At 38.0% G+C, this 72,089-nt stretch overlaps 3 protein-coding genes across 3 annotated transcripts; all 3 read right to left on the bottom strand.

The window, feature by feature from the left end:
* Positions 1-20,304: 20,304 nt before the first annotated feature.
* On the bottom strand, positions 20,305-29,198 carry LOC120626519 (cytochrome P450 4C1-like). Its single transcript, XM_039894046.1, has 10 exons — positions 29,036-29,198; positions 26,281-26,373; positions 25,223-25,333; positions 24,633-24,818; positions 23,072-23,268; positions 22,519-22,585; positions 22,234-22,438; positions 21,743-21,888; positions 20,794-20,973; positions 20,305-20,477 (listed from the first exon to the last, which is right to left on the bottom strand). The coding sequence occupies exons 1-10, from the start codon at positions 29,196-29,198 to the stop codon at positions 20,305-20,307; spliced, it is 1,521 nt and encodes a 506-aa protein (XP_039749980.1).
* Positions 29,199-31,449: 2,251 nt separating this feature from the next.
* Positions 31,450-39,176, bottom strand: LOC120626518 (cytochrome P450 4d2-like). Its single transcript, XM_039894045.1, has 9 exons — positions 39,017-39,176; positions 37,911-38,003; positions 37,113-37,223; positions 35,740-35,925; positions 35,315-35,527; positions 34,355-34,553; positions 32,719-32,870; positions 32,249-32,428; positions 31,450-31,625 (listed from the first exon to the last, which is right to left on the bottom strand). Exons 1-9 carry the CDS (start codon positions 39,174-39,176, stop codon positions 31,450-31,452), a joined length of 1,470 nt encoding a protein of 489 aa, XP_039749979.1.
* Positions 39,177-40,923: 1,747 nt separating this feature from the next.
* LOC120626517 (cytochrome P450 4d8-like) lies at positions 40,924-63,415 on the bottom strand. The gene is made up of 10 exons (XM_039894044.1): positions 63,304-63,415; positions 48,737-48,901; positions 47,429-47,539; positions 46,729-46,914; positions 46,266-46,462; positions 46,134-46,194; positions 44,140-44,338; positions 42,086-42,237; positions 41,583-41,762; positions 40,924-41,099 (listed from the first exon to the last, which is right to left on the bottom strand). Exons 1-10 carry the CDS (start codon positions 63,413-63,415, stop codon positions 40,924-40,926), a joined length of 1,539 nt encoding a protein of 512 aa, XP_039749978.1.
* Positions 63,416-72,089: the final 8,674 nt, after the last annotated feature.

The raw sequence follows: 72,089 nt of genomic DNA, 5'->3' as shown, positions 1-72,089 counted from the left end.
CATTTAAAATAAAAAATCCTTATGACAAGTTTGGAAAAGTTTAACTGATGAGCTTTCTCCACATTTTTTGTGCCATTTTCCTTTAGTTGTATTTCCAGTGTTCTTTTTGTCGCATTGTAAAGGGAGCCGTGGCTTTGGGATCGCACAAAGCTTAATCTGGCTCATTTTTTTGTGGTGTCAGTGTCAGGCGCCGGAGCTATTAGCTGAGACAATGAGCTGTCCCGTGCGCGCGACGCGACATTACAATCACCGCAATACTGCCGCCGCAACCAGTGCTCAGGACGATCTTCATATAATTACAAGACAAACAGTTTTCGATTCCCAAACCCTTTTAGTCGACCTCCCTGGCGTAGTGGTGGGTGCTGTTATCCTTTAAGTGGGAGGTCCCGGCTTCAATCGGCAGGGACATGTAAAATTATATTGGTATATTCTCTGATCAGGTGACTCCCGGCCTTGGACAACAACAGTATAATCATTTTTTTTGGTAAATCAAAAGCAGTCAGCTTAAGACCGGAACTAATCTCTTTATTCGACTTTAAAAAAAGCATTTTCACAATTCCGATATACACACTACATACTTCCGTCGTTTGGCGTAAGTTTTACCGTTCTCGCATCGCACGCACAGATTTTTACACACTAAAACAATATTTTGTGTGATGAGCATGAATGTTTTTCAGTGTCTGGGTGTTTATATGTATATTCTAAGTATTTATGTGTATTATTCATAAAAAATATTCATCAGTCATCTCAGTACCCATAACACAAGCTACGCTTACTTTGGGGCTAGATGGCGATGTGTGTATTGTCGTAGTATATTTATTATTATTATTTATTATTTAATAGGCTGGGGTGTTGTTACAACATACCAAAAAATCAAAATTTTAAGTCTACTTTGACTACTGTGACTTAAAAGTAGACTTAAAATTTTGATTTGAATAAGAATTACGCAAGTCCAAAACTTCTCATACCTCTACTGAAAACTATCAATCCTGCAGAAAGGACTCTGTTCTACGGATGAGTCGATATACTCGTCGATAAATATACTTATTTTGATAAAAACGACAAAAAATTTTTAGCGACGAAAAGTTCTTTTCAGTTTTCGGGTAAAATCGGCATATAGCCTATGGCACTCACAATAATGCGGATCTATGTTAGTGAAAGACTTTTCAAAATCGGTTCAGTAGATCCAGAAGTGTGATCCCCCGACTGTGTCACAAATTCACAAACTTTACCTTTTTATAATATTAATTATATAGTATAGTAGAATAGTGAATAGAAATATATATTCCATACCAATCTATGGTATAGAAAACAAGTCAATGTTGTCAGGTGGGGAAACCAATTCAGTGGTCGCTATAAACTGAAAGCAAGACAGGGCGGGCTGATTTTACCATTGCTATTTAATATCTTAGTTAACCAGCTGAAAAAGGGCCAGAGTAGAGCCGGTTTTGGTTGTTCAATTTATGGCGTAAACATCAACAACATGAGTTACGCTGATGATTGCCGAACCATCAATTGTGGTCTTAGAAAGATGACACGATGAAGCTGGTGTGATCTGTATACGTAGGCTTACGATAAATCTCTAATCGATGCCTTTTATTTTTATTATCGAAAAAAGCATAAACTTGCAGCATTTCATAATTAAGTTCATAGATACTTTCCATACCATTAAGGAAATAAAGGATTTTAGGAAAGAGTTAAATATCATTTATCACATGGCACATGCAAATGGTTACAATTCGGGTTTAGTTGATAACATAATTAAAAGAAACAACACAGCCTGATTGCTAAGGATTTATACGCCGTACCAATCGACAAACTGAATATGTATAAAACTAGTCTGACTTACTTAGGATCTGTATCAGAGCGTGTAGCAAGGATACTTAGATCACATGGAGTTCATGTGGCTTTTAGAACAAATAACCAACTGAGAGCTTTTTGTAACGGTAAGGACAGATTGGACAATAAGCAGAGATCAGGGGTATATAAACTCCAATGTTCTGAATGCCACGCCACCGTAGCCAGTAATCACTCATACGAAATATTACATACTTGCGACAAAAGGTTGAGACTTGATTTAGGGGAACAATTGGAAATAATTGAACATAAGAATGGAAGGTACGAATTGCTAAACGAACAAATAAATTTATCAACTTCACCTTTATTGAACATATTCAGAGGTACTAATAAGGTGGGAGGGGCTTAGATAAAAGGTGGGGGTAAGAAAGGTATAATAGGCGACATATTTGGCGAATATGTGGAGGTGTGGAGTATAAAGATTGAAGAAATTATAAATGACACCATTTTATGATTCCGACTCGCGCATCCGTCCCGTACGGATGTCTGTCTCGCAACCGATTGCTCGAGGTGAAAGTGTCAGTGGAAATCAGTGTCCGTTTCTGCGTTGTGGTAGTGCAGTGTAGTTCTAGGGTCTAGGATTCCTGTAAGTACACGTGTTATTATTAGCGTAGTTTAACACCCTCGTCACCTAAAGGCGAGGCCCCATAGGGCCACACCCTTTTTTTAGGCACACACCTCCCTGCATGGCAGGGAGGTCAACCGCTACCCCGGGGGCCGCCATGGCCCTCGCCGACTCCGACCTTAATCTGGAGGCCCTCTTAAAGGACCTCCAGGAGAATAACGCGGGTTACCTAAACCGCTTTAGGACTGTTAGGCCTAGAGTGTTCACGGACAGCCCGCAATCCCCGGCTCCCGCAGAGCCGATTACTGAAGACCCGGTCGCTATCCCTGCGATAGCGATCGAAGAATCTACCTCCCCGGCATCATCCGAGACCGACGACGGCTTCACCGTCGTCGGTGCTAAAAAGCGGAAGCTTAAGGCTTCCAAATCCAAGGCGAACCCGCCAAAGAAAGTGGTACCGGACCGCCCGATTAAGACCCAGTCCCAAGCGCCCCGCGCAGCGCCTCGCGCAGCGTCCCAGGCTTCCCCTGCGGACGAAGACGAGCCCGAAGACTCCCCTATGGAGGAGCAACCCCAACCCAGGGATAGAATCCCACCTCTCTTCATCCGCGACAAGCTCGCATGGATGAAAATCATCCCGCTTCTTGAAGCGAACGGCATCGGCTTCACCGGTGCCCGATCCACCGCTATAGGCATTAGAGTACAGTGCCTATCCTCCGACGACCACCGTCGGCTAACTTCAATGCTCAGAGAGCATAATATAGGTTTTCATACCTACGCCCTAAGAGACGAACGCATTCTCCGCGTCGTCATTAAAGGATTACCGAAGGAGATTAGCTCCGAGGTAATAAAAGCCGACCTTTTGTCGCAAAATCTACCTGTCCTGGAGGTACATAGGATGTACAATACCAGGACGAAATATGTCTACGAGATGGTTCTCGTTTTATTAGAACTTTCCCCCGAAGGTAAAGAGATTTACAATCTCGAAAAAGTGTGCCACCTTTCAGGACTCACTATCGAGAAGCCCCATAACAGAGGCAAGGTCGGCCAGTGCCACCAATGCCAACTGTACGGCCATTCCGCAAGGAATTGTTTCGCCCGCCCTAGGTGCGTCAAGTGCCTGGGCGACCACGGCACCGCCGATTGCTCCCGACGGGACCCGACCGTCGACGAACCACCGAGCTGTGTACTTTGCTACACCCAAGGGCACCCCGCGAATTATCGCGGATGCCCAAAGGCGCCGCAGTTTACACGGCGCAGGGGACCGCCGCCGGCTCGGAGACCCGCAGCACAGCCCGCCCAACGCTTCGTCCCAGCGCCGGTACCCGCTACCAGCGCATGGGCCAAGCCCCTTAACGGAGCGCCTAGCGCCTCCGCCCCCGCCCCCGCACCGGTGCCGGTAGCCCCTCAGGCCACCGTACCGGCAGCGGCCCACCCGGCCACAGCGCCCTCGCCCATGCACCTATCTTCGGATATGGACCCCCTGGACTTCATCCAGTACCTCGTGTCTGCGGTTGACATGAACGAGGTAAAAGTATTCTTTGCAAAGGCAAAGGTCTCCCTCAACCAGGCTATGCGTGAGCACTCTAGCCTCCTAACAACCATCGGGACTATCCAAAAAGCAATCCGCTAATGGGTAGTACATATAAAGGTAGGGTAAAACCACACTCCCTGGCAGTCAGCTTCTTTAATGCAAACGGCATTATCGATCAAATGCATCAAATCCGTGAATTTATATGTGCACAACAAATCGATATCTTCCTAGTGCAAGAGACCTTCTTAAAACCTAGTAGAAGCGATCCCAAAGTTGGAAATTATAACTTAATTAGAAATGATCGGACCACCAACCGGTTGGGTGGTACCGCGATCTATTACAGAAGGGCTCTTCACTGCACTCCTCTCGATCCTCCACAGCTTACCAACATGGAAGCCTCCGTATGTCAGGTGGGTATGACCGGCCATCCGTCGATCATACTAGCATCCGTTTATCTCTCACCGAACAAAACCTTTTTAGAGAGTGACTTACTCGCTCTCCTCTCCTTAGGTGACTCTGTCATTTTGGCTGGCGACTTCAACGCTAAGCACACCGACTGGTCCCGCTCCACTAACGCGCACGGACGACAACTTAACATACTTGTCAGACGACCCGACCTCAACTTTATCGTAGTTGCCCCAGACTCGCCGACTCGCTTCCCGATGTCGGATAGTTCGATCGACCGACCGGACATACTCGACATAGCGCTCCTCAAGAATATCACCCTTCAGGTGAACTCTGTGGAAGTGCTATCCGAGCTATATTCGGATCACAGACCTGTCAAACTACAGCTAGGCCCCGTAGGCCCCGCGATCCTCCCGACCCGTAAAGTCATCGACTTCAAGAAGCTCTCCGGGCTACTCGAAGCGAAGGACTCTGTGCACCTCTCTAAAATTCCTGACGTCGTAGAGACATTAGAGCAAGCCCAGGCAGCCTCACTGCACCTGACCAACCACGTTTGTGACGCTACGAGCGAATGCTCCCGCGAGATGCCGTGCGGATTTTACCGCATGGTACTCACGGAGGACGCGCGAGAGCTAATCACAAACAAGAATAGGGCCCATAGGGAGCATGACAAATATCCGACACGACAGAATCGGTTAGAACTCTGGAGAGCCCAGAGGAAGGTAGTGTCTATCATTACCGCACTCCGACACGGACAATGGGACAGGTTCTTGGGGGAGCTCTCGCCATCGCGTAGTGCGTTCTACAAACTGGCGAAGGCTCTCAAAATGACCCGCGCTCCCGCCCTCCCACCGTTAGCACGCCCCGACCTTCCGCCCGCCTTTGAAGATATCGATAAGGCTGAATGCATGGCTGACTGCCTCGAATCCCAATGCTCTCCGAGCACCGTATCCATTGATAGGCCCCACGTCTTGCGAGTCGAAAGCGAACTCGCAACAATCCTCTCGACCCCTCCCGATGGTGAACCTCTCGCCCCGACGACCTGCGATGAAGTTCATACTATTATCAAGGGTTTCCACTCTAAGAAAGCCCCAGGCCCCGACGGCATTACCAATAAAACCCTAAAGTTACTCCCAGGACAAATTATCAACCTACTTGTGGTAATTTTTAATGTATTCTTGGCAAACTGCTACTTCCCCAACCAGTGGAAGGAAGCAACAGTCATAGGTATCCACAAGTCGGGCAAACCCCGCGACCTTCCCTCCAGTTATCGCCCTATAAGCCTCCTCAACACCTTAGCAAAGGTGTATGAGAGGGTAATATTACACAGACTGAAGGCAGTCGTAGAGGAGAAAAACCTCCTTAACGACGAGCAATTCGGCTTTCGAGCCAAGCACTCTTGCGTCCACCAAGCGCACCGCCTCACGGAGCACATACTGGCAGGATTCAATCGATACAGACACATGAGCCCCACTGGGGCCGTGTTCTTAGACATTGCCAAGGCCTTCGACAGGGTCTGGCACGCCGGCTTGTTGTACAAGCTGCACCATCTGGGCGTGCCAGCTAGTCTCGTTCGTTTGCTGCGAGCGTATCTCACCGATCGCACATTTCGCTATCGTCTAGACGGTACGCTCTCTTCCCCTAGACCCATACGAGCGGGAGTCCCTCAGGGCTCCGCGCTCTCCCCACTTCTATACGCGCTCTTCACGAGCGACATTCCCCGCGACCTACCGGCGACGGTCAAACTGGCCCAATTCGCCGACGATACCGCTCTCTTTGCGACCGATCCCAAAAAGAGCAACATTGCAAGTCGACTCCAAAAGGCGCTCCACCTGCTGGGCAAGTGGTTCCGCCTCTGGAGGATCGAGGTTAACCCCGAGAAGAGCGCAGCGGTGCTCTTCACGGGCAAACCGAGAGGCCGCTTCACGGTAAACCCCGCAGAGGTCACCCTCTACGGGCGTCCCATACCCTGGCAAGACAAGGCCAAATACCTGGGAGTAACGTTCGATCATAGAATGAGCTTCACCGCACACATTCGCAAGGCCCGCAACAAGGCTGCGTATGTGATGGGTCGTCTCTATCCGATGATTTGCCGCAAAAGCAAATTATCCCTCCGTCACAAGGTAACCTTGTATAAAACGTGCATACGTCCCATTATGACATACGCCAGCGTCGTATTCGCCCATCGCCCTCACAGCTCCTACAGGAGCTTTCAAGTCCTGCAGAACAAATTTATGCGTATGACCACGGACAGTCCGTGGTACATGCGCAACGTAGATCTCCACCGAGACCTCGATCTTCCCACCATAGCCCAGTACATGAAAACATTATCAAAGACCTACTTTGAAAATGCAGTCCGACACCCCAACCCCCTAGTGGTCGAGGCGTCCACTTATACCCCCGTCCCCGACGTCGAACCAAAGCGGCGACGTCCGAAGCATGTCCTTGACGACCCTGACGACAAAATAACTACCGACAACGTGTCCCAACAACACACACACACGCAACATTCACAGCGTCTTCGCCGGCGAAGACGAGGGCCCCGATTTCTGACGTCATCCGGACGTGGATCCTTACCACGGTCACGGGGGCGTTCGGACTAAACAATGATTAGTCCAAAAGTCCACCAACAGTCAGATTAACGTCGAACCGAGCCGAGGTCCGAGTCCTCGCAGGAGGCACCCTCGGGTCGACGTCTCCCATACTCCCCCCGATGTCGTCGAGCCCTGGGGCTCTTCTCATGGCGAGCTTTCGCGCTCGCCCCACTCCCCCGGTGACGCCGTAGCAACCCCTTAGGAGGTTATCGGCAAGTGTCCTTCCGAAAAAGCAAATGACACCATACAGATTCGCCTACTTTTCGCTGAGTATAGCCATTTAAGCTCAATTTTTATAAGGGAAATAATCATCTGGACTCGAACTTCTGGTTTCGTGACCACCCAATTTCCCACTTAGCTATGTTTACTTTTATATTCTAATAATATTGTAGCAGCTTTTCATTGCGTAAAACTCGGACAAAACGACGTTTTCTAATAATAAATCGGGCTAGCTGTGGCCCGCGATCTGCGTCCACGTCTATTAGGGCTTTTTTACAAATCCCGTGAGAACCGTTGGTTTTCCTGGGATTAAAAGAAGAATAAGTTTCCTTCTACCTCTGTACCAAGATGATTGGTTGTTTTGTTGGGGCAAAATATGAAAAACTAACAAACAAGTGAACAAACACACTTTCACATTCATAATGTTAGAAAGGATTGCTTCGAAGGTATTAGATAGATATACCGTTTAACAGAGTTTGCCGAGTAAACGTCGCGGCACCTGCAAGCGGCAGTCAAAAAGCAACAGCTCACGCGACGCTCTCGTGGATGCACAGACACGTTTTGTGTGCCGAGCGGGCGCCAGCACTTCACATAAATAGGAGTACTTCATGAGAAAGGTATTAAGTTTTCCATATAACAAATAAACTATCGATTCCTTAGCACGATTTTTAACTTTTCAAAATGGCGCCATGCAGCGGTCATTTTGAATATTTTCATTTATAATATTTCAATAAAATTTTTAACTAAATTAATTACTGTATAACCTATGCCCACGTGGAATGCCACGAATGCAGGCTGCATTCAGCGCTAAGCAGCCAGGCTGATTCACAGACACCAGATTAGAGATTATGCAATCAACCGCGGTACCTCACAAGAATTTATTAAATTTGTTTAAAAAAAATCATAGCCAACGACACTCGGGGATTGTAAGGATTCTAACAATACACTAATATTATAATTCATCTCCAGCTCATGAATTTTAAAAGGATTCGATTTCATTGTTCGTCAAATCTGAATCGGTTTATGATTTTTTTTTTTTTTTATGTCAGCGGGCTTATAGTTTTTGTGGTCTTTTAGATCTTATATTTAAAAATGGAGGAAAAGAAAATCTTCAAAAATACTATACTACTTACATTACTAATATCTCTTTTTTAAATTAAATAAATGTCACTCGTACTTATATGTTTTCCACCGCTGCCCAAAATTAAATAACTGGGCTGCTTTCGTGTCGACAACTAATTTCTGTAACTCATTGCATTATCTAGACAACATAACGAACAAAAGCAACTTAACAAAAGCCTTAAAGAGTAAAAAAAAGTCCATAAGCAAGTACTTAGACGTACTTACGGCGGCAATGTCGATAACGAGAGTTGCTTGTTGAATAATGCAGCAAGATGCACCAACTTTGCGCACCGGCAACCGCAACATATTTTCAACCGACTTTTAAAAGCTTATCAACAATGCAACGACTCGTATGATATTCTGGCTATATCACTCTATTAGCTGGTGTCCGCGACTCTGTCGGGGTTTTTTGAAAATTTCGCGGGTATCTTTTACTCTCCGGGAGACCAAAAAAATTTAGATTTTGGAAATAAATTTATTTATTTATTTTTTGCACCATGCCTTCATATAGTCATATTTATTTATTATTTTAATACTAATAATTATATTTTTCAAATTCCATAAAAAAAAAACGTAGTGAAGTGGTGGATATAAATATTACGCCGGGAACATCGGGATTGGGACCTTCCATTAAATTTAAAAATATATCCCAGTGAATTTTAATAATTGCATTACACAAAACGTATAATGACTACTACAATTAATAATTCTTTCATTAATAGTTAATACTTAGTTTATTTGTATACACTCAATAATGGATGATAAAGGACTGGCTGTTTAAATGTTAACAGCAGGCACGCATCGAGCATGTTTCAGAATCTATCTATTAGTGGGACACTCGTGTTTTAATACCCGTTATTACACAAAAGTTGCATAAAGTACTGAATGTCAACCTGTACCTATTATCGTCTCACTGCTGAGCACTAGTAGCTATACTCCCGTTCTCAGAGGAGGAGGGTTTATAGCTAGGTCCACCACTTTGATCCATTATTATCACGATTTCTTGGAGACAACTATCGTAAGTTTAAAGTGCTCGGAGCACGGAGTAGTTTATACCACCGATTTCATATCTCTGAGCTGGTACTGAATTTTGAAACTTTTTTTCACAGAAAAATAATAGTGGTAGCCTACTGATAATTTGGCTAAAGATCCTAGGGCCGAATTGACCTGACGATTCTCGGACATCAGCCTATACGAGTTAGTATGGCTCTCAAACAACTCGAGAACAGGAAGGTGCCTCCTCGTACTGCTAAAAGTGGGTGTCAAAGACGATACTAAAAGTTCTTCAGCGATTGTTAAATTCCGTCATTGCCAAGGGACAACGCCAGAGGTATGGCACAGGAGCATTGCATGGTAACACCTTGATTTAGAACTATAAAACCATCTCGCTGATGAGCCATATCTACTAGTTGTTTGCGAGATGTATTAGTAATCGTTTTGCTAATAAGTTCGACTACTTTCCGCCTCCCGAACAAGCTGGTTTCTGAACATACGCTGCGTCAGGTAAAATAGAAAACTGAAGAGTATAAACAGCCACTTTGCTTAGCGTTTGTGGACTCTGAGACAGCCTTTGATTCAGTGTGTGTTAAGGTCACTGCAGAGATGCCAAATTGGCTTGTGGTACATCCCAGTGTTGAAGAGTTTGTACGAAAACGCCGCCATTGATATAATTTTCATCTATACTCGATAGCGCAGGAATGATGTTAATTTGAATTTCCAACCATTATGTTTACCAGATTTTTCTAATATTGATGGTGGTAACCGAATAATTTGGCCGTAATTAAAATAATAGTTTTTAGAAAGGGTTAAAGGGTACAAATTAGTTTGATTTGAGTCGAATTAGTTATGGTCCCAAGGGTGTTTTTTTACTTAACTTTTAATTTATTGGCATAAGATTAGTTGAGAGATGAAGAGTAACATAGGCTACTATTAGGACTTTACACCAAATATAGTTCTTCGTCACGACCTAATACTCAATGTTTACGTCTCTGCAACCTCATGGGCCATTCCTCCACATGGACAGCTATAACATGAGTGCGAACCGATTTGTCCCGAGCGGTTCACCGCGGTACTGCAGGAGATAAAGAGATTAGGATGCTCCCCCCCGCGCTGCACGAACAAGGGACGCTGGCGATCGATGTCGGGACCGAGTTAATCTGTTTAATTCCAAAACTTAATAACTTTGACTTGACTCGAGTTTTGCCCAACTAAATATAACTATTATTAGTGATGGTAACTGTTTGTCTGCAATACTGGATATTATACACAATTTGAGGTAAAATATTTTGATAGCACGTGTAAATCGTTTAAGTGTTTCATAAATTTACATTAGTTCGAAACATGTCTTGTGTATATCTGTGTACGAATGTAAAGGCATCTATAAGTTCTAGATTCGTTCTCTTTCAGACGTCAGACTAGTTTACAATAGTGCGCATTAATGGGTATATAATTTTTTTTTTAATTTAGTTATGTTAAAAAAGGTACATACAGTTTTCAGTACTTAAAGAAAAAAAAGAAGTTAGGCGTGAAATCGGAAATCCCTGTTGTTCTTTTACATACAGTACAGCTTTATGTGAAAGGGCTCGCCTGGGGAAGTACTACGGCCATGCCATCGCTGCTGCTAAGCATTTTTGCAGTGAAAGTGTGGGCCTGGCTAACACTAAGTCTTAGTTTCATGCACACAATGTGGCACTTCGTAGGACGTGCTTCTTGCATACCCTTAGAAGTGTTCCTCTGAATATAGGCGATAGGTCTCCACTTAGCAGGTTGGCCATCTGCTTGGTCCGTCAACTATTACTATAAATTAAAAAAAAACATCGAAGCGCAGGATTATTCATAAATATGTATGAATAATACACAAATCAGAAGAAATAGAGCAATAGACGTTTTGAAACCTTGTGTTATATAAAAATCGAATAGGTGAACAACACTATTATTAAAAAAAACCTAACACAGTACGAAAATAAATTATGGAAGCACGTTTTGCGTTTGAAACTATAATCCCTTACCCCAACATTTGCGATCATTTCGCCGTTTGCGACGTGGCTGTTATTAAAATGAGAGCTTTTTAACTGCGACTCCATTGTGGCGCGCGCGAGCTCCGCGCCGCACATTCAAATAATTAGAATAGAGCGAGCGGCCGCGGCGCCCGGCCTCCCCGCAGGATTGCTTCAAAACGAACTTTTAGTTATTCCTACTTGAATAAGCGCTGTGTGGAAATAAGCGAAAGGTTCAAGTCAAGCAGGGTTTCGTTGCAGACTTTCTTGCAACAAAGTAGGTTTTTACGGAAACCGATAAGTGAACGCCGAATTTTTATAGAAAGACTACTGCTTAGTTGCAGTCGTATCGGATGTTAAGTGGTAATTCAGCTGGAATGTGCCCATTTTCGGATCGGAGTGCTAAATGTGAGGTTTTCTACCTAAGTTTATTTACTCGATCGCGTGAAAGTTAATTACAATTTATATGGTATCGAGGGAAACCAACCTTACCATACTGTCACTAGATAGTAGGTAGAAAATCGGACACTTGGCACTCTGATGATGTAGAAGAAATACAAAAATTCGTATTTGTCCATAGAATTCCAACTACGCAACGGTGCAGATGCCTCGCAGTTAAAAATGTGGGGAATACCCTAGATCAAATAGGTCTTGAGCGCTCTCCGAAGTATGTCTTTATGAATTCAAATTGACAGGAAACTTTGCAACGATGCTCCAAACATAGCTCTAGCGCTAGACCGAGGCAAACGCGTCTATTGCGTGCACAAAATGTGTCTGGCATTATCGGCTTAAAGACATTTATTTCTCAAAAAGAACACAATAGTTCACTTACATCGAGAATAGATAGGTGAGCCCGTTCTCAAGTTATAAAATTACAACCAAAAGTGGCATTGATTTTTATATTTATAGATAGAATAGATAAAATTATCCCAATTATTAACGTAGCATGACATCTATCGAAGGAGTTATTTTATTCTAGTAGTTTATTCTCCGGCGCCTAAGAGAAGTGCGAAAAGCTGACGACGATTAAATGCAGCACGCTTTATGAGCACGGTCTTTGTGAAGAAATGTTATAGTGTCGTATATTCGAATCACAAGTGCACAAATGGTCATTCGTGAATTTCGGATCCATTTTTATGATGTTCATGGAAACACCAATAAGAGTCGGAAACTAATTGAATACGAGTGAGGGCACAAACGCCCTCAAGCTGTAGCTCGAATGCTGATTGAGCGTTAATGACCGATTACGTGACCTCACGTGCCAATGCGCCATTTTTAAAAAAGACTTCCATATTTGAATTACAAATTACGATGTCGGATAAAATAATACGAGTTATTACAAAAAAGAAAAGAAACAATCTTATATAATATAAGTGTTTAAAAAGTCGATAATCGATAACAATCTTATATAATATAATTATTTTTATCAATATAATATAAATGGTGACGGCCGGCGCAGTTTGCAGCGACCCTGCTTTCTGAGCCCAAGGCCGTGGGTTGATTCCCACTACTGGAAAATGTTTGTGTGATGAGCATAAATGATTTTCAGTGTCTGGGTGTTTATATGTATTTTCTAAGTATTTATGTATATAATTCATAAAAATATTTATCAGCACCCATAACACAAGCTACGCTTACTTTGGGGCTAGATGGCGATGTGTGTATGGTCGTAGTATATTTATTTTATTTATTTATAATTATTTAAAAAGTAACGTAAGTTACAGCGTAGAGCTTTTCGTAGAATTCCAGCTATCGAATGCAAAAATAATATCAAATCCTACTTGAAACATTGTTTTGTACTACAAAACACAAAACTACAAACAGACAGACTTGACGTTTCTGTGTGCTTATACTACCTACTTGAAATAAATGAATCGCTATTCGCTAATCTCTGGATAAAAAAAATTGTTCCAGAGATAAGCGAATTCAATTAAACAAACAAACAAAAAAACTTTATTATAAAAATAAAGATGGTATTTTACATGAGTATATCAGAGTGAAAAGCTTTATGTAACAAATAGCAACCCACTATTTCAGTTAGCGTTTGAGAAGGTGTGGAGAGAAACACTGTAATACGTAGCTATAAGTAATAGACTGGTCATTTGCTTATTTCTTTCCAGATTATTAAAATTAATGCTTATACGAATTATGTTCGACGAGTTTTTCAGATAATTACTTTAGCGTCGCATGTATTTAGCAGATTTAAATAAAGGACTGTGAAATGAGTATATTGTAGTAGAGATGTTCGCTTTCGATATATATGCGATTAACATAAACCTTTCTCACTCCCTAGCCCATAAACTATCTCGGTATGTACTCAATCTTTCATGTAATATAAATCATATTCTTCTGATATGGATGTGAAAGTGAGGTCGTTTTGGCCTTCGACATTATATGAACCAGCAGGATCAACCACACCAACACCTATCTGACATAATATATGTATCGGCGCAACGACATACGATGTTGCTAAATTGATAAACCTAAAAACTACATTGATTAAAATTTAATTGTAATTTTTTTGCTCATAATTGAAGATCATTTATTAATTGAAGTACAACACCTGTAAAGAATAGTTTGCTTTTCACCCCAACGGGGATTCCTTTAAAAATACTGAGTGTTGAGTGTCTTTCGAGTCATTCTGACACGAGTAGCCAAACCGAGCAGATCTCCATATTGTTGTAATAACGTTTTGAAGTGCAATAAAATAAAGCAATAAAATTAATATGGAAAGTTACGATAACGATGAGGATAATGACGACAATGTTGCTGACATCAATGTTTTTAAAAATATTATCGCGTCGGAGGCGCCGTCATAAATTATTTTCTCAAGATTACCGAACTACAAAGTAGATGTAGGTGCATAAGGCAATTATTCATTTCTACACACACGCTTTTCATACGAAACGTACTTCAAAATAAAAGCAGTATGATTTAAATACTTTTGATGTGCACTCAACAAGCAGTACAGAGCACAAACAGTTTCACCTTTATCAAGTACTCTTGAATGTCCCTCGTCGAGCTCCCGAGTGAAAAGCTATCCGTCATTAACACGCAGTGCGTCCTAATGCTGTGTGTGTGGATGAATATTTAAATGTTTAGCTGCGTAGTCCGAGTCTCACGAGCGAGCTTAACGAGTTTAACGAGTCCCGCGAGGTCGTTACCACGGCGCGCTACAGCGAACAGTTTATGTTAATTCGTGTCCGTATTATATCACATACTAATACATCGAGTCAATGTATTGGGTTTTTCTATCAACAAATTCTTGGTACCCCTAAGACATAACATAAGCACTTTTGAAACTTCAAGTCTGTCTGTTTGTAGTGACTCTACTACCGGCTTGGAAGGCAGATTCTATCGAGCAAAAGCCGGTAAGAAACTCAGCAGTTGCTATCCTTCTACAACATATTTTTTCACAATAATAATTATTCTGTCTTGCGAGATGAAAGCGAGGCAGTTTGCGTCCAAGCAACTTTATCAATTATCAATTTGACTCTCTGACTTTCTTCCTTTTTGCTCGGCTCTTGATATTAAAATAGGCAATAACCTTCCTCAAAATTGAGCTATTAAATATTTCATAGAAGCAGGCGTTACTTTGCGTCATTCCATGATATATTATTAAAATTAAGCTAAATTTGCTATACCTACTCCGCTAAAAGTAGGAGAATCTGTATGGTGTTATTTATTATTTCTTATATATTTATAGTTCACACAAGATGTTAAAATTACAGTAAATAATTGTTAAGACATTTGTTAAAATATGAGCTATTTAACACAAAAAAACATTTGTCTCATCCAACCTGTAGTTAATGAAGTCTTCAGTTCTATTTTTATTACCATAGATGTGTGAAGATATAGCTGATTCGTGGATACCATGAACATTAGGCTAAGCACCTGCTTGTATCTAACATGGATCCGTGGATGTTATCGTGCGGATAACATCTGATAACGGTTGAGGCTCATTTGGCACACACGCCGACCGTGTTCTGGATTAACATATATATTTTAATCCATATTACGCCGTTTAGTGTACAAATCGGGGCCTCTAGATAGATACAAAACATGTTTATCGTGTCCAGTGGTTCTAACACGCCCGCTGTGTTTTTATTTATTTTGTGTAACTTCTCTCGCTTCACATTTAAAAATTACTTCTGTAATCATAGAGAATATAAAACTCCTCATCAGCACGTGGTGTAGTGCCACTTAGGTTGATTCAGATTGGACTTGTTTTGTGAAAACTGTACAACATTTTGACAAATAATTGAATTAGTATTCCAGCTCAGCGAACTAAACTAGCTCTATCGCTAACGGAACAATGTGAACATCGTTTTAATTACAGTACACTTTAATGAATTCACCAATCTAATATTCATATTTACTAACTAGCGGTCACTCGCGACTTCATCCGCGTATAAGTCAACCTTAAAAGATAAACATAGGCTGTTGCGGACGTTTATTAAAATTTTAAAGGGGAACAACTACGTCATACATGATTTTATCGAAACTTTAACCGTTTATGCAGCGCACGCAGCGAAAGCTCTCAAAAGGAAAAAAAACACTGGATTTTAAACCATTCTTCATTGATGCTATTCTCTTATTGGTCTTAGCGTGATGCTATATAGCCTACAGACTTCATCGATTGATGGGAAGTACAACCGAAACACTGAAATAATTTTTCAAATTGGACCAGTTGTTCCTGAGATCATTGCGTTCAAGAAAACAAACAAACAAACTCTTCAGCTTTATATATTAATACCGTTGGTGAGAGAAGTGTTGGACAGTACTTGGACATTGCAACATGTCTCTCATGACTGTTTTTCTAAAATAAAATATTTTTTCTAAAATAAACGTAGCCTCCTTATAAAGTTACTCCTTATTGCATCAGCTACCTGACAATAAATATATATGCATATACATTTAGTAAAGAACGGTTATTTCAAAAGTACAAGCAAACACTCCACCTTTATTACATGTATAGATATTTATACGGAGCAAAAATATCAAGCGCAATCGGAGTCTCCAATGAAATGTAGAAATAAATATCTTTTTTACAAAAGTGTATTTTAAACAACATTTAATCAGTCTTCTCATTCCGCCCTGCCGGTTTCTGGCGGCTGCTATTTCCTTATACTTTTTATCATTCACATTTTAATTCCGGCCAATGAGAACACGCGAATACATTGTCTTACCGCAGCTTTATTGCCAGTCCACTGACTGATAGTGACAGCGGGAAATGAACGAAATAATGAGCTTTGTACCACAGTCATTGTCATTTCAATTGTTCAAATTGGACTGCTGCGACCAGATATCAAAACTTCGTTCAATTAGACTCTAATAATTACCTTTTATGAAACGGTTTTATTACATAAAATACCATAATAATGAAACTCTAATGGTAGTAATGTTGCATATTATACCAATAGCTGATATTATTATAAACATTATATCGTTAAGCTACGAAACTGGTTATTGCGGATGAAACTGAAAGGAAAAACGAGTTGTAAATGCTGCCAATTTGCTAAAAATGTTAGCCTTCAAGAATATAAATATACTTATTCACATTAATATAAGTACTTAATGCTTTCAATAAAGTTATGTGTGTTAGATATTCTTTAAACTATCAATTTATCTTGTAGTGCTTATATAGCGTATTATTATGAAGCTTGCATAATTATTTAAGGTCAATGTGTTGAATCCATAACAACATTGCGCTAATGTCACACAAACATATAAAAAATTTAAAACTAATTTCATATTTAATTGGAATATAATTCAAAGAGGCTGTCAAAAGTTGCTAGTAGTTTTAAGTAGTTGATATAGGTCCGCGGGAAATAAGAGAGTTCATTTCGGTATGCGGGCGGAAGTAAAAGAATTCAATTAAGAGTTTTAGGTGTGCCGCTGAGTAAAAAGTTTCAGAAACTCATTGTGAGCTCATTTTAGGTATCGCCTATCCATTATGAGTTGGTAAAGCTTAAGTTAAAGGAAAATCAGCGGAGGAGAATATTCCTTTATACCTGTAACTATTATAAGAGTTAAAACACCTGCAAATCCGTTTTTATAGAAGCCCGGCTTGAAGATCGATGCCATGCGAAACAGGAATTAAACTTCCTGTTCCAACGCGTATATTCTATATACTTGTCTCTTTTCCATACATGTCATTTAGTTTTAATTGCCTTTTTAAATTAGTTTTTTGTAAAATAATTTCTTGCGATTTTTCGTCATCATCATCACCAGCGTACCGCTCTCGTATAGGTATTGTTTAATGTAATCCGCGTGGCATGGAGGATAGGTAAATGCTTAGTTTATATTCAGGAGATTTCAGTAATCCGTCTCGTAATCAACCTGAAGCAACCTTCCTCATGCAGTGCATTAAGCGCACTATGCAACCAGCCCACACAACTCGCAACTCTCCGGCAATCTTGGCCTGAGGTTTTTGCCAATAAACATATATATATATCGTCGCATACCATCGACGACGAAATTATTCTATGCCTTCTTCTATCAGCCTTAATAGTGACTTTAAGCGTCACATTGTTAAAAACTTTAAATAAAGAATTAAATACTTCGCATCTGTACTAAATATAGTTTTAATTATAGATCTGTATTCAAAGTTGTAAATTCAATCAGCACCAATAGTCTGAACAACAATCCTCCAACTGCTAGACAACTGGCTCCGGGAATAGAACAATGCGATGTAGCTGAACTTATTAAGACTCTCGAAACATACCGACTTGTTTGGAGTGCTCCGACAAACGCCGTCAATAGCTGAATACGATAGCTGTCTGGCAAGTTTCAAAATTAAAAAATTCATTTATTTCCAAAAATTTTAAATGTATTTTATGCTGAGATATTATGTATATATATATTACTGTACTACATTGTCACCGTTAGGTCTAACTATTTGCCCCGGACAGTCGGTTATTGAAATACTTTGTGAGGTGATGTTACGAAACTTCTTTATTCAAGAACTACCAAGATTAATTTCATAAATCGATTCCAGCTTCATTAAGTGATTGCAGTACAGTGTAATCTATTATTTTGAAAATAAAGATATTCTATTATTTTCTACAATGCATACTATTAGATCGAAACGGGAAAATATCAATAAATAATCCAGTTTTAATGAAAGTACGTCTCTACCAAAATGCTAATGTAAAAGAAACAAAACTCTGATGAACGAAAACCATTTAATTTTCCATTGACTGCGAAAAACTTTTCTGCCATAGAAAATTTACAAAGCTAAGTTATAAATATACTCGACTGTATAACTTATGACAATATCACATTTTGAAAATCTTTATCCTTCTTCTGATGCAAATAGGTGAAAATATAGTAACCAGATATTTTTTTTCATTTTTTTACTTTAATTTTTTATTTTTGAAAAAAAACACAAAGTTACATACATGATGATAATACTTTTACTATAATTATTAATATAATTTCGTGTTTATTTTTTGTTTGTCTTTCCTTTAGGACCTAACTTAGGAACCAATTAACTTTATTTTTGGCATAGAGTTAGTTCAAAATACGGAGAGTAATATAAGCTACTTTATCAACGAAGAACGTTGAAAATTATATGCTATTTATTTAATTTAGACCAATCATTGCACTACATTTAAAGTCATATACAGTTACTGCTGTGCAGAGCTCAAAGAGCCAAAAGAGGTTTGAAGCTTAGAATCCTTAATTATTTTTAAAAGTCGTCTTAAACAATTTTATTTGTCTAATAGCCACTAATTAACGTATATAATGTTGTATTTATAATTCTTATATTTTTATGTATTCATATTTATATATTATGCCCAACGTTTACTACCTTTAATTATTTTGCCCAAAAGTTGTATGTAAGAGATTGTTTTAGCATTAAGACCACCTTTGCATACCGATATTTTTAAGTTTAAGTTAGCGGAGCCGAGCCGAGGAGAAGCCTCTCGGCACAGCAATTATCGCTTGTCAGCATTCAATAGTCACAAGTGGCGAGTGGGAGCTTGACGGTGTCTCGCTAATTGCTGCATACTCGCACCGAATCATCGACTATACTTCTCCGCCCCATCGGAACTAATTGGAGCATCTCCGGTATAACGACGTAACATGCGCATCATGCGGAACAATGATTAGAGCCCGAGGATGCTACACTGGAGTACGATCAACTAACACTGAGGTACAAGAATGGCGCGTCAAAAACGGCAGTACATAGCAGTGCCGGTTTACGCGTCGGATTTCTCAAGCTTGTATTAAAAATTAAGTCGCAACACTTACGCACCATAGTTGGTTTTCGTATATCTATGATTGTGGTTTCGTATACGTATGATGTTTTGTCTAGTTGATATCTAACTGAAAATTGATGCTTTATTGGGTTTTTTTCAATTTATCAAGGTCTTTTGAGTAAAGGATGTCTTTGGAGCAATTCTGCAGAGTTATAGAGTTAATAAGGAAATATCTATTATTTTTCACAGTTGGCATTATTTTAATGTTCCTGGTATTAGTAGGGCCCGGCCGCAGTTGCCCTTTTTTTTTAAATGGTTTGTTTTAAACAATTCAAGGAACCTACACCTAAGCAAAATAGTTATGTCCAGAGATACACTTAATTGAAAAAGTTCTTTTAAAAAACTGCACCCGATATTTGTACAAGAATACACAACATAAAAACATCTGTACAAACGTTCGTCAATTGAATGCTATTTACATATTACTTTTACTATTCCTTGTTAGTGATGAAAGCTTAAACCGTAGTACACTATATTCTCCAAGTGGTATTCTCCATTTCTTTATTTACGTTTATTTGTTGCTGCTGTAACTGGCAAACGTGGAGGAAGACGCGAGCAACAGCTAGTCAGCAAATAAAATAAATAATAAATCACTGTTTTGCCTCCTCATGTTCTGTGCACGAAATAAAATACTTTCATATTTGTTTCAACGCCTATTCTTAAAACATTTAAACAACAACCTACTATAATTCATAAATAATAAAATAACAGAGCAACAGCATAATAATTATCTATGGAAGAGTTATCATCTCCTCTCCAACTGCACTTCAAAGTTGTGCACGTGCTTCAGCATGATGTCGAAGGTGACGCGCAGAGGTGCGCGCGCGCCGCACGCGTAGCCCGCGCCCGGCGCCACGCGGAACCGCCGCAGCGTCTCCGCCAGAGACAACTTGATCGAAGTTAAAGCCAAACTGAAACCTGCAAATACACCGAACATCATTCCATCTTACTTGATAGCCTCCCTGATCTGATGATCTCCCTGGCCAGTGCCCAGTGCTTTGATTTGAGTTCTATCTCCGACAGAGCTTCAGCCGTAATTAGTAAAATGCGAAGAGCAACAGGTTGCGCCTTTCAGGTTATCGGATATCTCTACCTCTATGCAGTTGAGAAACTGCATAGAGGTAGAGATTTCGATAGAGAGTTCGATAGGGGTTCGTTCCGCAAGATCAAACCTGAACTTATCATCTAAAACCTTGTGATAATTCATGTTGACATTAAACTTAGTTTGGAGTACCGGTGCAGCTGCGGGGGCCGTGGCCGAACGGCATGAACGCGGACAGCTGCTGCGGCGTCACGGACAAGAAGCGCTCCGGCCGGAACTCGTCCGCGTCTGCGCCCCAGCAGTGGGGGTTGCGATGTATGCTCCAGAAGTTTAGCAGGAAATAACAGCCGTTATTGAGAACTAAGCCGGAAGCTGTAATTAACAAAATAAAGTCACATAGCACACTCAACGACGTTATCCATAGATCTCTTGTTACCGCTCACGTGCCAAGTGTATTAGAACTCTTCGGCTTGGCACGAAACGATGGCAGAGACCTGATCGCATGACGCTCGTTTCTTGTAGGTTGGGAAGGTAATTTGAGATGCTGCGTATTTTGATACCCTAGCAGCAGCGTACATTAAGGCAACCTAACAACTCTTGGCCAAGAGATGCCAATATATAAACCTTAATACCAGTTTCATTGTTGTGCCTTTTGGAGTAGAGTCTTATTGTCCGTGGGGGTTTGAGCTCTTTTTAAAGAACTGTCAAAAAGAGTTAACAAGTCTACCGTTGTTGCTAGAGTTGGCGGTTAAATTGGCCAAAGAAATAGTATGGCCATTCAACCAACCAACTCTGCCAGCATCTTAGGCACTATGAACAAATATCGAAATAAAGCTTATTCGTTTCTTAGTTGTCAAGTCAGTCTGAGGAACAAGTTCAATTAAACATATATCTATTTTTTGATCCGTTTTGCTATTCTCTAATCCCAGTTTATTTCAAATTCAAAATTCAAAAATTTAAATTCAAAATTCATTTATTTCAAGTAGGCCTAAGACAAGCACTTTTGAAACGTCAAGTCTGTCCGTGTGTAGTGACTCTACCACCGGTTCGGAAATTTGAAATGCTCAGCTGAGCATTTCAAATTTCGGTTCAGAAGTTTGAATTTGATGAAGTAGTTTAATTTCATCAATAATGCACTCACGTAATTCTAGATCTTTGTCGCATCTTCTCACCGTTACCGGCGCCGGGGGGTACAGACGCAGGGTTTCCTTTACCACCGCGTCTAAATATTTCAGCTTCGCTAAATTATCAAGGCATCTCTCTGAATCTCCCAAAACTTCTTGTAACCTGAAATTATACTGTATATTTGAGCTATCTTAGATACAATTCTCAGATGCAAAACGTCTTAGAAGAGGTCTCTTCGAGCCAATTAACAACCGAATTCCGTATCTTATGCATAATGGATCTTAGAAGACTACTTACGTTTTGTAAGTCAAAACTGCTTACTTGTATTGTAACTTGAAACTGTTCCATCAGTGGCAAGTTAAGTTATTGTCATTCCCCGTCCTAACACATCAAAGAATATTGGACTGCTCAAAACGCACAATACGTTCGAAAAGTTGGCGTGGTTCCAACTCGACCACCACTTCTTTAAACACTGCTATACCAAATACCGGTTGCACCAATACTAACTCTTCGTAAACTTTGTCCTGCACGCGGGGGTGGTTGGCTAGCAGCACGGCCGCGATGCTCAGCGTGGTGGCGGAGGTGTCGGTGGCAGCGAGGATCAACACAATCGTCTCTTCACGCAACTCGGTGTCAGTATATCCATCTTCACCACCGGAGAACTCAATCAAAAGGTCCAGAAATGATTTGAAATTATTATTTACGGTATTTTCTGAAATAATAAATGTTTGATTAATTACACTAGTTTCGTTTTAGACTACTGTAATAAAAAAAAAACCTCTCAATACGCACGTCTGTGATGTTCCAATTCGTTTTCGAGTTTTTCTGCGGATATTTTCCTCTTCTTTTTTGTGATAATCTGAAATTAAAGTAATTTGGTTAAACATACAGATTTTTTGATTAAACAATTGGCAAATACTGCAAGAAGACCAAATATACCATATGCAAAACTACTTCTTTATGCCCTAACCAAAAAACTTGGAAAGGGTCCAACGATACGGACTTGGGGACACTGATCGATAAATCCGGGATCATTCTCTGGAGATATGGTGCTTTATTGAACTAGTAAGAAATGCTTTTTTTAATATTAAAGGAGATTCTCTGTAAAAGTTATTTAAAAAATATTCCTTTCTGATGCGGTTGCATTGACATGTGTTCTCTGTGTTATATAGATTAGAAGCCTGGACACTCACTCAAGCAATGAACATACAATCACAGCTATCGATTGCATCCAGTCGAAGGTCAACTTCCTGGCTAAAATCTAGTCCAGTGGTTTAACATGAGTACCAAGTCGGTAAATAAATTTTAGGGCTGTCACGCCGCAGCGCGCAGTCCGAACACTCACGTCATCGAGGTAGTCCCACAGGACGCGGCGGTTGCGCTCCTGGCGCCGGCCCGCGGGCAGCAGCTCGTACAGCGCGGCACTAAACAGCCACGGCTGGCAGACGCGCACCGCCATGTTCCGAAAATAATCTTGAAATGCTTTGGCGAACGGGTGATTTGGATCCTTCTGGGCGTTGACGTTTTCACCAAAAGTCATACCTAGACATACATTTTAGTTCTTACTAATTTAAAGGAGGTGAACCGCCGAATCCAACTCGGATGGGCAGCGTTCGGGAAACTCCGTGCCATCTTTTCGTCAGAAATCCCTCAGTGCCTGAAGACGAAAGTCTTCGAACAGTGCGTGTTGCCAGTGATGACCTATGGCTCTGAAACATGGTCGTTAACTATGGGCCTCATAAGAAGGCTTAGAGTCACTCAGCGGGCGATGGAGAGAGCTATGCTCGGAGTATCTCTACGCGATCGAATCAGAAATGTGGAGATTCGTAGAAGAACCAAAGTTACCGACATAGCTCAACGAGTCGCGAAGCTTAAGTGGCAATGGGCCGGGCACATAGTTCGGAGAAAGGAGGACGTTGGGGTCCCAAGGTGCTGGAATGGCAGCCCCGTACTGGTAAGCGCAGCGTTGGTCGACCCCCAACGAGGTGGACAGACGACATTAAGCGCGTCGCAGGTAGCCGTTGGATCCAAGCGGCTCAGAATCGTGGAGCTTGGAACTCCCTACAAAAGACCTATGTCCAGCAGTGGACGTCTATCGGTTGATGTGATGATGGAATGTGAAACACTGCATCAATTTTGTATAGCAAATGTGCTATACAAAATATGCTAAAAAACATTATTATTAAATTTGGTGTAAAAAACATAATATTATTTTAAAAGAATCTTAGTTTCAATGTTTCTCATAAATGTACTTTACACTGTCATAATAACCTATACTTGGCCTTAACCTTTGGTACTTAACCTTGTTTTTACCTATACTTGGGTTAAATATCAGTTTTATAAGTTTTATAATTCATATAAAAATATACTGATTTAGGCATTGCTATAACAAGAGCTGTAGCTTAATGGTAAACCGCTCAGGCCACGAAACCTATTGGTACTTAAAATTTTACAATTTATAAAGTCATATTAAAAGTAAATTTTTTTACAATCCAATAATAGGGAAATTTGATTTTACGCTCACGATGCCAAGCCATGTTTGACATCAAAAAGGTTCAAATCAATATACCAAACGAAGAACCCTTATGATGCGACTCAGTCTGGCAGTCTGTCACAACCTCCTCTTACCGACGGCATGAAATTTAGACTTATTCTACTTTATCGCAAATGAAAAAGCATTTTATTTTCATTGCAAATGGGGGCATCGAAATTTCAGAGTAGGGTTAGTAGGTCAAGTGGGTATCGCACGAAAGAACCTCTTTATTTTGCACTTTTTAAAATAGGTTTTTGTTTATAGCAAGTAGTGATTAATACCGTCCCAAAAAAATGCATTGTTTACGTTTCATTTTAAAGTACGAAACCCTCGATAGGCGAGCATGACCGCTGGATTACATACGAGTACATACCAAAAGCAGAGTCTAGAGTGTAGGAACTGAAGAACGGCCACATCGAAATGTCTCCTTGTCCCACCACCGCGGCGAGCTTTTCAATCAATACTTCATTGTTTCGTTCGAAGACTTTCACAAAATTATCGCAGTATTTAGAATTGAATACCGGAATAAGAATTTTCCTACGAAGTCGCCATATTTCCGCTGTAATATCAAATTAGTATTCTTAAGAACCGCATTGGTTTTCTAATGAAGGTCCCGAAACGTTAAAGTGCTGAGTATAATGATTGACTTTTATTCCACTTTAACTGTTGGCTTGCGTTTTAGTGAACTGACTTAGTTTCAAATTAGATTAGAGTAGTTTTAAATTGAGAGTAGTAGTTGAACTGCAAAAGATTTTTTTAGTTACTCCAGTTCTTATTACAATCTATAAGAATTCCACAGAACTAAGCAACCAATCGACTTGATTTTTCGCGTAGATTTAGTTAACAGGAAGAAAAGTAAAATAGGCTACTATTGGTCTCGGAAAAACATCAAAGCAACCAAACAATAATATCATCGCGGGTAACAGCGCGAGGCACTGCTATTTAAGAATAATTCAAGCTTACCTTCCGCAAAAACTGATCCATTACCAAGTAGGTGGCGCATAGACAACGTGACGGGCCACTTGTCAGAAAAAGTTTTCAGCACAGCACTCGCACACACGGGATCGGATATCGCTGAAAAGTTTAAACATACAACAAACGGTACTAATATTAAAAGTTGTAGTCAACATAAAAGAAATTAAAAGATGATCACTTTTCATCTACCTCATCGCTCGAAAGCCAAAAATATCTATCGGCCTAACTGCTCTAACTGATTACTGATCAAAAGAAGCCAGGTACTGACGTCTCATTATCACCATCATCGACCTCTGGGGTTAGAACCGAACGGATCCCCAACACTTCAAAATACTTTGACTCATGAAATCGGTAGTTTTAAAATCTTTTTTTGGCTAATTAGGCAAAATCTAAAGCCAACTTTATTGAGACCTATTTTAGTAGGCCTACTAAATCATAACTATTTCACGTAAATTGGTTAAGTAACGTAGTTTTCTTGTTACATTGGACTGCTATCTCACATGCATGGTACGTGATGATGCAGTCTGAGATGGTAGCGGGCTAATCTGGCAGTTATATTAAACACATAGGTGCTACTAATAGTTCAATCGCATGGCGGCACGTGTGTGGCGACACGGTAATAACTTGCAACGGTCGAAACCTTCCATCAGAGCAGATCAGACAAAAAAAGGAAATTACAGATTTCAAAAAAGCCCCTGTCCAGGGCCTTGTACTTTTAAGGCCACACCGCTGCTACTGCACCAGTGAGGTCTTCAAAACTGCGCAAATCGCAAGAAGCATTAGAAATAATCTAACTAAGTAAACGCAATTGAACAAGACCACATGAATTGTTTCGGTATTGCAAGGAATCACAGACAAACATAAATTAATAGCCTATAGCAGTCCACTGCTGGACGAAAGGCGGCATGATGGCCAACCGGGTTGGTGATCGCAGTAAATTCTAGTAGTAGCACAGAGGACGCTGCTGCCCGCCCTCTGTTATACGCGTGGGACGAGAGGAGCGGTGGCATGTAGTAGATCATAAGCACTTAAAGCAATGTACTCACACACACACAAGTAGTGCGCGAGCCAGAAGCTGGCCAGCCCGTACGGGTTGCAGTGCGCCTGGCGGCCGAGCTCGTCGAACATCAGCATGCGATCTGTAAACAATAATTGCTTTGTGTTCTGCATTCAAGCTTTCTTTCAATTTGCCGCTATGGCGAGTCCCCTGGATAGTAATGTGCCTTCCTGCGAAATTTCACTTTCTTAACATCGTTACATGACCGGATATAATAAATAACATATTAAATCAATTGGATTCGATATCATTATGCAAAACGCAATTTCATACATTTTAGGAGTATAAGAAGATCATAATTTTTTTTTAATAAAGTTTTATGTAGACTTAGAGGAAGTATTAGATTAAATTAAGGTTAAAAAATTAACCAAAACACATCTACATCTACATATCTACAAAATACACAGTGTTTATATTTTGTACCCCAATTATAAAAAACAATGTGGTGACCGACTCACGTATAAATCAACCTTAAAAGATAGACATATGCTGCCCCGAACTGTTTTTTAGAATTTTTAAGGGGAAACAACTTTGTCATAGGTACATGATTTTATCGAAAATTCAACCGTTTAAGCAGCGCACTCAGCGAAAGCTAACAAAAGGAAAATAAAAACCCTGATTTTGAAACATTCTTCATTGGTGCTATCCTCCTATTCGTCTTAGCGTGATGTTTTAAGTCTTCCTCGATAAATCGGCTATTCAATTTTCTAAATCGGACTAGTAGTTGCTGATGTCATTTCATTCAAGTAAATAAACTCTTCAGCTTTATATATCTTTATATATATAATTCTTGCGTGCGTGTCACTGAACTCCTCCTAAACGACTGGACCGATTTGAATGAATTTTTTGGTATGCCTTTGGGTGGCACCCTGGATGGTTTAGATTCACAAATCAGCCCGACAGATGGCGCTGGGGTCCGCTTGTTAGTATATAATAGTATAAGCTAAGGAAAACGTACTTAACAACGCACTGTAACGAACGAACTTTTACATTTCTTGTCTATGATATAGGAAAAAATTTACTGAATCATGTAAAGCGGACATCAATTTCGTCAGAAATATGGTAGTTTTCGTCAGAATAAGATATTTGTATTTCCCCGTAAAAAACACAAACTATCAATAATATAAGTGAGTAGAACAGCTTTTTGTCGCAGAGCTCGTTCGAGGAAGTATTTTTATTTTATTTTTTTATTTGTTTAATCGTAAAATACAAAAAAAAAGTTATACATTTAAAACATCAACTCTTAAGAATTTTACCGTTACACCCTAATTGCAGCAATGTTGCAATGATGCAATAATTCTAATTACCTATTCGTGCCTGAAGCGCGTGGTCGCTGGTGTAATTATGGGGCTTAAAACCTACGTTCCTTGCAAGGGTTTGCAAGGAACGTAGTTGCGAGTCTGTTAATCGGAGATTGTTTTTCATTTACCATCCGGTGAGATAACTGCTTGGTTCGTCAATTACTACTAAAAAATAAGAGTTATTTCCACCTCATTTAGCAGCCCTCAGCACCGTAACTCGAAATCCTCTTATGAGCACATTATGGAAATGTTATTACAAAGATACAGTCCGATGAATTCGTATTGAGGCGCTTCCTTGTAACCGAATGACAAGAATGATCAAGTCACGTTAGTCTCAATAAGAGAGGGTTCCGTGCCTTGGAAGGAAAAGTATAAAATAGTTTTTCAAATACGTAACAATTATTTATTAGATCTCTGTAAAAAAACAAACCCGTTGCGAACCGCGTCTTAGTTTGTAAATAACCTACTTCCGACTTATACACTACTACATATCTGATTTTCGAGTCGCGAGTTAATTATTCAAAGCGGACAAGTTGATACCTTGTTATTGAGTGTGGCAAACTACAATCTAAACAAATTAAAAAATCTGTCGATTGGTGATGTCGCCTTACTGCTTCTTGCTGTTGACATCAGTATTTTTAACACTGTAGCCTTACTACAAGCATTGCTCGCTACGGAAATACTTGAGCGTCGGAGTAAAGTGGGTCTGTTTCGCATTGCATTAAAGCTCGAATTAGCTTTTGTAAGACAAAAATCAGAAGAACAAGATTTTTGGTAGTATTAGAGCTTTTTCAGATAGTTCCTCCGGGGAAGTACTACCACCGTGCTTATTTCTGCCGCTACGCAGCATAGTTGCAATGCTGTGTTCCGGTGTGAAGGGCGTGGTTTCCAGTATAGTCACAGGCGCATGAGGCTTAACACCTACGATCAAATTGATGGACACAGGGCGGCATGTTGCAGGACGTGCATGCGTGGACGTGAGCGTTGCTCTGCTTATTGGCGATGGTTTTTCACTTACCATCAGGTGGGCCATTTGCTAGGTTCGTCAATTATGACCATAAAAAAAAAGATTTGCGACTCTAAAATAAGCGATGTTAGGTCCAAATTACTTAGACGATGCAAAGTTGGATATGCTAAAGCAAATCCTCGATTTTAAACAAATCTTGTATTAAGGCTATTATATTATTATTTGTCATATATAATATTTTGAAAGACGAGATGATGTAGACGAGACTTGCACCGGCAAATAAAAAATTATGAGTGAAGAGACTTGAGCTACTTAATATTCCAGATATCTACTCTTATCCTCATAAGAATCATCGTTCTGGAAATAGCATTGGATAATTGTATGAAAGTTCTCTATTTTTGATGTTTCGAATATTTTTTCAATCCCGAATTAAGTTGCGGGAAACTACTAGTTCTTAAAGCCTGGGTTACTTTTACCTTCATTAGTTCCAATAAACTTGTAGGCGTGTCCGATCACCGGGACATAGGGGAAGTTCACTTTGATCTGTCTGTGTAGTTCTATCAATTTTTTCGATCTTATTTTGACCGATACAATCACCAGCAGCACTAGCAGCAACACGAGCAAACACAGAAACAGCATTGTGTGCGAGACCGCGGCCGAAACAAATACCACATATCATGAGCAGAAATCAGTTTTATAATCATTTTGTTGACCTTCACACATCTGTTTTAACTTGAAATCGGGCAATTAAAGCACCCAGCGTCACGCGCAGGGCACGTCCTACCGGTTTGGATACAGCATACGGGTTTTATTTATTGATAGATAATATATTAATAATAATATATATATTTTTTTTTTACACCGATCTTTCACTGTTCAGGCCGTTAAGCTTTGGAATGCCTTGCCTCTTGAAATCCGAGAGGCACAGTCTATTACCATTTTTAAAAAACTTGTCAAAGATCATTTTTTGTTTGACAATATTGTATATATTTATTTATTATTGATATTAATTATATAGGTATATGTTAATTATTATCACTATCTATATATTTTATTGTAAGTTTGTTATATGTACATATTATATTTGTATATATAGGTTTATGCATGTTTATTTGCAACACAGTACAGTTAAATGCACCACCTACCTCTCTTCTTGAGCTGCTTTTAACGCCTTTGGTTGCCTGGAAGAGATCGCTATGTAGCGATAAGGCCGCCAAATTGTATACCTTTTGTTAAATTTCTACTGTTAATTTGTTATGTTTATGTGGTGTACAATAAAAGTGTATTCATTCATTCATTCATTCATTGATTCATTCATTCATATTTGAATTAACTACCAGTTATCCACCACTCGTTTACGCAAAATTTCTGTTACCACGTTTCTCACGATATTAGGTAGCTTAGTAAACTCCTCGGAAAGTCCTCTTACTATCTAACTCAATAAGTTTCGTCGGAATCAGTTTAGTCTTATCTGTAATAAGTGGCCTAAATTACTCTTTGCAGTCTTATACTTAAAAACAATCTATTTATAAACAAATTTTCGAACGGACAGAATTAGAACCTGCGAGAGTCGCAGATTAAAATCAGGAGCAGTATTCAATGCAGGATTAGAATCTGCGACTATCGCAGGTTCTAATCCTGCTTCAATCAATCCAAATGTTTTACATGCATTTTAAATTTATAAATTTGATATTTTCTCCAAAAACACTTAATTCTGTCTTATAGACGTTCTTCTCTATAGACGTTTTCACTTTATTGATTCCTATAAATAGATAAGTCTGATTTGAAAAACTTAACAGATAAAATATTATTAAACATTCTCTATTAATGAAACATCTGGCGATTTACTCGATTCGGAAGGTGTGCATTGGGTATGAATTTTATTAAATATACCGAAAATCTACGGAGAGGCTACAGAATACAAAACATTATATTAATCTCATATAAAGTCAAAGTAGTAGGTGACCTCATTACAATGTCACTGTGGGAATGAGTAAAACACGTCAATCTCGATAGTCGACCCTTACCATCGCACAGGGCGCGGTTCTGCTCGCACAATAGGGTTCAGACCGTAGTCCACCACGCTGGCTCAGTTATATTGGTGGACTCTAAGAAATACGACGTGCTCAATGAAACTGACTTGTCGTTGCGCCATTTAAAGCCAACAGCACCACACGGCCAATGACAGAAGTACCCTCTTATAAGTTTACAACAGTTACATTATATACATACATTACAACGAACAACATTTCCTTTACACATGCCTTTGAGAACAATATGGCGAACAAGGCATCTAAGTTTCCTCACGTGGTTTTCCTTCAACGTTGAAGCAAGTCATATTTTAATTATTTAAAACGCACATAACATAGAGATGCGTGCTGGGGATCGCCATCGGCTCTCCGAACCGAAGCGGAAGTCCTGACCACTGTGCTACCACCACTCCCTACGCTCAACAGATAATCTTATGCACAAACATAAAACATTAAAAGTAGCTCGCCGAACCCCCTTCTAGCAGCTTGGTGGGCTCTAAAACTGCTACCTCCAGTGTGAGAGGAGGCCTGCGCCCAGCAATGGGTGAATGGGCTGATAATCATAATGATGACGATAAATCAGATAACGCAAATAAGAAGGTACGTACATTTACGACGTAACACGACAAATTAACTCGACTCAGAGAAACGCGGCTAACTTGTAGTGGATTAAAAAAAAGTAACCGAGGAACTGGCAGAGTTCGGTGTTAGTAGCATTAAAAACATTACCTCCTTTTTTTGCAGTCTTGTAAAAAGAAAACGCAGAGTGAAACAAAACTGTTATTTGCATTTTTTCGTTTTATTATAAAGTGTTAGTCTGTTATAACATTTGGATAATAACGATTATCAAATTAATTCAGTTAACATCGGTTCTGCAACTGCACTTCAAAGTTGTTTACGTGTTTCAGCATCACGTCAAAAGTAACTCTCAAAGGCTTCAGCTTGCTGTACTCGTAGCTCGCCGCCGGCGCGAGCTGGTAGCGCCGCGTCAGCTCCGCCACGGAGAGCTTTAGTGACGCCATGGCCAGCCGCGCGCCTGCGCACAGACCACCAATCTCCGTCATGTTAACCATAAAATGTTATTATTAACTAGATGTCATGTTAACAGCCAATGCAAATGGCATGTCAAATTGTCTAAAACTTAGGCAAACTTTAGACAATTTAGCATCAATCAGATGGTACATTGGTAAACATTCGATGGTTCAGATTTCAGGCTGGTACTAAACTAGAGATACAATCTCGCCATGAATAATACATATAAAAAATAAAGAGCTAAACACCTTAGAACACATAACCGTGCTGTCAGATACATAACATGTTCAATGTTCATATCAATGCTCTGCTTTGAATATAATAAGATCTTCATTCTCACACGTCGGTACGAAGACCAGCACTAAATGGAGAAATACTTTTAATAATAAATTTGGCAGGTGACAACTATTCCTATAGAACAAACTTTTCTTGGCAAAATTTGGTCAGGCGTAAGATGGCATTCTACACGAACAATTTCAACATGACCGGGTGTCGTATCCACGCCTCTTAGAATGCAAAGGGTTTAGCCCGTAGTCCACCACGCTGGCCAAATGTGCATCGGTAAACGTGGTATGGAGGACTCTCAGAAGTTCCCATTTCCCACCAATTGAATATTTCTGCTCTCACCAGCGCAATTACGAGGTCCATGGCTGAACGGCATGAACGCGGCCAGCTGCTGCGGCGTCGCGGACAAGAAGCGCTCCGGCCGGAACTCGTCCGCGTCTGCGCCCCAGCAGTGGGGGTTGCGGTGTATGCCCCAGATGTTACAGATGACTTGGCAACCTTCTGGCAGGGTTATGCCAGAAGCTACGTTAAAGAAAGAAAAACAAAAACGGTTTAAGTCAAACAAACACCATTATTATCATCTTTCGCATATTCGTTTCACTGCTAATGCAGGCTATCAAAAAAATAGTATTCTAAAACCCCACTACGTGGTTTTTGCCTAGAAAACTAAAAATGGGCTACGAAGCAGATGAAAACGTGTAGATAACTAAATATAAAAAATAAAATCCCTGATTTAATTAATGCCCAGTTTTATTTCTTCAGTTTTAGTACGTTTGTTTTTCTAAATCCTATTAATTAATGTATAGACTCACGTAGTTTTAAGTCACTGTTGCAACTTCTCACCGTGACTGGCGCGGGGGGGTAAAGACGCAGAGCCTCTTTCACAACGGCGTCTAAGTATTTCAGTTGTGCTAAATCGCCTACCGACACTGATCTTTTTGAATCCCCCAAAAGTTTGTTTACTCTGAAATATGCAAAAAATATGCAGATAATTTCCATATATCAAATATTACAAAGGGCGTTTAGTTTTGTGTGAGTATTGTTTTTAATTTTCCATATTACATAACCATATAGAGCTATCGGCCTAATGTCATAATGAAGACTTCTAATACGCATTTTAATATGCAGCTTTTTACTGTATTAACCATTTTATAATTATGAATGATGCACTCTCAACTTTAATCTTGATCTTTATTTTACGATCTGAATCCCATTTTTTATTTACCCTTAAGGACACTTAGGTATTTCTACTTTAAACTCTTTCGATTGTTTATCTTGACACTCCATTCATTGTCTTCCAATGTTTCTGAAAAAATAGTTTTTGAGAATAAGTTGAACTAACGTGGATGCAATATGCACCCCAGTCTTACCCCTCGGCATATCACTTCACCTGTATCCTCACCATCAACTTTAACCGTCCAAGTTTGACCCCAATAAAGGTTCTTGATTATATTTGTGTATTTCAACTTCCTGTAAACGACGAATAACTTCATACCTCATGTTAAACACGGTCAAAAGCTTTCTCATAATCAATGAAGCAAATCCATACATAAGTTTGTAATCTATACTTTTTTGGGCAAGGACATTTATAGCAAACAATACATTTCGGGTTTCAACACCAGATCTAAATTCAATCTAATCACTCAAATAGTTGTCACATTTATTTTTATTTCTTTCATAAATGATATGCAGAAAGATCTTTAAAATGTAAGTAATAAGGCTGAAAGTGTACTCCATGCATGTTTTAGCATCAGGCTTTTTAGGTAAGGTAATGAAAGTAAACTTTAGTTAGTCTCTTCCACTTTCATATACGATATTAAAAACATTTGTTACTGCATCAATCAGGAGCTCTTCAATTAATTGTAGTATTTCAATACAAATATTGTACGGTCCTGGGATTTTTTTCCTTTTTATGAATCTGCCCTAACTCTTTAATTTGGCTAACAAAATGGTTTGTAACTGTAATAATTTGCCAATATCGCACATCACAAATTGATTATGTGCAATTGCATGCAAGTTTTTTATCAGCGGCCGGAAAAATCAATCAAGAAAATTTATATACATATTGTAATATTTTGGAGCAATAAGTATTGATGTCAGATGAAGTATTTCCAAATTTGCGGTCTGATAACAATGCACACATCAAAACCAATGGAAAAGGTATGTAATGATATTAAGCCCATAGCCAGGTCGTCCGCAATAATTAAATTTATACTTTCTAATTGCTCCAAGAAGATTAGTTGCTGACGATGGTTATGGAGTTTATAATACTCATGACTGTATAGGTACATCAATCTCTGGCTTTCCTTTGCCATAGTTCATGAAGACTCGCATTTCAATACCGTTGTCAAATTGATAATGATGAAAACACTTTCACATAGTTCACATGCAGATTGTTGTGGGCATGGGCTGGCAGAGGGAGCATCGCAGTAGAGTGGTGGTACTCACTCTTGGCGCAACCGCCGCTGCGCGCGCGGGCAGTGCGCCAGCAGCACGGCCGCAAAGCAGGCGGCGGCGGCGCTGGTGTCGGCGGCCGCCAGCGCCAGCACCAGCGTCTCCTCGCGCAGCTCCGCGGCGGAGTAGCCGCCCGCGCCGCGCGACGACTCCACCAGCAGCTCCAGAAACGTTATCTGCTCCCGCTCGTTCGCTGTAAGCACAGTAGCCTTATTCATCTATATAACTTATCCGCGTTGATGTTTTATTATTCAAAACTGTCAGTTTTCGTGTGTATCTAATAAATAACGCCTATCTGTGTCCTCGGCAACTACGCAAAATAAGGGTTTAAAACACACATTTCATCTCATCATCCGGCATCATCCGACGAAGAACTGCTGGTGTAATAACAGGCGCATGCGTCTTAATAAATAGACTTAAAAAAACGAAACCAAGTTAAGTTTAAAGTTTTTATTAAAATGAGGTGGACAGGCGACATGTAGCGCAGTGCAGGGAGCTTTTGGACGCATGAGGCACACCGTAGAATTTGGATTAAAATATTTTGTTAAAAAAGAACCGACTTTCTTATACAACTAAAAACCAAGAAATAAGTATTTTCTACAACATTTTAAAGTTGGTGCCTAATGAAATTTAGTCTATACATAGTATAGAAATTATACTTCGTTATTCCTTTTTATATAGTAGCAAGGAAAGTATTAATACATTTTTTTTTTTTTAAAGAGCATGCTTTTACTATCAAATGGGGCATACGCTTGGTGCGGCAATTATTATTAAAATAAAGAGAAGAAAAATTTTATTTAAGACGAATCCGTTATCACGAAAGGTACTTACCGTTGTTTGTTTTATTTTGTAGTTTATCTTTATTAAGGCCAGTTTTCTTTTTATGGATTAACTAAAACAAAAATGTTTCTTTAGAAATTGTGGCATATCACAATTGAAATAAGTAGGCTGTACCGAAATTTATATTTACGGTTTCAACGAAATCCCAGATGATTTTCTTGTTGTTCCTCTGCCGCTTGGCTACTGGCAACAGTCCGTACAATGCATTGCTGTACAGCCAGGGCTGGCACACGCGCGCCGCACCGTTTTTGGTATAATCTTGAAATGCTTCTAGAAAAGGGTGGCTCCTATGCTTCTGAGCATTTATATTTTCACCGAAAATCATTTCTGGAACGTTTATTGTTGTTGTTTAAATTAATATATTGATATGGGTAAATTTAAAAATGTTTAAAATTTTCTTAATATATAAAGTTATAGCAAAAACCTCCCTTTTTTTTTGTTTAAGTATACAACGTTAACTTATTTTTACTGCTTTTTCCCGACGGAAAAATCTAACTTTTTGATCTAGTAAACATTCATATAATATTCATATAACATACCTAGAGCAGAGTCAAATGCGTAGGAACTGAAGTATCCCCATATTGAGAAGTCTCCTTTGTTAGCAACGGAAGCTAGCTCTTCTATCATTATCTTATTGTTTCGTTCAAAGACTTGTACAAATTCTTCAAAATACTTGGGAGCGAATATTGGCATAAGGATTTTTCGACGAACTCGCCATATTTTTACTGAAAATGTTTTTACGTGACTAACTAAGACAACAATGGACAATATAAGAATAGTCTATCTTTTCAATAAGTTCTTTGAGTATGCGTTTAAAAGCCCACTTATTTAACTATACTTTGACCAGCACCAGTAGACATTCCCAAGCTTTTACTGGTCCTGTAGAAAAATATTTATCATATTATGAATACGATTAGAGATGATATGGACAAGATATTTCACGTTGATGCCTTATATATTCAACACTCAAAGGCATTTTCTAACATTTCCCACAGTCTATTAATTTCTTAAAATTGAAGCAATAGCTATTCATGGCGACCTCTTGAGATGGTTCAAGTCGTATATGCGTGAAAGGACTCCAGAGTTAGCTGTCAAGGGTTACACTAAAACATATGACGTACAATAACATGGCGTGCCTCAAGGCTCCCACCTCAGACGACTACTCCTTAATATTCTTATCAACGATGTGGTCGAAGGTACAAAAAAATCGGTTATTATTTTAAACATTATTACAAAAATCACACATAAATAAGAAAAATTAGACGTGCAGGTACTGGAATTCATGAATTATACGATACTTGCAGGCAGTTTATTATTTAGCATGCTCTATGCATTTCGAAAACAATTCACTTTTAAAAAAGTGTATGGGCTTTAATAATTGGTTTAATATCTTGGTAACATATCAAATCTTTTACGTAAGTTATTGTAAAGATAGAAGTTTTTCCGTACAAATAACATTGTCTCAAGTCTGTGTCAGTGTCTATTAAAAGAACTGTCAAGTATTTAAGTCGTGTAAATATGTCTTACAGGTACACTTGATGGTATCCTAAATACATGATGCTATCCTAAATTCAATCAACGACTCGTAACCAAACGCTAACAAATAAACAGAATTATTGTAGTAACGATATCAGGGTCCTCCCCATTGGAAAATCAATGTTCATTGTGAGCTTAACGCTTAAATCACAGATACAACGGAGAATCAAAACATCGCGCAGTACAACTTGGCCCTTACACTTATAGCGCTCAGTGACCTCGACTGTCTGGTTTGTGTGGTATGTCTACCGGCCAGAAATACTCTCACCTACCGTGGTGATACGAACATAGTGACAGCATCAGAATTACCTTATTTCAGCTCCACAAACGGTCAGCTGATCACCGCAGGATATTTTCAATAATTTTGTAAGCTTACCATCTCCAAACACCGATCCGTTACCAACAAGATGACGCGCGAATAATGAAATGGGCCTTTTGTCTAAACACGTCTTTAATACTACAGTTGCTGACACAGGATCGCATATATCTGAAATTTATAAGGATATACAATAATTTTTAAGTTATTGTTACTGTTATTTATCGAAGCAAGCTAATAGAAGCCTTTTTAAAAGCCGCATGGCACAGCTAGTTAATAAAAATAACGATATCTACATTATTATTAATTACTAGCTGTGCCCGTGCCGTACTGCTACAAAATCTACTTACAGCCTAACCTAACGTAAACATTTTTCCTATCGTACTGGTAGTGCCAAATATAAAAAAATATGATATTAAGTACACATAAAAGAAAGTTATGCATGCAACTTCTTTCTACATATTGAAGCACGCGACTGGGGCGTGGGCACTAACATATCTTGCTCATAGTGCTTTGGTCAACCAGTAACTGTTTCAAACCTTTAATTACGTAAACATTGACAATGGAGATCAACCCCCGTTTTACCTTACTTGAATTATTTTTAATTTTAAGTAAATAAAAAAAAAGTATTCTATGTCCTACCTCGTAGTATTCAAATCATGCACAGTGTGATTAGAATTTATTCAGTAGTTTTAGCATGCCAAGATACAAACAGACAGACGGGCAAAAATTAAAAACTTACAGTTTTAGCTTCATCCATTATAGAGTGCGCTCCAAGCAAAATTTTCAAAATAATCGACCCCAGAATTCGACCCTTTACACTTTTATTATAAGTATAGATAAAATCATTAAACTCACTCACACAGAAGAGATGCAATAGCCATAAACTGACGACACCATATTTGTTTATGTAAGCTTGGCGACAGAACTCATCCAATGCCATCATTCGATCTAAAACCAAAATTGGATATTGTTATTCAAACATAATAATCCTATATCCACTCAATGACTAATAAACTTTTTAACTATAGTAAATTTAATTTGGGGCTAGATGGCAATATGTGTATTGTCGGATTATATTTATTTATTCATATACTAGCTGACCCGCGCAACTTCGTCTGCATCAAATCGGATTTAATATCTTTTAGCATTTCTATACCCGTCGTAACGTCTAAACGATAGGTCCAATTTGAATAATTTCAAATTGGACCTATCGTTTGGATAAAGATCTGATAGGAACGTCACAATCTTAAGAATGTACCCGTGTTTTGATTGACAAATAATAACAAAAAGGGGTTATTGTGTCTTAACAGTTAGACATTTAGCCTCCCGGACTTTTTTTTGTAGGTAATAATGATTACTTTATCCATGTCCATCCATCCATACATACACCCATCCACTCATACATCCATACTCACAAACTTTCGCATTTATAATATAAGTAGGATGGTACGCATGCATTCGATCGTTGTCCCAGATGCCTTGTGACTCGCTGTTATCTATGATAAATTATGTCCTTTATCTCCGAAAATATTAACCAGATCTTCATTAAAATTTCACAATACATGCTTGATGCATTTCAAATAAAGAATTATTAAAATCGGTTCAAATTTAACGGAGCTATAAAGTAAAATTGATAAAAAATTTCATCTCATTTCCCGGGAGAAGCTTATTGTTTATCGGAATAAAAAGTAGCCTATATGTTGACCCGGAATATCAGCTACCACTATATCAAATTTTATTTAAATCCGTTCAGTAGTTTTCACGTGATGCCCGGGCAGACAGACAGACAGACAAAAATTAAATAAAATCTGTTTTGGACTCAGTATCGATTAGCATCCCCCGGTCAAAATTTTCAAAAAATATTAAATGTACAGAAATCTTCCAGTTACAGTTTTATTATAAGTATAGATTAAGCATAATTTATTTACACACACAACACATAGGTTTTGTAACATTTATACCTTCGTTATTTCCAATAAACTTATAGCTGTGTCCAATCACTGGTACGTCTAGAGAGCTCACTTTAATCAGTCTGTGCACATCTCTAAATTTTTTTCTTTTTTTTTTCAATTGTAAAATTACCAAACCTATGATTATCATAAGTAAATACAGGAACAGCATTTCGCCTGCGAGCACAAACGATGCAAAATGCCTTAAACTACAATGATTCCAGTCTTATAATAAAAATTAAAGGGCACGACGCCCTTCTCTTGTTGATCATTTATATTTCAATCGAAGGTTACGGCAAAATGGTGAAGGCAATTAATAATAAACAGCAGAAATTAAAATTCCAATCAGATGCATTCCAAAAGAGCCGGCCGTAGAATCACAGTTAAGACGTTTTGATGTGTTAGTTGACTCCAAACTACGATTTGGAGTTATTTAAGGGGTGGTTAACAAATTCTTTGAAAGACGGCAACTCTTTGGTGTTTCCTCTGGTCTTGCACATGTAAATGGGCGGTAATCACTTAGAATCAGGCGAGCCACTTGCTCGTTTGTCTGCTTTGTATTTATGATATTAAAACTCCCGGGAAAGATAACCGGGAGCTCTTTAGGGACATCCATGCCAAATTTCGTCAAGGTCGGGGCCGTCGTTGAGCCAAACATAAGTAACAAAGAGAAAACAAATTGAACGGACATACTTTCACATATTTTATAGTATGAATTACGGGTTAATTTGTGTATAGCATCTTTATATAATTTGATTTTAGATACGTATAAATTACAGCAACGGTGACAACTAATAAGTTTTCACTCCCATCCCCTTTCCCAACAAAACAATGCTGAAATTCGGGATGAAAAGTTTGTTGTGAAGTAGAGTGCGAATTCCTACCTTGTAGTATTAACTGAAATTAATCAGATTATATATGAATTCGAGTAGTACTTTCGGCGTAAAGTGCGCCAGCCTATATTGAAAAAATAATCAAGATTTTTAACATTTGTTTAATGTACAAGAATCATACATTTACCAATTTTATTAAAAGTTTCGGTAGACAAATATTAAACATACACATTATTCACAATGCCAATGAACCATAAGTAAGACGAGCATACGAGCATAGAAATTTTTGCATTGAGTAAAAATTTCTACTGCTTAAAGACGATTTTTGCGATTTTTGGGATACTAATAATTTATAAATCTATATTTTCTCTTACTTATTTGATAAAAAATCGAATAGGATTTAAACATGAAGGCGTTAAAAATAATCATGCAAAACATCATGCCACAAGTTGCGTGATTAAAGGTTAAACCAACAAATAGACTTTCGCATTTATAACTCTTTTTGTTGCACAAAACAGAGAACAATTCAATTATTTATTTTATTTGTTGTGAACACATACAAATATTGCCTCCGTTTGATTTTGCCCTTGAATGCAACCAACTTAACGCACCACTTTTTTTTTGTTTTGTTTGTTTGCTTTTTGTTTGTTTTTGCGGCAGCTTGGATACAAAAAAAAAACAACAAAAAAAAATCGAACTTTCTGGCGTAGGTCTTGGATTAGATCCCAAGCAGATGCAATTTGTGAATTTATAATTTTGTGAATATTCTCTCGTCTGGTCGTGGAAGGCTTCGCCCGTGGCTACTTACTACCCTACCAACCATATCCAGCACATCAATTTAACGTTTCGTACACCCCGTAAAAATATCAACCCATTATCGTCCCAGTCCCTAGTCTGAGCTAGGACAACCTGTGGCACAGATGAAAGGTAATTAAGGAACTCTACGTAAAGAGTTCAGTGTAAGTAGCATTAAAAACATTACAGTCAGTATTGTAAAATGAAAGGCAATTAAAAATATATTATGAGTTTTTTTGCATTATTTGTTTTATTAAAAATGCATTTAAAACATCCTAGATATTAATTCAGTCAACATCGATTCTGCAACTGTACTTCAAAGTTATGTACGTGTTTCAACACAATGTCAAAAGTAACTCTCAAAGGCTTCAGCTTGCTGTACTCGTAGCTCGCCGCCGGCGCGAGCTGGTAGCGCCGCGTCAGCTCCGCCACGGAGAGCTTTAGTGACGCCATGGCCAGCCGCGCGCCTGCGCACAGATCAGCAATGTCCAGGCATGTTAACCATAAAATGAGTTGTGCCTAGATGGCAAGTAAAAAGCCAATGCAAAAGCCATTCAAATACATTGCAGCGCATTTCAGACAGTGTACGAGAAATCAGATGGTACATTGGTTAATTCGACGGTTCAGATTTCAGGCTGGTACCAAACCAGAGATACAATCTCGCCATGAAGAAACGATCCTAAAAAAATATAAAATCATATAAAGTTAAGCGCTTTTAAACATATTACCGTCTTGTAGGTACTATAAAAATGGGTGGACCGGTATCTGTTCGTTAAACGTTAGATACATAATATGTTGATATCAATGCTGCGCTTGATTATAAGAAGATGTTGTTACGACGACCAGCACTAAATGGAGAAATACGTTTAATAATATATTTGGCGGTAAACGTGGTATGGTGGACTCTCAGAAGTTCCCATTTCCCACCAATTGAATATTTCTGCTCTCACCAGCGCAATTCCGAGGTCCATGGCTGAACGGCATGAACGCGGCCAGCTGCTGCGGCGTCGCGGACAAGAAGCGCTCCGGCCGGAACTCGTCCGCGTCCGCGCCCCAGCAGTGGGGGTTGCGGTGTATGCCCCAGATGTTACAGATGACTTGGCAACCTTCTGGCAGGGTTATGCCAGAAGCTACGTTAAGGAAAAATAAACAGAAACGTTGAAATAAAAATACAATGACTTGTGCATATTAATGTGACACTAATCACAGGCTTCTATTAATAAAATAATATTCCAATTCTAAAACAAGACTATTCGATTCTTCTCACAGACTTACAAATGGACTAAGAAACAGCTGAACGCAAATAGATATTGATAAGTATATCAAAACTTGAGAACCTTTATCTAATAAATGGCCAGTTTTAGTTATCTAAATAAACGACATTTCCGGGTAGACGGGTTTTACTTTTTGAACTTTTATTTCATTAATACTATATATCAAAATACGAACTCACGTAGTTGTAAATCTGTATTGCATTGTCTTACTGTGACCGGCACGGGGGGGTAAAGACGAAGAAACTCTTTCACGACAGCGTCTAAGTATTTCAGTTGTGCTAAATCGCCTACTGACACTGATCTTTTTGAATCCCCCAACAGTTCTTCTACTCTGAAATATGCAAAAATACACTAAAGAAAGATACAAAAAAAATAAGGAGTCTGAATAAAATACAATTTATATAAAATGAACAATATTCTGCCGAAAGTTTGGGTACCAGCTATTCCATGTCCACACCTATCAAATAAAATCAAAAATTCTTTAGCACATAAAAATACGCTTTTATCTATGTTCTTGACCAAGCCCCAGCTGGTCACACAATCTGCCCCGGGCTCATAAATTAGCGGATAGTCAAAATTATTTTTTTATTCTTGACAGTTACAAAGATAATCATGCATGAGCAAAAGCAATGATAAGGTCTCAGTTGGGCCGCACTTGCCTAGAATATATTCTATTGCTTTTGCACTCTTGCCTTGAAGGCATTTAGGTCGTACGTGGCAGGAAACAAAGTGGTACTAATCAAACACGTAGATGAATAGCACTTCGCACGTGGTGACATGTTCAGCGGGAATTTTAGGATTGTAACGGCCAAACGTATTATTCGGGACGAGCTAGAGATTCGGTCTGCCCGCTTGTCCTCGTTGAGGTGGTATACCGCTTGAAGCCGTTGTGAAGGATGTAACGACGGTCTACCACGTCATCATTTAAACTATTTCGAAATTTGAAGAGTGTTTTGTAAGGTTAAGGAAGTCCTCAATTCTAGGCCTCCCTGGCCTCTTTCGCCCGATCCTAATGAATTTAGGGTATTGTCTTCAGGTCACTTTTGAATGGTCAGCCCGCGTGCTGCTTTGCACACGATTTACTAGTTTCTGACTGACAAATCTAAGCCCCCTAAGGTAAAATAATAAATAATATAAATATATATACTACGACAATACACACACCGCCATCTAGCCCCAAATAAAGCGTAGCTTGTGTTATTGGTACTAAGATGACTGATGAATATTTTTTATAAATAATATACATAAATACTTTGAATATAAATATTAACACCCAGACACTGAAAAACATTCATGCTCATCAAACAAACATTTTCCAGTAGTTCCAGGGAATCGAACCCACGGCCTTGGACTCAGAAAGCAGGGTCGCTGCAAACTGCGCCAATCGGCCGTCGAGGTCGCGAGCGAGCTTGTTTTAGTAAGTTTGGTGTTGGCGTCGAGAGCGCATCATTCATTTGACATACGGGTCCGACGAGATAACTAGCTAAAGTCATGGTTGGAAATTTGGTCTTGCAACGAGCTGTGTCATCCTAGGCGCGGTTACGCTAGAGTTACATTCGTGAACGGGGGATTGTTCCACTACGTCCACTTCATTTTATACTCATTATTCTGGCACTGATGTTTTGTCTGCTCATTAGCTGGTGCGCGTTTTCTGTGGCAACATGGCAAGGAATGCATGAGGAATGCGTGTGGTCTTGGGTCGTGTTGAGTTGAGAGAGATTAGCGAAATATAGCCCATAAACCCCTTTTTAGTGCTTCGGTTTGCAATCTTAATATAAAGATTTTTGTTTGTGTACGCGAACGTGTTCTTATAATAATTTGAATATTAGTGCATTTGGAATGAACATTAATAATGAAATAATTTGTTGCCGGCTCAAGGACCCCAAGAAAGTAACATTAGGTTATACATACAAAATTCACTCCACGTTTTCAATGCACAAAGCTCTCCCAAGGCAAATCTCAAGACCCCCTATAAATATTTTAGATAACATTTAATACAGGTGTAGCATTCAGGGTTCGGGAAATCACTGGGTTTCTGCCCCCTGGTGTCCATCGGTTTCTTCTTTTGAGCCCGGGGAATTATCAGACAAACAGAAAGACAGGTATGGTATAAACCTTTGAAGACCATAACCGCTGTCAAATACACAATTGAATATTATGATAGAGTTTTTACAGATTGTTGTGGGCATGGGCTGGCAAAGGGAGCATCGCAGAGTGGAGGGGTGGTACTCACTCTTGGCGCAACCGCCGCTGCGCGCGCGGGCAGTGCGCCAGCAGCACGGCCGCAAAGCAGGCGGCGGCGGCGCTGGTGTCGGCGGCCGCCAGCGCCAGCACCAGCGTCTCCTCGCGCAGCTCCGCGGCGGAGTAGCCGCCCGCGCCGCGCGACGACTCCACCAGCAGCTCCAGAAACGTTCTCTGCTCCCGCTCGCCGTCTGAAAGCACAGTAGCCTTATTCAAAATTCAAAATTCTTTTATTTCAAGTAGGCCTAATATAAACACTTTTGAAATGTCAAGTGTGTCCGTGTGTAGTTACTCTGTCACTGGTTCGGAAGGCCGGTTCCATTGAGAAAATTTTTAAGCTGGCAAGAAAGCAGCAAATTCTAATTCAAATTCATTTATTGCATATTACAGGTCAGGTTGGATAGAATTATAAGTATGAAGTCCCAATGTATATTGCCTCTTTGGGCGTGCAACAATTACAGTGTAGGTATTATATTTTACAGACTAAAGTTAATTATTTAGAACTAGTACATTAAATGTCATATTTAAACTAATTATAAAATTCATTAATATTATAAAATGTATTGTTAACTAAAAATTTAAAACACTCTTTTTTAAAATTAATTAAATTGTTTTCCCTTACGATCTTTGGTAACTTATTATATATTTGTATAGCCATCACACAGACACTTTTGTTAAAGAACGCGGTTTTGTGAGGGGGAAACCTAAACTTATCCCTACAGCGTTCTCGTTTATGCCGCTCAAATAAATTCTCATTGTTTCTTAGAAATAATGCAAGTTCAAATATGTATAAGGATGGGACAGTGAGAATATTAAGTTTCTTGAAGAATGGCTTGCAGCTTTCTCTTTTTTTGATTCCGCATATCGCTCTTATGCACCTTTTCTGCGCAACAAACACACTGTTAATATTTGTTGCGTTTCCCCAAAAAACTATGCCATACCTAAGAATTGAAACTACTTGGGCATGATATGCTACTAGTAATGTTTTCTGGTCAACCTTTTTGGACAACATGTATAGTGAATAGGAAAATTGATTAAGTCTTGAGCAAACATATTCAGCGTGTGACTTCCAGGTAAGGTTTTCGTCAATTTTTAAGCCTAAAAATTTAGTTGAGTGCGTTACTTAAATTTTTTTACCTAAATAGTTAATTTTTAAATTATATGAAGTTTTACGGCGTATATTTTGTAATGTCATAACCGTTGTTTTGTTGAAGTTTAGCTTTAGAGTATTATCACCTAACCATTTTACTATATCCGATAAACTGTTATTTATTGCAGTCTCGTGTTGAGTTGACTCAAAACAAACAAACAAACAGCAGCAACAGCAAACAAACAGCAGTTGCTCTTTTTCAAAATCTTAATTGATTTTACGAGAGAAAGCAGCGGATAGGGGAAATTCCAAGCAACTTTGTCATTAAATAATTTATCAATTGTATAGTTACCTCGCTGCAATAAATGTCACACAATGTTTAAACGTATGAATTGGTAGGTAAAAAACTCTGGGAATCGGGTTATAAAAACGTCAAATTGGGCAGTCGTTCTTATACTTCATAAGCGTTAATTTATTTTTCTTCAAACTTCTATCTGTTCCGATTGTATCCATGGAAAAATTGTGCCTATCTCTTTCCGCCTAAATTGCGCCCTTTTCAAATACTTTTTTACGAATTCAATTTGAACGAAATTTACGTGAGCTTTTCGTGAAACAAAATGAAATAAATTCTCATAGCCTAACTGTCTAAGATATTTACTTAGCCTGATAAAATTTTTTCTCTAAAAAATGACTGGTATCCGCAGATGATTTATTTATTTCTGCCGCCAAGCAGCATTACCGTGTTCCGGTCTGAAGGCCGTGATTGAGTCCATTAACACCTACGACTTAGGTTGATACACACGTTCGACGTATGACGTGTTCATGTAAGTGCGTGTAAATGTTCCTATATTTAGAAGCGGTTTTTTTATTTATTCGAAAACACAAAAGATACTTACAATTGTTTGCTTCATCTTGGAGCTTCTCTTTATTAAACGCGGTTTTCTTTTTATGGATTAACTGAAACAAAAATTTTTCTTTAGAAATAGTGACATATCACAATTATAGTAAGTAATATAAATGATATTCACGGTTTCAACGTAATCCCAAATGATTTTCTTGTTGCTGCTCTGGCGGGCGGCCACTGGCAGCAGGCTGTACACCGCGTTGCTGTACAGCCAAGGCTGGCAGATACGCGCCGCGACGTTCTTAAAATAATCTTGAAATGCTTCAAGAAAAGGGTGGCTCCCATTCTTCTGGGCATTTATATTTTCACCGAAAGTCATTTCTGGAAAGTTCATTTATTTTTTATACGATAAATATAATAATGACGAAAATAATTATGATTTTGATAAAAATTATTTGTTCAATGATTTCTTTAATTCATAAAGCTAAGGGAAAAAAACTGTGGTATTTTATTGAAAAAGTATGCAACGTCGAATTATTTACTGATTTTTCCTGACGCGGATATAGAACCCAGCATCTTGTTATTAAAGATGAATAGCGATTTAACAACTGAAGCATTAAATAATTATAAATCAGAATATAACATACCAAGAGCAGAGTCAAATGCGTAGGAACTGAAGTATCCCCATATTGAGAAGTCTCCTTTGTTAACAACGGAAGCCAGCTCTTCGATCATTATCTTATTGTTTCGTTCAAACACGTGTACAAATTCTTCATAATACTTTGGAGCGAATATCGGCATGAAGATTTTTCGACGAAGTCGCCATATTTCTTCTGAAAATACATACGTGTTTAAGTGTCTAGCTTATCTTCTTCTTTAAGTGGCATCATCTTTTGAAGGTCGGCATCTAGGCAACTTGTATTTTTGATGCCGCGGCTCTGAATAGAGAACGATTGTTTTTTTCTAAACCGTTGGCGTAAGTTTATACGCAATTATGTTCATGCTTATAGTACTGTACTATCATTATCATCAATTAATGTGACACCAGACATAGGTGTTCTCTTTCACAGGAGAAAGCTAAGACTAAGCAGATGCTAGTATTCTGCTCCGACATTCTGCTCCGGTTTGCAGAGTTATAAGATACTAACCGATCGATGGCTTAATGTGCACGGAATAGATGAAGAATAAACTGAGACCTCTGATAATCCAAACATCGCGCGGCACACTGAAGACAAGAAGTTGATGGTGTAATCATGGTGCGCGATAATCTAGAGGGTAGATTGAATTTTAGCTCTAAGAACGGCGAATTATTAATCCAGGATATTTTCAATAATTTTGTAAGCTTACCATCTCCAAACACGGATCCGTTACCAACAAGATGACGCGCTAATAATGAAATGGGCCTTTTGTCTAAACAGCTCTTTAATACTACAGTTGCTGATACAGGATCGGCTATATCTGGAATTTTCTTGTGGATTAGTTGTTTATTAAAAAGTATACGCTTTAACAACATGATTCCTAAGGTAATTCTGGACCTACAAAGGCATACATTTAAAAAATGTGTAAAAACACATCTAATATCTAATACAGCGAGGTTACTATACATTTGCTGAGTTCCTTAATGACAAGGTAGATTGGAAGCAGCCAGCTACGCTCTCATCTCCCAAAAGATAAAAAAATTGGTAGTCTGTACAGTCGGCTTACTGACGATAGTTGAACGTGACAACGTCGGAAGAAAATACTGATGGAATGGTGGCATTTTTCAAAAGAAAATTTTAATTTTATTTGTTTGATAGATATTATCGTTGCTATAAACAATTGACACCACATCCACTTTTCACTGCACTTCATCCTTGCCGAAAACATGTAAATGTATTATTGTATAGAAGTTGTCCACGCGGACGCATCGCTCACTCAAGTAGGAGAGAGACAGATGACGAACGCGGAGGCCGACTGTGCCTCTTTGTCGTTCGTTCCGCGCTCTCGCTTGCACTTCAAGCCTTGAATGGAACGCCTCTGAACGAGGTAACGCCGCACATGTTTTTTCGTGCGTGCAGCCGGCTCCATCGAATTATAAGACGTTGTCACGTCAAAAATGATTGTAAATGTTGATGTTGGAAAAGAATCACTACTGTTTCTTGCCCGCTCTATGCGGTAGAATCTGCTTTCCGAATCGGTGGTTGAGTCAAACAGACATACTTGACGTTTCAAAAGTATTTATGAAGTAGGCCTACTTGAAATAAATGAATTTTGAATTTCGAAGCAAGCATAAACAAGCATATCATGATTTTTATTAACTTAACTCACTCACACAGAAGCGATGCAATAGCCAAAAACTGACCATACCAAATTTGTTTCGGTAAGCTTGGCGACACAACTCATCCAATGCCATCATTCGATCTAAAATCAAAATTGATAGTTCAAACCAAACGAAACTCTTATAAGTCAACTGACTGTATCAATTTCTATCAATAACCGTGTGTTAAGAACGTAGTTTTAATTTTACAAATCAAACCGGTAAGATTTTCAATTATATATATAAAAATTAATAATAAATTTGCGCAACTATCATAACTACGAACATCGTGAAGGTCTAAATATATTTATCAAAGTATCACGTGAAGTGCTGTGAAAATAGTATTATGATATCTTTACCTTCGTTAGTTCCAATAAACTTATAGCTGTGTCCAATCACCGGTATGTCTGGGGAGCTCACTTTAATCAGTCTGTGCACATCCATGAAATTCTTTCGGATTTTTTTCAATTGAACAATTACCAAAACGAGCAACACCAGAAGTAAATATTGGAACAGCATTTTTCCTGCGAACATTTACGTAAAATGCAAATTGCCTAAAACAGCAATGATTTAATTTTATAACATTTATGGGCAGGATGCGACACCTTGTTGATCTTTAATATTTCACTTGAAACTAAGGAAAAATGGTGAATATGTTTAACAATAAACGGAAAAAATTGAAATTCTAATCGGATGTATTGTACTCGTAAAAGCTGACTCTTTACAGTGAGTTCAGTGCATCACCGTAGAGTCACAGTTAAGATGTAAAGATATGTTCCCTCCAAACTACGATTTGGAGTTAAAAATGGTGGTTAATAAATTCCATAAAAGCCAGCAACTCTTTGATGTCTACTCTGGTCCTGGAGATCTGAATGGACGACGGTAATCATAAATAATCACTTGCTCGATCGAATCTATTTATTTATTAGCAGCTCTCGGTTCAACTTTTTTTACGGTTCTTTTAAAAAGTCCTATTTGAACTGTTTGTTTTTCTGAGATAAAGTAGCCTATATTACTTACTCACCGTCATTTCTAATAATGTGTGCAGAAAATCAAGTTGATTGGTTGCTTAGTTAGGGCGTGAAGGAAGGAAAAACAAACAAACATACAAAACACATTCGCATTTATAATATTCGTAAGGTTAGTAAAACTTCTGGGAACGTTACTCGGTTGATTTTAGAACATAATAAGTATATTCTCCTGCATGTGAGCCATGCCTAATTACTAACTAGGCAAGCATAGGCAACACGGTAAATTAACAAGCAAACAGACGTACCTACCTGATAATGTTATAATATTATAAAATAGCTACCCGCCACTTCTACTACAACATTTTTTGTATCACCAATAGTTTTTTCGGCGCACGCCAAGTTATTAATTTTATAGGCAAAACTTTTCTACTTTGGGTTACGTTATTGAAAATAAATTATAGCCATTTTTACATCGAAATAGTTAAGCTTTATTTTGGTGAACAAATAGTTAAAATCGGTCCAGTGCTTTCGGAGCCTATGCGATACAAACAAACAAATAAAAAACTTTCCTCTTTATAATATTAGTTTAGAAGCATAAATATAGATAATCTGTAATCTATAGTCATTCTGTGATTAGCATCCTTTATGACAAAATAATAATTGATGAAATCAGATTATAGATACGTTTTTATTAATTAGGTACAGTTGACTACTACTGACATTTTAATTTACATTCCCTCTCCAAAGGGAACTGTGCTAAAATTCGGGATTAAAAGTATACAATGCCTTACCTCGGAGTACTAACTCAAATCATCCAGGTTGTTGGTTCGAATCAGTAGTCACGAAGTGAAGCGTGGCGGCCTGAATTAAAATTCTTTTTATTAAAAATCTTTACTTTCCTCTCATTCCCTTATCAAAATTTCCAACAATGACCAATTTACAACAGAAGTTTAATGTAGGTAAAGAATCGGCCATTTACAGTAATTTTAAGTACTATCCCCTGTGACTTCTTCCGCGTACCTACGTAGTAGGTTAGCTTATCTATAATATTCAAGCTTCCCCTGATAAATTAAAAAAAATATTATAAATGTACGACAGGAATCACCCAATTAGAGTTTTATTATAATTGTTTTCATATTCAAATTTCACTCACATTGGGGTGGAATTTTTAAAATATCCCTTCCTATTGTATAACTGCACTCCATAAAAAAAACTCCCTCCAAAATTTTAGGACCAGTGGTTTAGGCTGTCCATTGATCTATAAGCCGGTCAGGACTGTGAAATTTATATTTGTTTTAAGCAAGGTATATTCGTAGATAACAAACCAACAGACACACAAAGTTTCGCAATTAACATTGTCAATCGTTAATGACCTATCGTTAATGGGTTTCGCATCTTTACATTGTATAAAACGAAGTCGCTCCCACTGCTTGTACTCTTAGATCTTTTAAACTTTGCGATAATTTAAATGAAGTTTTTAGCAATAGATATAATGATTCAAGAGGAATCTTTATATGAAGTAATTTAGTAAACATTCATAACATATAATATATAATATATAAAAAGCAAATAGATTCAAAGATTTTGTAATGTGATGTCATGCTTATATTGCAAACACTAGCTTAAGTTTCCGAGATCGATTGAAATAATAATTGCAATACGGAATTATTTTAATAATCACTCCAAACTGCCCCACATAATCTAGTATCTACATTGCATCCATGTGAAGCCGGAGTGAGCCGCTAGTTAACTAAAATACCTTTCACTCCCTATCACAATTATACTAAAACACAAAATAATCAAGAGATGTGTCAACCCCAGCGGTCTAGGCTGTGCGGTTATTATCAGTCAGTCAGGATTTTGAATTTTATATATATATAATATAGATATATATATATAAGCCAGCGTTTACTAAAAGTTACTAGTTTCTAGTTTCTACGGAGAACTTTAAATAACGAAGTCAATGTAAAAAGATTGATAAACATGTCACTTTTCTGATATCACTAGCTTAGAAATCGTTTTACATTTACAAATTTACGACATGTTAGTAATCAAAAAAAGCATTACAAAGTTCGTCGTTCAAACTATTTCGAGTTGAAGATCATCAAACTGAGCCGGATAATATCTTTGTTATTTTTTTTTAAAGGTAATATAAAAACACGTAAAATTAACTTCATCTAACCTTCGACTCTTCACGCTTTATGATTTTTATCACATGTTTGTTATCGACACCACGGTGTTGTAGTGTTCCTTATAACCTGTAGGTACCTCAGTGCAATCAACAAAAAAACCATGAGTTGCCGGTTTGAATATGACTGAAATAATTTGAACATTACAAGTAACAATAAACTTGCAGTGCAATTTACTAGGCTACATTAAATGATTAATTCGTTTAAAGGAAATTGAAAACAATTTTACATTAAACTAACGGTTGACGTCTTCGAGATGTCTCTTAAAATGTTAAAAGTGTATCAAACGTAAGCTAATTAAAGAGTACTTTTATTGTATAAAGGGTAACTTAAACGACAAAATTGCTTGTTTGTTAGTTATTTCTCTAATCCAACGGTTAACGGAAACATAGTAAACATAGTTCAAGATTAATTTATGCAAAAATGTATTTAAATTTTAGATGTTTTAGAAATTTAATATCAAAGTTGTTTGTTTTTCTTTAAAAAAATCGCTTTTACTTAATATTAATCATCAGACTCCTAAAAGTAGAAGCTTTGCCCGATCGAGCGCAATGAGATCATTGGCTAGGAAATGCACGGCCCGTTGCCGCGCGCCGCTTGGCTCATATCGGTGGCGGCTAATATCAGCCGGAGGAAGGGCATTCAAGGTATATGTGTGTTTACTCTCTAGCTATATAAAGAATAGTTTCTTTATGAAATTTAAGTACTAGTAGAGCTTCTTGTCACCGGCGATAAGCAGCATTGTTGCAATGCTGTGTGCATGGTTGCCAGTGTAATTACAGGCCCATAATACCTACGCCCCATGTCCATGGAACCTGCGCGGCACTTTGATAAACATACTCCTTGCACGCCCTAACAAGTGCTGCTCTAGCTATACCATCAGGTAAGGCTATCTGCAGGTGTAGCACAGACAAGAGACAAAAATTACATCCCCCGATTATATCCAATATATATCCGATTATATACAAGGGATATAAGTAACGTATCCACCTGCTAAAGTAAGGGAATATGGAATAGGAGAAGGTTACTTTATAATTACTGAAATGAAAAAAAATTTAACCTTTCCCCGGGGATATATTTGTCTCCTGCCCATGCTAGCAGTGCTGTTGGGTCCGTCACAAAAAAAAATGCATATGAATGACTTTGACAATCATAATATCTACCAGTTGAGTTTTACTGTCGTGCCCCTAAATATCGAATGTTACAATTAAAATAAGATATTTTCACTTCACTTAACTTCACGCCCGAACAAAGCAACCAATCAACCTGATTTTTGGCACAGAGGCAAAGTCGGAAAGTAAAATAGGCTACTTGTTATCCCAGGAATATAAAGACAGTTCCCACGGGATTTTTTAAACATTTTAACAGACGCGGGCAAAAGCTAGTATTATATTGTACTAAAGATCTCAAGTCTTGCAAACTTAAGAAACGAGGCGGATATGACAGTTTTATAATGCCATATGTATACAAATGTTATATAATGTATATAAATGTTAGGATAACATCTAGAAGAAGTCATCTAACATTGATGAGGAAAACTGCCTTCACTTTACACACATAAAACAATTTTATATTTCTCCGAGTAGAATATCAATAGCAGCGGGCTTATAAAAAGAATCCAAAAATTTTTAAAACACCAGCTTCCCAGCGAATTCTTTTATTTGAGGTTTGGAGATTGCTGTTGGTATCTACTTGTGTTTGGGAAGGATTTATTTTAGGAACGTTGCTGAAAGTTGATATTAAAAGCGGATATGTCCCCTCGTCTACCAGAAGTGCTAATAGTAACACTAGTAACTTACTAGGATAACCCCCATATATTATTTTGCATCAGTACGAACCAAAATAAACGTTTTTTTAAAGTAAAACATGTTTAGGCAAGACTGGGAGTACTCAGATTTTTTTCTGACAAAAGTAACGCTTACGTCAGACGTCTGTATAGTTTCCGCAATTTTAAAATAAAAATTTGGATTGGTCGTATATGTCATATATTCCACACTTCTGGACTTATACGCCAGCTCATAATCAATTAGTATTATTTATTTCCAATATTTTCAAACGGATCAATTGTGAATGGCAAAGTAAATAAAAATTTAACATTTTTAACGATACAGATGCAAAAGGTTTTATAATTTAATGGTTACAGAGATTAAGGAGAATAGGTTACTGTAATTTGTTATTTTGAAATTAATGCGGGTCGATAATCGAAAGTTCGAAGAAAAAACGGTATTATTGTACAGAATAATTAGAGTGAGCAAATAGCCAAAGAGGATATAAAAACTGCAAAGGAGCTTTCGCAGAAAATGCTGCGTGCCCGTATTGTGGGAGGTGTGTGACTTGGCGGGTCGCCCAAGGCGGGCCCGGTGACCCACTTGCAATAGTGCAAGTAAGAATGCGGCGTGCTGCCTGATCGTTACCAAAACTGTCATCTGGTTTAATAAAATGTCTCTGAAACGATTGAGAAAGCTGTGCTTGCCTTGTATATCTTCTTGATCAAATAACGAATGACAACAATGGCCGAGGTAATAGGTTTTGCATCTACGGGATCGGCGAGCTATTCCCTTATCAGGCCTTTATCAGAGCACGCCGACCGGCGGCAGGCGCAGGCTGGCAGGCTGGCAGGCCGGGCGGGAAATGGTACCGCAGTGATAAATGATCCTACCGTAGGCAAACGTAACCGTTGGCTTGCTTGTCCACCTTTTGTGCTTTTGCCAATTTTCAATCATTCGGAACAGAGCGCGATTTCATTATATTTCCCTGATGGTTGTCTGATCACATTGTGTGTTTTGGCTTGTTGTCTACCGCCGTGACATCATAATATTATCCATAGTGGGCAGCATTCCATATTAATGCGCAAGTTTATCTCATTTAATTTGGGTCATTTGTTTCCTTGAACATTAAACTACAAGTTTTATAGGTATGCCAATTTTAAGTGTTTGTGGCGGTTGGAGAAATCCGTCCTAATAATTTTAATAAGGTTTCAAAAATCTTTGAATAAGGCAAGCTGTGTGTCTTGTGCATGTTTTAATACCACTCCCACCACAATACCAGTGGTTAAGGTAGAAGGTATTTCCTCCTACTGATCTTAATAGCCATGGACCTTAGTGTGTGGCTACAGAGGTACCTAACATTCTGGCTATTATATCCCGCCACGCCAATCATATAATCACACACAGGTTAGAAGTAAATAAGAATGTTCTTTCGGTCTCACATCAAATCGATGTTAATAAGTATAAATGGAAATGGGTAATTAAGTATGCAGGTACTTATCATTTTAGATTGCACTTTTTCTGTATTCATTCGTCTGCCCATCCGACTATATGTACACCTATTTGTCTGTATGTCTAGAGAATTTCTGTGTGAACACAATAGCAATAATTATTGTTTACCGTTTTGATACGCTTTATTGTTTTTTTTTATTTTCTATAGTGATATACAAAGGCACCATCTTTGAGTCTGAATAAAAGACTAAAGTGTTTTGAAAATGCACCCGTATTTATATCAAAATACCCACCGACACAAAGTGATGAACTTTGGCTGTGAATTAAAACTGTTCAATAAGTAGAATTAAATTGGCACATTCGTTAAAATGCTACTCAACATTATAAAATATCTTGAACATATAGAGTTAAACTTATAAATAGTTTAATTATTAACCCACTGTACAAAGTTACAGTAGCAAACAACAGTGCGTACACAGCGTAATATGTATGGGATCATAAAGAGGTAAGTACAGAGGCCCTTTATAGTGGACAACATCAACATCCAAATATTGCCCGTGTATTTATCAAAATATAACTTTATAACCATCCCATAGAAATTACTCCATAAATATGCTCTCGTATAAGATTAATATATTTTTTTTATTTAGTTAGCAAAACAGGAAACAAACTTGAGATGGAGCACTCCACATCTTTCATCCACATGTCGGATTTTGCTGCTCTATATGTGCTGACCGAATGAGTTTAAACAAATTGTGTCCAAGGTTGTTTTCTCCATGCCCGAGCACACTGACGGGGCGCTGGCCCTGATATGTCTAGATACACCACAACATGGTAATTTAACGTTTATTCCAGTTACTTCCAGCAAATAAAATATTTGTAAAGAAGAAAATGAATTCCGACGTAACTTGGCCCCCAAATTGCGGCCGCCGCAGCAAACGAATTTTGAACGTTTTCCTTTGATCTTTAAAACAAAACAAAGGCCGGATACAAATAAAGGGAAATTTCCTAATCCTCGGGGATTATGAAAGGTTTCTCTTAGAATTATCAAATATACAATTTATATTTATATTAATCTGTATAGCATACTTATGGAATTTCTATTAGATCGTAGCTATAGAATAACATTCACCGTCGTGCCCCCATAGTAGCCTATTATATACGTATAGAAAAGTATCTGTTTTTTAAAGGAGCGAGAGTTTAAAACCTACGATCACAAAATAAACGTCATGTTTGTAATAATAACCGTGAAAGACGGTTTAACGTATCTGACGTATGTCGAAGTTTCAGGAAAAGTTTGATATTGCGGAAATGAAACAACAACTAGTTCTGTATGATAATGTGGAAAAAATCATCTCAAGAAAACAGAAATCATCATCATCACATCAACCCATTACCGGCCCACTTCAGGGCACGGGCCTTTCCCACAATGAGTAGGGGTTAAGGCCGTAGTTCACCACGCTGGCCCAGTGCGGATTAGTAGACTGAACACAGAAAACAGAAACAATGTTACATAAAAGATATCGTGGGCTGCCACTAGTTTTTACAAGCTTATTATTACTTTCTATGTTGTGGAAAATTACTCCACCGTTTTCAGATTAAGTCGGTAGATGGGTAGGCGGCCCCGTAGTCCTCGACCCAACGATCGGTTATAACGAGCTCAATTCCTGCTTTATTTTCTGACGCTCCTTATTGAATCACTCGACACCGGCGTCGTGGAAAATACCTTTCATTTAATTCTCCATTTTCATAAATCAAATTTAAGTTTGCAGAAAAACACGTCAAACTCAACGAGCGCGTTTACGGGCCGATTGTGTCATTATTTTTATTAGATTCCGTAAAAAGTTATTAAACTTCGGCTTACTTGTTTTTTTAATCCGATTTATTAAAAGGAACATTTTAACTTCCTTAAAAATGTAGGTACAAAAATGTAAAAATGTAGGAGGGTGGAAGTTTTTTATACATTTTTAATAGTGTTTTTTAATTTATTCTTAAGCATTGTTAATAATTTAAAAAAAAAAGAAAAATAATAAATGATAGAAATAAAAAATATAGGTACTATAATAGTTGTCAAGATTGAACAAAGCAATGTTATAAGTTATAAACATTGCTATACTCTTTTATGCAGGTCTCATTTTAAAGCTTGTGGGTCTTGAAAGATGATTCTAAATTGACAATCTTAAGCTAATAGACGATGAGGTATCCTTTTGGTGGAAGTACTATCAAAATTTGTTAGGAAGCAGTTCAAATGTAAAAATACACAAATTATAAGATGTGTTTAAAATTACTGGCTTTGCGTGCAAAATCAAAATCTAGATTTGTTATGTGAGCATTTCCATACTTTGGCACTCTTAGTTCTAAGCGAAACGAAACAATTTATAAATTAAATTTATATTTATGCCTTCATAATGAGGCAATTTTTTTTTATTTTGACTTCTATAAATTTATATCACCATTACTATTGACTAGTGTAGGCACTAAACGGTCAACATAAATCAGAAGCGGGAGATCTAAGGTTTATAATTAACTGTATAACATATTTTAAAACTGAAGGTATTCAGATATTTATTAATTAAGTCACTCTGAAAGTCACATCTTAAATATCAATCTTTGTGTATTGAATAATGCACAATCCAAATAATTTTATTGTAATCGAGAAAGCAATCAATTCTATGAAATAGCTGCGCCAGAGCCTTACCATAAACAAAAGTAATATTCCAAGCAACTCTTTTAAATTACACACTCGATTTAAGTTACCAACTCAATACCTATTCACTACATATATAATTCTGGGTGTCCATAAAAGTGAATAAAAACTATCGACATTATGTGGCAAAATGGATAGCAAGATTTGAAGACTATAATTTGTACAACTTGCAACTGTGTGTTAATGTTTCTTTTTTACCTTTGAACGTTGTAACCTATTCAAGTGGTTACAATTGCATTATGTTTTTTTTAATTTTCTTAAAGAGCTATGCTGACGAAGGTCTTTTTTTCAGCTATTCATTTAATTTCGAAAATTATTTCTTTGCTTGAAATGGTATACTTCCCAAGCGAGACTTAAATTTGAGTATTTTTAAAGTAATTTGCTTTTAAAGTTTCTTTTGAAAGCACCATTTTGTTCTGTGTAACTGATGATAAAGTCCACGGATGGACGCCGGAAGTAGGCAATAATACGTGGATATAACATTTGGATTTAGATTCCATTATGGTTTATGATTTTATAAATTTAAAATGCATATAAAAAACTTCGGAACCGACAGGATTTGAACCTGCTACTCTCTGGCAATCGCGGCCTGAGCGCTTTCTCCAATTAAGGTACGGCTCTCCTACCTACCTATTTTTTATATGCATTTTAAATTTATGAAATTGATAATACCTCCAAGTGTAGGTAAAAACACTAATAAAAATTATAAAAATTATGGTTTACGATTGTTGAACAATTTATGCTCGCCACAATAAAGGAGCTGATGGTGAAGTACAAAAGAAGTCCTCAACCATTTACGCCCTCACCTTTAAAGCAATTGTGTAAAAGGTTATAAGCTAGGTTTGGTTAAATACATTATTGCATATTTATTCATTAAAAAGCGTTTTTTTTTTTAATAGGGATGATAGATAGAAGATTTATAATTTGATAGTAGACATGGCACCCACAGATGAAAATTTGATTAATTCATTGTATGTAAAGTAATTTTGATAATAAAATATTACAGCTCAGTACTTAACTTTAGTATATCGGCCAGCATGGGGGCCCACTGATATATTCGTGAAGAACTGTTTGCTAGTAATGCAAGGACTGCCCTTTTTGACAAGGCACACTGGTTTTATACTTTTCGCATTTCTTGACAAGGCAGACTGGTTTTTTTACCTTTCTCCTTTTTTTATAAGGCACGGTTTTATTATTTGCGAAATCACTAACACACATTTCATCCGCTTTAAAAGTTATTTCTTAAGGATAAAGACAAAGGTATAATGACAATTGGAATTAAAATGAATATTTTTTGTTCACATATAACAATAGCAGATAGGGCGAAGAACTTCTGTTAAGTTTAACACCTGTGCCAGAAGATCTCGCTCTTCCCTTACATGACACATTTGTATTTCAATTTAATAATATATTATACATTTATTAATTTATTTTTGACACGCAAATAAAACATGCACTGTGTCTGCACAATTGTGTATTGGCAACGGTATTTTATAAAGTTATTATTTCTTCAAGAATAACGACATCATTGTATGATGACTGGAATAACAATGGTTTAACATTTACATAAATATACTACTAAAATATTCATAACTAAGTATGATACTCAATAAGTAGTTACTTTCACTATAATACACTTTATTTGTAGACATATTTTGAAATCGCGAGGTCATTTTCGGTTGCGCCGTCGCGAAATATGCATACAAATAAAATATCTTTGTACCGTGCAGTCTGTTTACAGTGACATTTGCTTTCGAGTTGTAAAAGAGATATATTCTGTTTACGAGAATATTGGCCATTATGAAGTAGTCTACAAGCGCAAAATAAATACATATCTTAAAATGATGGGATATTTGTCATACCCTGACGTTTTAAAAATACTCATTTAGCAAAACGGCAACAACTTTACAATAATACTGCTTGAAGCGATGACAGTAAGGCCTGAGTTTAATAAAGTTTAGTTTTTACGTTTTAAACTAAGAGTCCTATTAAAAAAATCTACGTGGGTAGGTGCATAATATATGCAAAAAAGTTGTAAACTATTTAGGATTAATGTGCAACCGCGTAAGAAACCGCGGGGCACAGCTAATTTGGAATATACCCCGGACCAGCTTAGCCACAAAACGCTCTTCTAGTACTACTTCTCGGGGGTCACTACCATCTGATGTCATACTTAGTGCATATTATCTTCTCGTGTCAGTACTGTCGCGTGTCGCAGACGTACAGCAGCGTCAGCGCTAAACTTTCAATTAAGTGCGTTATCCGTCGTGTCCGATACGATGGAAATAAATTGATATCCGATAGAAGCGTCGCTCGGAGCCGACGGGAAGGTAGTAGAAGAGCCACCGGCTTATTCACGTCGGGTGAGAATGATTCGTACATTTTTTTAATTTACGTTCGTCTGGGTTGTTCTTAGGTTTTTTCATGCTCGTCTGGTAATTAAACTGTGCTGATAGTTATTACGAAGGCCTGATAATAATTAATTAATCTTCACATCGCGCTGTTTACTCGCGATGCTTCTGAACTGTACACCCTTCTATTAAGCTGAGATCTATCTGTGTCAAACACTCCTCTATCATCAGTATGATTCGCCCTTGGCCGGATTTAATTCGAATGTGGCTTGCGAAAATGTACACGGTAATAGCTCTTGAGCCTTGTGCCCAGCAGTGGGATCAATGGTCGCGCTTCCATAGGCTGGGTATAATGACGGTGAGGTTTATATATATTACCGCCGGCTCCTTGCTTAAAGAGGTATCGGGGGGAGGAGGGAACGACGGGGGGCAGGGGTAGCGCACCGCTCATGAATAATAAAGAACAATATTTTAGAAACTGCCTCGCAAACTGTTTATGATGAAGTTATTGGGCGATAAAACGGCCGTAAAATCCTCCATGAATTTATAAATTTCGGTTACCGAAGGGAATTGATAATGTAACATTGATGAAGGTGAACAGAACATTAAGTTGTACTATATTAACCTCAGCACTTTAATTTAACCAGATTTTACTGAGTTTACCTTAAGAATTGTTTTAATAACAGTCTGAATTATTATTTTAAATTAGGATTCGTTTTCGGCTTAAATTTTTCATTTTATTGTAATAATTTACGAGTATAAGACTTGATCCAATAAAGGGTCGGTAGCCATAGGAACTCTGTTATAGCATAAATATCCACCAAGCGCTCGATAGATAGAACTCGTTGAGTTATATTCAGACAAATATGGACAAATATTTTACTTTGACTCAAGGAGTCAAAGATTTTTTACTTTTAAATAGGCACCTTTGCCTATTTAAAAGTAAAAAAATCCACCTTTGCCATTTTTTTACTTTTTATATTACATAAAAATACATTTACAGTTGTTAGGTATTAAAGTAGGGTTGGGTCTAAGAACGCCCACATCAAACTAAGCCGGGTTTTCATTTTGTTGTCATAAACTCGCATCGTCATTTAAAACAATTTAAAAAGCAACCTGGGTACAGCAATAGTTCGCACCCGAGCTCTTTTTCTCGTTGACGTTATCCTTAATGCCATGTTATAACTTTTCTATTAGCTAACGTTCATTAAAAACTCCAAGATTTATCCAAGATATCAAACGATAGTTTATTACTTACACGACGCCTACTTGTTGATTATCCCCATCACAATCACATTAGTGTCCCACAGCTGGGCGCCAGCCACCTTTCAAATAGGAGTGTGCTTGAGTTTAGCACTTCACGCATCACATTTGAGTAATATAAATTGAGACTGGCAACTCAACGTACTCGCTGAGGTATTGAGCGAAGGCAAATTCCATGTTCGGACAGGCCGTAAATGACGTCGAATAGCCTCCGTATCATCTTTTGATTCTTTTTTACTATCAATAGTAATACACGTGGCTACAGTAATTAATAGCCGGACACAAAGTGGCAATCTTCGTATGGAAACATTTTCATATAAATACCGAGATAAAGTCAGTAGTAATTCCTTAGTTCATAGTTGTTATTAACATTAGATATTACGAGTTATTTTCGAAGTGCGAGTTAATTAAGCACAGTTGAGTGCTCTATCGAGCCGGCAGTAATATCCGAGTTATTCTGAGTGTCTTTAAGCTGTTACTTGCTTGGCTTAACTCCCTCACCGGCCTTCGCGTCGCCTGAATGATGGATGAGCTAAAAGCTTTGCCCATTTCACTTGTAATGCGCTCCGACAATCCCAGGAGCCCACGGGCTTGCATACTACGATAAACTCAGTACTCTTTGTATAAGATTCGCACGCTCGCAATCGAGGAGTCGTGATCGTCTCGAAATACTTTTACGTAAATTTTGACTATCACGCTTCCCTCGTTTCGGAAAGCTGAGTTCGATTCCCGGCACGTACCTCTAACTTTTTCGAGTAATGTGCGACTTTGATTCAAGCTATTAGAATATCACTTGCGGAAACCTACATGCCTGAGAGTTCTCCATAAGTTTCACGCGTTGAAGTCGACTAATCGGAACTTGACAAGACCCTTGCTCAGTAGTGAAAATAATGAAAATACCGTCCACTTTTCGATAGGAACACTAGAATTTGCGCACTCAGCGAACTGTAATTCGAGTAAGTGAGTTTTAGTTCTGGAATTGTCTTTAAATTTTTATAGCAGTCCAAATGATAGGTAATTCCATCGATCGCTAAACACGGTCCCAATGTGCCCGCCGCACCTGCTCGCTAGTAACGAGCCCTCTAGAGCAGCGCGCCTGATCGGTGCCATCCAGCAGACACTCAAGCATCTGCTTAACAAACAAGGTTAAATTTATGAAAACTGTTAATGCACCAATAATAAAGGCGTTTATTTTTCTTGGCACCATTGTTATCTTTTTTGTTCTGGAAATATTTACTGTTAACTTCAATAATCCTATTGAAGTTTACGTGCGTGTAATACGAGCTTTGCTGTAAAAATAAGGCCATTACAAAATTTGCGCAGTTCGCCTTTTCATATCACCGTCTCGCAGTGTTACTTCCACTCTTTAAATACTTAGCGGGAGCCCTTCATTTTCGTTTATATTATTACCCATAACATTCAATAATATAAGCTTTCATTCGGTAATTTAGTAGATCTAAAATGATAGTATCTAAATTATTGATTTGATTAGAGTGAGCACGCCTGGCAGTGGGCTAAATGGCAAGCCATTTGTCACTGCGTATGGACGGCCGCACGTCACGCTTCGACAGCCCGCGCATAGACTGATTAGCGTTTTAAGCCTACTTCTCATTAGAATATAATGCAGTGATTGACGAGTTCTCTCGAACAGCGGCCACAGCATGCCGATACATCACGACTCAACACTCCGATGTGAAGTGTTGATCCGGCTTTAGCTTTGGACAGATCTGTTTCATTACGAACTTTAGGTACCTAATGAAACCTTACCAGCAGAGCCCGACATCTTTAGGGCTTCATTGAGTTTACCATACTTCAAAGTGGCATATGTCGTGATTAGTTTATGTAGTGACTACGAAAATATATAAAAAGCGAATAAAGGCAAAAAACAATATGTTTAACAGTTTATACAGTTCTCTGAGGACCGAAGGATGTCCCAACGTCGATAAGTGGAAATGCCTTACCAAAACACAGTTTTTGAAGGCCCCCTAGGTTAACAGATATAAAATGAGACGCCGAAAGCTGCAGCTGCTGGACACAAGGGCATTAGACAGTGCTATGTGAGAAATTCTATAAAATACCGATGCCCTGCTGGGTATCCAGCTGAGTTCATCAAACGTTCATACTATATACTCGTATAGGAAACTGCTTGTAATGTTATCAGTAGATAACCCCCAATATCCGTAACGGGCGGACTAAATGTAATGGAAATCCTCAGAATACGCATTACCTGCCTCGTTACCCGTAGCGACAATGGTTGCCGCGCGACGCCGGTCACGCACACAGGCACCGCGCGCCGGCACGAGGCTGGCCTGTCGTGTTGTTGATGCGCTCTTACCCATAATGGGGCAGTTTGCGGCCAAACATACAGATTGCGCCGATAATACCTACTAGGTTATAGATATGTGGAATCGATACAGCTGACAAGATTGTATTTAAACTATTAAATTGTATTTTTAGAATTCAAACTATCGTGAGCAAGGTAAATGTTTACTATTCAATAGACAGCCGAACTGACGTAAATGATCGTCGGATATTACCTCAATAGCAATACTCTGCACCGCATCAAAAAGCTCATGACTAAGAGCCCGCAATGGGTTCAAAACTAGTCGGGAAATCTCCGATGAAAATTCACATTCAGCTGGGTATTAGACAGTAAAAAATATAGTTGTTTAAAACAAACTCTTATCATGGAAGATTGTACCATGTTGATCTGATGTATTGGGTGGTGAAAGAACACCAGGTATATTGTGGAGATGAAAATGATGTGCTATGGCTTTAGGTCGACGGTCGGACTACAAAGGTTTACACAAAGAAAATAGAAATCAATAATTTTGACATGATCCGTGTAATGAATCCGTTCGAGAATGAGTTTACACTTTTCTAAGCTCGTAAAAAATATTAAGCATGCGTTCATTAAGTCGAAATTTTAATTTATAAGCACACTGATAGACTTGCTCGGTAGCTATGGAATCTGCATTTATCTTCGCATAGGATATAATAATAAATTGTAGAGGGATGATGTTAAAAAATGAAAAATCTTGTGTTTGTAGACGATCTCTTATCATTACAACACACCACAGACCGGCGGTAGAGACACTATAAACGAAAATACTTCCTTGACGTTTAAAAAGATCCCATAAAGTAGACCTTCTTGAAATACATGATGACTGTTGAAATGTGCTGTACTTTCTGTATGAGCTATAGTTTTATACAAATATAAAAGTATGGCTCACATAGAAAGTACAGCACGATTTTACCCTACACCGCTCGTAGCTCACGCCTCCCGCAGAGCTCATAAACTTATCCACATCACCTGAACGCTTGGCATCCTTCCATTTTCCATTTAGCTTGATCATATTTTTTCTGCGCTCGTGCAAAATGAGGAGTCAACGTCCTTCTGCGGTTTATTCACTGCGATAACATTTTGTAGCACACCTTGTAGATATTACCAACGTAAATTAGGCTAAGTTTTTAATTTAGATAAAGCAAAAGGTCTGACGGTGATAAGCTGCTGATATACAAAAGCTTTACTTTTGACACGAATAAAAATAAAAACGCAATTAGCTGTTACTGCGAACGTAAAAAGTGTGCGCTGTTTTCACCAAATATATTCACAGCTCTTGATCCCGTTTCCAAATAAAAACCTGCCCGAGCCGGCGAACTAAGTGGAAACGAGACGATTGCTTTTGAAACTATGCACTGCATTTAAAATTGCATGCAAGTGTAATTTTAGTAGGAGCTTTAATAATAATGTAGTGAAAAAATACAATAAAATACTTACAATGTATTTTTTTATGTATAGTTTTGTTGTGTCACATGTTCAATGTTACCATTTAGTAGCTCTCTAGGTATCGATGGAATATGGAAACGGACATAAATTAGTGATATCTACATCGTCTGAGAAAAGTACAGAAATCCTGTGTGGGAATGAGTATATCTTTCATAACATTATACTGACGGTACCATTAGATTTACCTCTACCTAAGTTTAAACAATGTAGTAAAAACACATTTAATCAGTCATGGTTACACGATTGACGAATTCCTACGACGACGAGGACGAACGACTAGGCTGCTTAGAAGCAGACCCCTCCACTCTCATTTCGCACAAGAAATTCTAAAGATTGTTAAACTATAAAATGATGTTGAAAAAGAGTAATCTGCTAAATTTCTTGCCGGCTCGGTACAATCGCCTTCCGAACCGGCGCGGCGGTAAACTCAGTACAAACAGACTGACATTACGTTTCTTATAAACTAGACCTACTTTAAATAAATGAATTTTAAATTATGTTTCAGAATTTTGAATGAACTAAATTTTGGGTGCTTGAACTAAAATGAAACCATGGATTTAAAACTTCTTGGTATATGTATGTGTACCGGATTGCAATTAAATGTTGAAAGTTCTAGTCTATTTCAGTAGTCATTTGGCAGAAATGGATTGTTTATTTTCGTTGAGGAATTAATGCAGAGAACATCATCAAATCGCTAAAAAAATTTAAGGATCCCTAAACGGCAAACCAGATCTGGAAGAAAATGCAAATTAATTGATTTATGGTATACTGTAATATAATATACTTACCATAAAATGTTCACAGTACTTACACACAATTGACGAAAAGACTTGTTTGTTGCTTGTTTTTTTTGCTTTCATGTAAGATAAGCGTTTGCATTGCCTTTTTTATATTTTTTAATGTACAAATAGGTGAAAACTTACCATATTGGATAGAAACAGGCGTTACTTTGCAGAGATGACTCGACTCGACTGATGATTGACTTTACAATAAATAATTGTACCAAAAATAAAACATAATTTATTGTATATTTCATTTTCTCAGGTGTACGTCCTTTGGAAAACTTAAGTAACTAGTAATAAACTAGCGTCGAATTTAAATTCCTCTATAGTGTCCATGATATATTTTACATCAACACAATTCTGCAGTAAGCTTTATATTAGCTAATAAAGATGCCCAATGTAGTTTCCGTGACAGCCGGCAATCCCGTACTTCTAACGCCATAGTTAAATTTTCTTAATATAACCTTGTTTGTTTTTTGTCGACCACCCTGGCGCAACGGTGAGCGCTGTGGTTCCAAGTGAGAGGTCCCGGATTCGATAACCGGCAGAGGCAATTTGGTAATTTATAATTTCTAAATTTCGTATGGTCCGGTCTGAGGCTTCGGCCGTAGCAAGTTCCACCCTACCGACAAAGAAGTGCCGTTAAGCTATGAATCGGAACGATGTCGCGTAGAAACCGATTTTGTATTGGGTTTAATTTAACTGCCGAATCTCTAACAGGTTAGCCCTTTACCGTCTCATACGGCAAAACCACGTACTTACCAGGAATTGAGTTTGCATTCAAGAATTTTGACGGCCGACTGGCGCAGTTTGCAGTGACCCTGCTTTCTGAGTCCAAGGCCGTGGGTTCGATTCCCACTACTGGAAAATGTTTGTGTGATGAGCGTGACTATTTTTCAGTGTCTGGCTGTTCATATGTATATTCTAAGTATTTATGTATATTACTCATATAAATATTCATCAGTCATCTTAGTACCCATAACACAAGCTACGCTTACTTTGGGACTAGATGGCCTACGTGTGTATTGTCGTAGTATATTTATTTATTATTTATTAATTTTCGTTGGGTATTTTTGACGTGACAACGTCTTATAAATTGGTTTGCCGGGTGACACTTCAAGAAACTGCGTTACGCTCCGCTCACGTTATGCGCTCACAATGAGAGCGAGTGAGAGGCACGCGTCCCTTCCACTCGGGCATGGTTAGCCCGCCTAAGAGCGAGAAAGACAGACATAAAAAGTGAAAGGCACGCGTCCCTTTGTAGTAAACGCTGTTTCATTGTACGCAAATGTATTGCAAGTTATTGTATGTATATTTGTATATAAATACGTATGTATGTGGAAAGGTAAAAATAAAATTTTGTTAATATGAAATTCAGTGCGAGATTCTTTGTATAAATTAATGTTTTAAATATAATTCTTTGTATAAATAAATGTTTTAAATTGTTACTATTATTTCATCCTTCTTCCGAAACGAATGAATATTCACATTAAAATTATTTTACCACTCAAAGTCGTTGTCACGTAAAACTTTCGCCCGTATACCGACTTTACAGGCAACCAATTTTTTTGTTATTTCTATTTGTTTTTAAATCATTATTAATTTCAGTTTGGTCACTTTGTTTCTTAGCACTTCTAGGGTTGTTATCAACTATTTGCTTGTCTTTCTCTACGTTTTGTTTATTTCCTTCATTTGATTTTTTAGCTTGTTGATTTGTAGTAACTGTCTCAGGTTTTTTGAAAATTAAAAATATATAACGTGTAACAGAATTATGAAAAAGTATTGATGGGTGTGCTTAAAATAGGGGGATGGATGACCAGGTATTAACTTCAGTGCTAGCAACGTTCAGGATGGCACTTAGATCTTTCATTAATTAACAGTATTATTGAAGCTAAATACCTAATTTCTTAGCAGTAATTATTTATTCTCATGACTATTATTCTTCCTTTCTATTAAAGTATTAATTTTATAAAAGATATCATTAAAGCCCACCAACCTGCATTAGAGCAGTGTTGTGGGCCTGTACTCTATAAACCTGTCACCCCAAGTGAAACAACAAGTGTGTAAAACAACTGGACCGACTCTAATACTGTATATTAAACTTCTCTATGATTCATATTACTTATTACCTTGAAATGACTCTACCACCAGTTCGAAATGTCTTCGGCAGAGAAGACCACTGGCAAGAAACTCTACCGTTGCTCTTTTATCCAATCAATTAAAACTAGACTTATAAACACAATTACATCATTATCATCTGTTATTGTCATAAGCTAGGCCCTTTGATACAAGACATATAAGACAGGTCAAACATAAATACTATTATCACTTATAACACAATAAATCATCTATTCCCAATTCTTAACGTTTTATCACCATACTTTTCTTTCCCGCCAATCTGTCTTGTCAAACTCGCGTCACCCGCCATAGATTCTATATTTTTCTTTGATAATCTACTAAGGGCCATTATTCTATTTTCAATACACTATCAATGAGTATAAAATCTTTGGTTTGTTGATATATTTAATATTCTCATCGGGTGTATCATAGATAAAGTGCTGTAATTCCCTATTTCCTAACAGGTGCATATGTATATTTCATAAGGACCTAACCGGTAAAAATATGAAATCAAAAGGAGCATTTAATTTTTCCATACAAACGAATTCAAAACATTCTGAATGTTTACTTTTGACAACCCTATTGAAGATTAAAGACCGACACGCGCATAGTACCTACGCTATGCGACAAGTATCTAATACAGAGACAGAAGTAACATGATTTTAATGTTTTATGTAATGTTATTGCTGTATCTTATTTCTTTCAGTAAAAACTACGGCAGTGGTTTCCTCAAAAACTATTAGGTTTTCAGTGTCACAGATAAGTTTCAGAGGCAGTACATAACGTACCTCTCAAGCCTGTGAAGTATTATTTCGGTTTTCATGTTCACGTTTTATAGCGGTAGGAACTGTTTGGCTGGTTCTAGCTCATTACGTTCCTAGAGGAGCCATCATTCTGCTAAAGTCCTCTCAGCCGGCACAGTAGCTTCGATTGCGATTAGTGAGTAGTCCTATCTAAAGTTATAATTGTGCGGCTCAACGTCCTTAATGCACATCGAGCCCGCCTGGCGCGACGGCTGACGCGAACTCTCTCGAAATTTTACTTCCTCAAAAGTTGCTCAAAAGTTAAGCCCTAATCCTTATCGTTAGTGGGAAAACTTTGCCTGCGCCATTAAACTTTTCGAAACTATACTTACTTAGTTGCGTTTTTCTCGCCACTTTTAATGGGGAACGTTTTTTGCTAATACCAATTATTTAAGTTGCAATGATCTAGTAGAATGTTGCATGTAAAATACCTACTTGATTTTAAGCCGACTTTCAAAAGGAAGTTTATCTATTTGATGTGATTTTTTTATTTATTTCTTTGTGTTGTTCTGCTATATTTTACTGGTTTTTGTTATTCTCTCGTCTAATTTATAGTCTCCAAGCTTTATATTATTAGATGCTTATAAATTCTGTAATCGATGTTAAACAATATAATTAATAATTAGGTTTTAACTCATGTCGATGCCCACATTTTGTTCAGCAGCGGATGTCCATAGGTTGATGGTGACGATGACATAAATGTAATTCTAGCTAACCTAACCTATCATATTTTTCTTCAAAGGCCTAAGATATACCTATCTGATTTTGGTTAACCGCCACATTAAAGTTCAATCTCGAAATTTCGAAAGATACCGGTAAATTGGCTATTCGATGGATGCGAGTATATCAAAGGAAGAGCCAGGGGAATGAAGAGGCGGGGGTACAATGGGGCAGGTTAGAAGCGGACCTTCATGAATAATAAATATTTTAGGGACGGCCTCGGGAACGGTTTAAGGTGGTCTTATCGGCCGATAAAACGAAATCCCAGCGAGCAAATACTTATGTTCTATTATTACTAAAGGTATTCCAGAGGTACTTACGCTGCAAATGTTATATCAGACTGACAGTGATGGAGTGTGCGGAAAAAAAAGCCACATTATAAGAAGATACGAATTGTAGGTAGGTGTAACTTACACAATAATTAATAAATTTTTGAACAGAAATTATGTGACCACACGAAAATTCAAGATATAGATCCTCCGATTGTCGAAGCTCGAAATGGAGACAATTTTAACAATTCAAAACATTTAAGAACCACGTAAAGCCAAATCTTAAAAGCATAAAAATTCACTATCACTATAACATTGATTTGATCATTATAGTATTGCTGAATTAAAATAGCGATATAATCTTGGGATCAGCTTCAATTAAGAAAATATTTTTTTCTCGATATTAAAAGCAATAATAAGCTTTCGTGCTAGATAACATTAAAAATTCATTAAGAGGTTATTGCGTATTTAAAAAAAACTAACACACTACATCTTGAAGATGTCACTTTATAAGTTAAAGATTAAACTTGTGCTTTAAAAAAAATGCTATCTGTGCTTTTTTCGCTACTAGTACTAGCTTTGGCTACTAGCGGATGCCAGAAACTTTGTCTGCGTAGAATTTCTCATATCCCACGTGATTTTGAATTTTTCCCGTCTTCAGCTAGAGGAAATTCGAAAAAATATATTAATAACTTTCATCCTCTATTTAACCCTTCGATTCTGGAATTTTCAATATAAATTTTCATGGATATTACTTTTAAAATATTCTATAAATAAATTTTTCAAACTTTATTTCGGGCAGACGGGTGCAATTTATATATTTTTAAAAGTCACATAAGGAAAATAGTTTAACGATTATGCAAAATACTTTTAAAAAACAGATCAATCAATAACCTAAAACAGTTCAATGCTGGACTGAATTCCAAACGGGCAGATTTGCCCATAAATGATCCAATCGGGTTGGTGACCGCAGTACAAAGTAGTAGTAGTAGCACAGAGCACGCTGCCGTCTGTTTCCTTAGTCGCGTCATCCGACACCCATCTGGGTATTCTGATCTGCCGTTCTAAACTAAAGTAATAAACCAATTGGTAAATAGCAAATTTTTTGGTTTATTAGTTTTAAGACCCATTCCAAATTGAAAGATCAACTTTAGACCTACCTACCCTAAATACTAACTAAAATATGTACTCCGTATTCTCAAATTATTTATATTATTTCTGGAACGGTCTGAAATAGCCTCAGCGTAAATTCGACAAGGGAATGGCAACTCAAGATTGCAAGTGTGCATTACGTATTCTGATTTAGGCTGCAAGCAGGCTATTTTGTCTTTGTATTTTTCTTCAGTTTTTTGCCAGTTGTTCATACTCATAGAAGCTAAAAGTAAAAAAAGCTAAAGTTTGATTATTTATTTGTTTTTTTACCTATTTTCTGTTCCATACGGTTCTCGTGGCATTCTCTGATTTACTTTAAGATCCCATCGAGATACAGTATCGTTACAATTCCTCATTAGCATTATAATCATCCATTTTCAGCCCACGACAGGACACAGGTCTCCTATCAGAATGAAAAGGGCCTTCAAACAACACACAATACAAATTGCTATAGTTGTGCCTATAGTAATTGTAGAGTTCCCTCGATTATCCAGGATCCCGCCAATAGTTATTCACCAAATTAAAATAGGACCACCTCTGAGGTATGATGTACCAAACATCATTAACTCCCGAATTGATTCTTCCGTCTTTCTCTCGCTCATTACTATAAATACTCGCGTTAACACCAGGTTAATATATTTTAAACCTTTTGTCCTAAGTGTCTAGAAGAACAATACTTCCTTTTACAATCCTACCGTTCGCATGTGCCGCCGTTATAATGATTTAGTATCAAGTAATCGTAATATTGTAATTTTTACAAAAGGATATTTTTAAAAATCAAATTATTAAGCACTATTCCACATAATCTTTAGGGAAATTATATATATATTATTTTTTTTAGTTTTATTGTTTTTGTTTCAACTTTAATTTTAGCCTTACGTTTTGTTTAATTTAATTCCAAGTTGTATACACATAGTTTTGTTCTAAGCTACAACCCGTAGCTTCGAACTTGTGAACCTCTTACTTCTTTTAAGTCGGTTAAAAAGGCGAGAGGAATTATTTTCAGGAAAATCATGGCCAAGTAAGTTGCTTGTCAAGTGCAACATTTGTTCATATCATATCGCACACATGGTCGGACGGACCAAGCACATGGGCCACCTGATGGTAACTGGAAATCCTAAGGTTATAACCAGAGCAACACTGATAACACTCAACTCACAACCATCTACTGCTTACGATCGCTTCATAATGTTTCATTGTTTAATACAGAATTCCAGCTCAATCGCCTGCAGCTTCACAATAATAGCCGCTCCCATAGAAAGCAGAAGATTTATAGACAAAAATCACTCGTCGGCAGCGCCTTCCGCGCCCCTCCGCACCCCTCCGCATCCCTCACCCCGCGCCCCTTTACGCATTGTGAAAGAAACAAAAGCAAGATA

The sequence above is a fragment of the Pararge aegeria genome, chromosome 9, assembly GCF_905163445.1.
Source record: "Pararge aegeria chromosome 9, ilParAegt1.1, whole genome shotgun sequence".
NCBI classification, from domain to species: Eukaryota; Metazoa; Arthropoda; class Insecta; order Lepidoptera; family Nymphalidae; genus Pararge; species Pararge aegeria.
Note: the sequence above shows the minus strand (reverse complement) of the source record. Positions and strands in the feature narration are given on the sequence as shown.

What these genes read in the sequence shown, in the direction of transcription:
- LOC120626519 (XM_039894046.1), bottom strand. Translation starts at nt 29,198, where the DNA reads ATGCTGTTTCTGTGTTTGCTCGTGTTGCTGCTAGTGCTGCTGGTGATT. An exon ending in CGCGCACTACTTGTGTGTGT is followed by an intron (nt 25,334 to 26,280) that starts GTGAGTACATTG and finishes TAAACTTTTCAG; the next exon opens with CGATATCCGATCCCGTGTGT. An exon ending in CGGCCCCCGCAGCTGCACCG is followed by an intron (nt 20,478 to 20,793) that starts GTACTCCAAACT and finishes GTGTATTTGCAG; the next exon opens with GTTTCAGTTTGGCTTTAACT.
- LOC120626518 (XM_039894045.1), bottom strand. Translation starts at nt 39,176, where the DNA reads ATGCTGTTCCTGTATTTACTTATGATAATCATAGGTTTGGTAATTTTA. An exon ending in CGGATCGGTGTTTGGAGATG is followed by an intron (nt 35,926 to 37,112) that starts GTAAGCTTACAA and finishes AAACATTTTCAG; the next exon opens with TAAAAATATGGCGAGTTCGT. An exon ending in CAGCGGCGGTTGCGCCAAGA is followed by an intron (nt 32,871 to 34,354) that starts GTGAGTACCACC and finishes TGCATATTTCAG; the next exon opens with AGTAAACAAACTTTTGGGGG.
- LOC120626517 (XM_039894044.1), bottom strand. Translation starts at nt 63,415, where the DNA reads ATGGGTAAGAGCGCATCAACAACACGACAGGCCAGCCTCGTGCCGGCG. An exon ending in CGCATTTGACTCTGCTCTTG is followed by an intron (nt 46,463 to 46,728) that starts GTATGTTATATT and finishes TGAACTTTCCAG; the next exon opens with AAATGACTTTCGGTGAAAAT. An exon ending in CCAAGATGAAGCAAACAATT is followed by an intron (nt 44,339 to 46,133) that starts GTAAGTATCTTT and finishes CTGTGCTTTCAG; the next exon opens with ACGGCGAGCGGGAGCAGAGA.